The 60,948-nt window shown below is 41.5% G+C and overlaps 4 protein-coding genes across 4 annotated transcripts; 2 read left to right on the top strand and 2 right to left on the bottom strand.

Moving 5' to 3' along the window:
• Positions 1 to 12,193: 12,193 nt before the first annotated feature.
• LOC306818136 (FYVE, RhoGEF and PH domain-containing protein 4-like) lies at positions 12,194 to 22,775 on the top strand (the record flags this gene model as incomplete). The annotated part of the gene is made up of 16 exons (XM_079335511.1): positions 12,194 to 12,320; positions 15,833 to 15,973; positions 16,159 to 16,735; positions 16,857 to 17,304; positions 17,446 to 17,591; positions 18,377 to 18,533; positions 18,642 to 18,780; positions 18,984 to 19,042; positions 19,188 to 19,331; positions 19,930 to 20,102; positions 20,337 to 20,367; positions 20,457 to 20,540; positions 20,628 to 20,753; positions 20,836 to 20,979; positions 21,237 to 21,377; positions 22,273 to 22,775. 16 exons carry the CDS (start codon positions 12,194 to 12,196, stop codon positions 22,522 to 22,524), a joined length of 2,889 nt encoding a protein of 962 aa, XP_079191637.1. The 3' UTR covers positions 22,525 to 22,775.
• Positions 22,776 to 24,393: 1,618 nt separating this feature from the next.
• Positions 24,394 to 34,284, bottom strand: LOC306818233 (DENN domain-containing protein 11-like). Its single transcript, XM_079335681.1, has 9 exons — positions 33,595 to 34,284; positions 31,870 to 31,969; positions 31,450 to 31,608; positions 28,220 to 28,376; positions 27,972 to 28,110; positions 26,079 to 26,214; positions 25,828 to 25,974; positions 25,358 to 25,426; positions 24,394 to 25,058 (listed from the first exon to the last, which is right to left on the bottom strand). Exons 1-9 carry the CDS (start codon positions 33,980 to 33,982, stop codon positions 24,863 to 24,865), a joined length of 1,491 nt encoding a protein of 496 aa, XP_079191807.1. The 5' UTR covers positions 33,983 to 34,284; the 3' UTR covers positions 24,394 to 24,862.
• Positions 34,285 to 34,596: 312 nt separating this feature from the next.
• Positions 34,597 to 38,454, top strand: arl1 (ADP-ribosylation factor-like 1). The gene is made up of 6 exons (XM_079335678.1): positions 34,597 to 34,688; positions 35,285 to 35,419; positions 36,554 to 36,635; positions 36,804 to 36,915; positions 37,111 to 37,289; positions 37,399 to 38,454. Exons 1-6 carry the CDS (start codon positions 34,685 to 34,687, stop codon positions 37,427 to 37,429), a joined length of 543 nt encoding a protein of 180 aa, XP_079191804.1. The 5' UTR covers positions 34,597 to 34,684; the 3' UTR covers positions 37,430 to 38,454.
• On the bottom strand, positions 38,367 to 60,387 carry utp20 (UTP20 small subunit processome component). Its single transcript, XM_079335679.1, has 61 exons — positions 60,128 to 60,387; positions 59,817 to 59,897; positions 59,664 to 59,730; positions 59,406 to 59,538; positions 59,099 to 59,287; positions 58,875 to 58,956; positions 58,587 to 58,724; positions 58,185 to 58,340; positions 57,929 to 58,081; positions 57,699 to 57,833; positions 57,506 to 57,583; positions 57,213 to 57,391; positions 56,951 to 57,106; positions 56,677 to 56,765; positions 56,350 to 56,455; positions 56,099 to 56,249; positions 55,939 to 56,001; positions 55,682 to 55,849; positions 55,445 to 55,521; positions 54,470 to 54,549; positions 54,011 to 54,263; positions 53,688 to 53,882; positions 53,335 to 53,425; positions 53,146 to 53,231; positions 51,857 to 51,982; positions 50,877 to 51,043; positions 50,190 to 50,398; positions 49,665 to 49,808; positions 49,486 to 49,565; positions 49,117 to 49,352; positions 48,860 to 49,004; positions 48,659 to 48,746; positions 48,287 to 48,430; positions 47,430 to 47,483; positions 47,127 to 47,279; positions 46,855 to 47,010; positions 46,591 to 46,731; positions 46,357 to 46,494; positions 46,121 to 46,260; positions 45,884 to 45,966; positions 45,463 to 45,791; positions 45,231 to 45,370; positions 44,842 to 44,998; positions 44,030 to 44,128; positions 43,705 to 43,872; positions 43,422 to 43,588; positions 43,187 to 43,334; positions 42,953 to 43,069; positions 42,637 to 42,807; positions 42,307 to 42,438; positions 42,083 to 42,193; positions 41,839 to 41,988; positions 41,509 to 41,691; positions 41,255 to 41,386; positions 41,037 to 41,169; positions 40,757 to 40,941; positions 40,586 to 40,657; positions 40,178 to 40,483; positions 39,384 to 39,510; positions 39,123 to 39,268; positions 38,367 to 39,039 (listed from the first exon to the last, which is right to left on the bottom strand). Exons 1-61 carry the CDS (start codon positions 60,176 to 60,178, stop codon positions 38,884 to 38,886), a joined length of 8,490 nt encoding a protein of 2,829 aa, XP_079191805.1. The 5' UTR covers positions 60,179 to 60,387; the 3' UTR covers positions 38,367 to 38,883.
• Between the last annotated feature and the right edge of the window lie 561 nt (positions 60,388 to 60,948).

The raw sequence follows: 60,948 nt of genomic DNA on the forward strand, positions 1-60,948 counted from the left end.
GAAGTGTCACTTCGACATTGTTGGCTGGAAATTTATAAAAAATCATGGTTACCAGGTGTCCTGGTCAAGGCCTCCATATGGTTCCAATGAAGCTTGCAATGTCAATCTAACTGTGAGTGCAAGGTTCACCACACCGTTTAGGAGTTATTAATTTCCATATTCAAAAATCACATACTTTCTGACCCATCTTTGAGTGTCACTGATTGTCATAGCAATAGATCGCGTGGAATTGAAAGTTGTGCAAGAAAATGTTTGGATGTGGTCACTGGTCTTCAACATGCTAGCTCTGTAAAAATGGAAATTTCTCAAGTTTTCTACGGAAAGTGGAAATTCGTGGCTCGTTGGTCTAGGAGTATGATTCTCACTTAGGGTGCGAGAGGTCCCGGGTTCAATTCCTGGACGAGCCCTTCTCAATGAAGTGTCACTTCGACATTGTTGGCTGGAAATTTATAAAAAATCATGGTTACCAGGTGTCCTGGTCAGGTCTCCATATGGTTCCAATGAAGCTTGCAATGTCAATCTAACTGTGAGTGCAAGGTTCACCACACCGTATAGGAGTTATGAATTTTCATCTTCAAAAATCACATACTTTCTGACCCATCTTTGAGTGTCACTAATAGTCATAGCAATTGATCACTTGGAATTGAAAGTTGTGCAAGAAAAAGTTTGGATGTGGTCACTGGTCTTCAACATGCTAGCTCTGTGAAAATGGAAATTTCTCAAGTTTTGTAAGGAAAGTGGAAATTTGTGGCTCGTTGGTCTAGGAGTATGATTCTCGCGTAGGGTGCGAGAGGTCCCGGGTTCAATTCCCGGACGAGCCCGTCTAAGTGAAATGTCTCTTTGACTTTGTTAGCTGAAAATTTATAAAAATTCGTTGTTACCAGGTGTCCTGATCAGGTCTCCATATGGTTCCAATGAAGCTCACAATGTTCTGCAATGTCAATCTAACTGTGAGTGCAAGATTCACCACACCGTTTAGGAGTTATGAATTTCCATATTCAAAAATCACTTACTTTCTGACCCATCTTTGAGTGTCACTGATAGTCACAGCAATAGATCACGTGGAATTGAAAGTTGTGTAAGAAATTTTTTTGATGTGGTCACGGGTCTTCAACATGCTAGCTCTGTAAAAATGGAAATTTCTCAAGTTTTCTACGGAAAGTGGAAATTTGTGGCTCGTTGGTCTAGGAGTATGATTCTCACTTCGGGTGCGAGAGGTCCCGGGTTCAATTCCCGGACGAGCGCGTCTAAGTGAAATGTCTCTTTGACGTTGTTAGCTGAAAATTTATAAAAATTCGTTGTTACCAGGTGTCCTGATCAGGTCTCCATATGGTTCCAATGAAGCTCACAATGTTCTGCAATGTCAATCTAACTGTGAGTGCAAGGTTCACCACACCGTATAGGAGTTATGAATTTTCATCTTCAAAAATCACATACTTTCTGACCCATCTTTGAGTGTCACTAATAGTCATAGCAATTGATCACTTGGAATTGAAAGTTGTGCAAGAAAAAGTTTGGATGTGGTCACTGGTCTTCAACATGCTAGCTCTGTAAAAATGGAAATTTCTCAAGTTTTGTAAGGAAAGTGGAAATTTGTGGCTCGTTGGTCTAGGAGTATGATTCTCGCTTAGGGTGCGAGAGGTCCCGGGTTCAATTCCCGGACGAGCCCTTCTCAATGAAGTGTCACTTCGACATTGTTGGCTGGAAATTTATAAAAAATCATGGTTACCAGGTGTCCTGGTCAGGTCTCCATATGGTTCCAATGAAGCTTGCAATGTCAATCTAACTGTGAGTGCAAGGTTCACCACACCGTTTAGGAGTTATTAATTTCCATATTCAAAAATCACATACTTTCTGACCCATCTTTGAGTGTCACTGATTGTCATAGCAATAGATCGCGTGGAATTGAAAGTTGTCCAAGAAAATGTTTGGATGTGGTCACTGGTCTTCAACATGCTAGCTCTGTGAAAATGGAAATTTCTCAAGTTTTCTAAGGAAAGTGGAAATTCTTGGCTCGTTGGTCTAGGAGTATGATTCTCGCTTAGGGTGCGAGAGGTCCCGGGTTCAATTCCGGGACGAGCCCGTTTAAGTGATCTGTCTCTTTGACGTTGTTGGCTGAAAATTTATAAAAGATCATTGTTACCAGGTGTCCTGATCAGGTCTCCATATGGTTCCAATGAAGCTCACAATGTTCTGCAATGTCAATCTAACTGTGAGTGCAAGGTTCACCACACCGTTTAGGAGTTATTAATTTCCATATTCAAAAATCACATACTTTCTGACCCATCTTTGAGTGTCACTGATTGTCATAGCAATAGATAGCGTGGAATTGAAAGTTGTGCAAGAAAATGTTTGGATGTGGTCACTGGTCTTCAACATGCTAGCTCTGTAAAAATGGAAATTTCTCAAGTTTTCTACGGAAAGTGGAAATTTGTGGCTCGTTGGTCTAGGAGTATGATTCTTGCTTCGGGTGCGAGAGGTCCCGGGTTCAATTCCTGGACGAGCCCGTCTAAGTGAAATGTCTCTTTGACGTTGTTAACTGAAAATTTATAAAAATTCGTTGTTACCAGGTGTCCTGATCAGGTCTCCATATGGTTCCAATGAAGCTCACAATGTTCTGCAATGTCAATCTAACTGTGAGTGCAAGGTTCACCACACCGTATAGGAGTTATGAATTTTCATCTTCAAAAATCACATACTTTCTGACCCATCTTTGAGTGTCACTCATAGTCATAGCAATTGATCACTTGGAATTGAAAGTTGTGCAAGAAAAAGTTTGGATGTGGTCACTGGTCTTCAACATGCTAGCTCTGTGAAAATGGAAATTTCTCAAGTTTTCTAAGGAAAGTGGAAATTCGTGGCTCGTTGGTCTAGGAGTATGATTCTCGCTTAGGGTGAGAGAGGTCCTGGGTTCAATTCCGGGACGAGCCCGTTTAAGTGATCTGTCTCTTTGACTTTGTTAGCTGAAAATTTATAAAAATTCGTTGTTACCAGGTGTCCTGATCAGGTCTCCATATGGTTCCAATGAAGCTCACAATGTTCTGCAATGTCGATATAACTGTGAGTGCAAGGTTCACCACACCGTTTAGGAGTTATTAATTTCCATATTCAAAAATCACATACTTTCTGACCCATCTTTGAGTGTCACTGATTGTCATAGCAATAGATCGCGTGGAATTGAAAGTTGTGCAAGAAAATGTTTGGATGTGGTCACTGGTCTTCAACATGCTAGCTCTGTAAAAATGGAAATTTCTCAAGTTTTCTAAGGAAAGTGGAAATTCGTGGCTCGTTGGTCTAGGAGTATGATTCTCGCTTAGGGTGCGAGAGGTCCCGGGTTCAATTCCCGGACGAGCCCGTCGAAATGAAATATCTGTTTGACATTGTTGGCTGAAACTTTGCAAAAATCCATGGTTCACAGGTGTCCTGATCAGGTCTCCATATGGTTCCAATGAAGCTCACAATGTTCTGCAATGTCAATCTAACTGTGAGTGCAAGATTCACCACACCGTTTAGGAGTTATGAATTTCCATATTCAAAAATCACATACTTTCTGACCCATCTTTGAGTGTCACTGATAGTCACAGCAATAGATAGCGTGGAATTGAAAGTTGTGCAAGAAAATGTTTGGATGTGGTCACTGGTCTTCAACATGCTAGCTCTGTAAAAATGGAAATTTCTCAAGTTTTCTACGGAAAGCGGAAATTTGTGGCTCGTTGGTCTAGGAGTATGATTATCGCTTCGGGTGCGAGAGGTCCCGGGTTCAATTCCCGGACGAGCCCGTCTCAATGAAGTGTCACTTCGACATTGTTGGCTGGAAATTTATAAAAAATCATGGTTACCAGGTGTCCTGGTCAAGGCCTCCATATGGTTCCAATGAAGCTTGCAATGTCAATCTAACTGTGAGTGCAAGGTTCACCACACCGTTTAGGAGTTATTAATTTCCATATTCAAAAATCACATACTTTCTGACCCATCTTTGAGTGTCACTGATTGTCATAGCAATAGATCGCGTGGAATTGAAAGTTGTGCAAAAAAATGTTTGGATGTGGTCACTGGTCTTCAACGTGCTAGCTCTGTAAAAATGGAAATTTCTCAAGTTTTCTACGGAAAGTGGAAATTCGTGGCTCGTTGGCCTAGGAGTATGATTCTCGCTTAGGGTGCGAGAGGTCCCGGGTTCAATTCCTGGACGAGCCCTTCTCAATGAAGTGTCACTTCGACATTGTTGGCTGGAAATTTATAAAAAATCATGGTTACCAGGTGTCCTGGTCAGGTCTCCATATGGTTCCAATGAAGCTTGCAATGTCAATCTAACTGTGAGTGCAAGGTTCACCACACCGTATAGGAGTTATGAATTTTCATCTTCAAAAATCACATACTTTCTGACCCATCTTTGAGTGTCACTAATAGTCATAGCAATTGATCACTTGGAATTGAAAGTTGTGCAAGAAAAAGTTTGGATGTGGTCACTGGTCTTCAACATGCTAGCTCTGTGAAAATGGAAATTTCTCAAGTTTTGTAAGGAAAGTGGAAATTTGTGGCTCGTTGGTCTAGGAGTATGATTCTCGCGTAGGGTGCGAGAGGTCCCGGGTTCAATTCCCGGACGAGCCCGTCTAAGTGAAATGTCTCTTTGACTTTGTTAGCTGAAAATCTATAAAAATTCGTTGTTACCAGGTGTCCTGATCAGGTCTCCATATGGTTCCAATGAAGCTCACAATGTTCTGCAATGTCAATATAACTGTGAGTGCAAGGTTCACCACACCGTTTAGGAGTTATTAATTTCCATATTCAAAAATCACATACTTTCTGACCCATCTTTGAGTGTCACTGATTGTCATAGCAATAGATCGCGTGGAAATGAAAGTTGTGCAAGAAAATGTTTGGATGTGGTCACTGGTCTTCAACATGCTAGCTCTGTAAAAATGGAAATTTCTCAAGTTTTCTACGGAAAGTGGAAATTCGTGGCTCGTTGGTCTAGGAGTATGATTCTCGCTTAGGGTGCGAGAGGTCCCGGGTTCAATTCCCGGACGAGCCCGTCGAAATGAAATATCTGTTTGACATTGTTGGCTGAAACTTTGCAAAAATCCATGGTTCACAGGTGTCCTGATCAGGTCTCCATATAGTTCCAATGAAGCTCACAATGTTCTGCAATGTCAATCTAACTGTGAGTGCAAGATTCACCACACCGTTTAGGAGTTATGAATTTCCATATTCAAAAATCACTTACTTTCTGACCCATCTTTGAGTGTCACTGATAGTCACAGCAATAGATCACGTGGAATTGAAAGTTGTGTAAGAAAATTTTTTGATGTGGTCACGGGTCTTCAACATGCTAGCTCTGTAAAAATGGAAATTTCTCAAGTTTTCTACGGAAAGTGGAGATTTGTGGCTCGTTGGTCTAGGAGTATGATTCTCGCTTAGGGTGCGAGAGGTCCCGGGTTCAATTCCCGGACGAGCCCGTCTAAGTGATCTGTCTCTTTGATGTGGTTGGCTGAAAATTTATAAGAGATCATTGTTACCAGGTGTCCTGATCAGGTCTCCATATGGTTCCAATGAAGCTCACAATATTCTGCAATGTCAATCTAACTGTGAGTGCAAGGTTCACCACACCGTTTAGGAGTTATGAATTTCCATATTCAAAAATCCTATACTTTCTGACCCATCTTTGAGTGTCACTGATTGTCATAGCAATAGATCACGTGGAATTGAAAGTTTTGCAAGAAAATGTTTGGATGTGGTCACTGGTCTTCAACATGCTAGCTCTGTAAAAATGGAAATTTCTCAAGTTTTGTAAGGAAAGGGGAAATTTGTGGCTCGTTGGTCTAGGAGTATGATTCTCGCATAGGGTGCGAGAGGCCCCGGGTTCAATTCCCGGACGAGCCCTTCTCAATGAAGTGTCACTTCGACATTGTTGGCTGGAAATTTATAAAAAATCATGGTTACCAGGTGTCCTGGTCAGGTCTCCATATGGTTCCAATGAAGCTTGCAATGTCAATCTAACTGTGAGTGCAAGGTTCACCACACCGTATAGGAGTTATGAATTTTCATCTTCAAAAATCACATACTTTCTGACCCATCTTTGAGTGTCACTAATAGTCATAGCAATTGATCACTTGGAATTGAAAGTTGTGCAAGAAAAAGTTTGGATGTGGTCACTGGTCTTCAACATGCTAGCTCTGTAAAAATGGAAATTTCCCGGACGAGCCCGTCTCAATGAAGTGTCACTTCGACATTGTTGGCTGGAAATTTATAAAAAATCATGGTTACCAGGTGTCCTGGTCAGGTCTCCATATGGTTCCAATGAAGCTTGCAATGTCAATCTAACTGTGAGTGCAAGGTTCACCACACCGTTTAGGAGTTATTAATTTCCATATTCAAAAATCACATACTTTCTGACCCATCTTTGAGTGTCACTGATTGTCATAGCGATAGATCACGTGGAATTGAAAGTTGTGCAAGAAAAAGTTTGGATGTGGTCACTGGTCTTCAACATGCTAGCTCTGTGAAAATGGAAATTTCTCAAGTTTTCTAAGGAAAGTGGAAATTCGTGGCTTGTTGGTCTAGGAGTATGATTCTCGCGTAGGGTGCGAGAGGTCCCGGGTTCAATTCCCGGACGAGCCCGTCGAAATGAAATATCTCTTTGACATTGTTGGCTGAAACTTTGCAAAAATCCATGGTTCACAGGTGTCCTGATCAGGTCTCCATATGGTTCCAATGAAGCTCACAATGTTCTGCAATGTCAATCTAACTGTGAGTGCAAGGTTCACCACACCGTTTAGGAGTTATGAATTTCCATATTCAAAAATCACATACTTTCTGACCCATCTTTGAGTGTCACTGATAGTCATAGCGATAGATCACGTGGAATTGAAAGTTTTGCAAGAAAAAGTTTGGATGTGGTCACTGGTCTTCAACGTGCTAGCTCTGTAAAAATGGAAATTTCTGAAGTTTTCTAAGGAAAGTGGAAATTCGTGGCTCGTTGGTCTAGGAGTATGATTCTCGCTTAGGGTGCGAGAGGTCTAGGGTTCAAGTCTGGGAAGAGCCTCTCTAAGTGAAATGTCTCTTTGACATTGTTTGCTGAAAATTTGCAAAAATCCATGGTTCCCAGGTGTCCTGATCAGGTCTCCATATTGTTCCAATGAAGCTCACAATGTTCTGTAATGTCAATCTAACTGTGAGTGCAAGGTTCACCACACCGTTTAGGAGTTATGAATTTTCATCTTCAAAAATCACATACTTTCTGACCCATCTTTGAGTGTCACTGATAGTCATAGCAATTGATCACTTGGAATTGAAAGTTGTGCAAGAAAAAGTTTGGATGTGGTCACTGGTATTCAACATGCTAGCTCTGTAAAAATGGAAATTTCTCAAGTTTTCTAAGGAAAGTGGAAATTTGTGGCTCGTTGGTCTAGGAGTATGATTCTCGCTTTGGGTGTGAGAGGTCCCGGGTTCAATTCACGGACGAGCCCGTCTAAGTGATCTGTCTCTTTGATGTTGTTGGCTGAAAATTTATAAAAAATCGTTGTTACCAGGTGTCCTGATCAGGTCTCCATATGGTTCCAATGAAGCTCACAATGTTCTGCAATGTCAATCTAACTGTGAGTGCAAGGTTCACCACACCTTTTAGGAGTTATGAATTTCCATATTCAAAAATGACATACTTTCTGACCCATCTTTGAGTGTCACTGATAGTCATAGCAATTGATCACTTGGAATTGAAAGTTGTGCAAGAAAAAGTTTGGATGTGGTCACTGGTCTTCAACATGCTAGCTCTGTAAAAATGGAAATTTCTCAAGTTTTCTAAGGAAAGTGGAAATTTGTGGCTCGTTGGTCTAGGAGTATGATTCTCGCTTAGAGGTCCCGGGTTCAATTGCCGGACGAGCCCGTCTAAATGAAATATCACTTTGACGTTATTGGCTGAAAATTTGTAAAAATCCTTGGTTCCCAGGTGTCCTGATCAGGTCTCCATATGGTTCCAATGAAGCTCACAATGTTCTGCAATGTCAATCTAACTGTGAGTGCAAGGTTCACCACACCGTTTAGGAGTTATGAATTTCCATATTCAAAAATCACATACTTTCTGACCCATCTTTGAGTGTCACTGATAGTCATAGCAATAGATCACGTGGAATTGAAAGTTGTGCAAGAAAAAGTTTGGATGTGGTCACTGGTATTCAACATGCTAGCTCTGTAAAAATGGAAATTTCTCAAGTTTTCTACGGAAAGTGGAGATTTGTGGCTCGTTGGTCTAGGAGTATGATTCTCTCTTAGGGTGCGAGAGGTCCCGGGTTCAATTCCCGGACGAGCCCGTCTAAGTGAAATGTTTCTTTGACGTTGTTGGCTGAAAATTTATAAAAGATCATTGTTACCAGGTGTCCTGATCAGGTCTCCATATGGTTCCAATGAAGCTCACAATGTTCTGCAATGTCAATCTAACTGTGAGTGCAAGGTTCACCACACCGTTTAGGAGTTATGAATTTTCATCTTCAAAAATCACATACTTTCTGACCCATCTTTGAGTGTCACTGATAGTCATAGCAATAGATCACTTGGAATTGAAAGTTGTGCAAGAAAAAGTTTGGATGTGGTCACTGGTCTTCAACATGCTAGCTCTGTGAAAATGGAAATTTCTCAAGTTTTCTAAGGAAAGTGGAAATTCGTGGCTCGTTGGTCTAGGAGTATGATTCTCGCTTAGGGTGTGAGAGGTCCCGGGTTCAATTCCCGGACGAGCCCGTCTAAATGAAGTGTCACTTTGACGTTGTTGGCTGAAAATTTATAAAAAATCATGGTTACCAGGTGTCCTGATCAGGTCTCCATATGGTTCCAATGAAGCTCACAATGTTCTGCAATGTCAATCTAACTGTGAGTGCAAGGTTCACCACACCGTTTAGGAGTTATGAATTTTCATCTTCAAAAATGACATACTTTCTGACCAATCTTTGAGTGTCACTGATAGTCATAGCAATTGATCACTTGGAGTTGAAAGTTGTGCAAGAAAAAGTTTGGATGTGGTCAATGGTCTTCAACATGCTAGCTCTGTTAAAATGGAAATTTCTCATGTTTTCTAAGGAAAGTGGAAATTTGTGGCTCGTTGGTCTAGGAGTATGATTCTCTCTTAGGGTGCGAGAGGTCCCGGGTTCAATTCCCGGACGAGCCCGTCTAAGTGAAATGTTTCTTTGACGTTGTTGGCTGAAAATTTATAAAAGATCATTGTTACCAGGTGTCCTGATCAGGTCTCCATATGGTTCCAATGAAGCTCACAATGTTCTGCAATGTCAATCTAACTGTGAGTGCAAGGTTCACCACACCGTTTAGGAGTTATGAATTTTCATCTTCAAAAATCACATACTTTCTGACCCATCTTTGAGTGTCACTGATAGTCATAGCAATAGATCACTTGGAATTGAAAGTTGTGCAAGAAAAAGTTTGGATGTGGTCACTGGTCTTCAACATGCTAGCTCTGTGAAAATGGAAATTTCTCAAGTTTTCTAAGGAAAGTGGAAATTCGTGGCTCGTTGGTCTAGGAGTATGATTCTCGCTTAGGGTGCGAGAGGTCCCGGGTTCAATTCCCGGACGAGCCCGTCTAAATGAAGTGTCACTTTGACGTTGTTGGCTGAAAATTTATAAAAAATCATGGTTACCAGGTGTCCTGATCAGGTCTCCATATGGTTCCAATGAAGCTCACAATGTTCTGCAATGTCAATCTAACTGTGAGTGCAAGGTTCACCACACCGTTTAGGAGTTATGAATTTTCATCTTCAAAAATGACATACTTTCTGACCAATCTTTGAGTGTCACTGATAGTCATAGCAATTGATCACTTGGAGTTGAAAGTTGTGCAAGAAAAAGTTTGGATGTGGTCAATGGTCTTCAACATGCTAGCTCTGTTAAAATGGAAATTTCTCATGTTTTCTAAGGAAAGTGGAAATTTGTGGCTCGTTGGTCTAGGAGTATGATTCTCGCTTCGGGTGCGAGAGGTCCCGGGTTCAATTCCCGGACGAGCCCGTCTAAGTGATCTGTCTCTTTGACGTTGTTGGCTGAAAATTTATAAAAGATCATTGTTACCAGGTGTCCTGATCAGGTCTCCATATGGTTCCAATGAAGCTCACAATGTTCTGCAATGTCAATATAACTGTGAGTGCAAGGTTCACCACACCGTTTAGGAGTTATGAATTTCCATATTCATAAATCACATACTTTCTGACCCATCTTTGGGTGTCACTGATAGTCATAGCAATTGATCACTTGGAATTGAAAGTTGTGCAAGAAAAAGTTTGGATGTGGTCACTGGTATTCAACATGCTAGCTCTGTAAAAATGGAAATTTCTCAAGTTTTCTAAGGAAAGTGGAAATTCGTGGCTCGTTGGTCTAGGAGTATGATTCTCGCTTCGGGTGCGAGAGGTCCCGGGATAAATTCCCGGACGAGCCAGTCTAAATGAAGTGTCACTTTGATATTGTTGGCTGAAAATTTATAAAGATTCATTGTTACCAGGTGTCCTGGTCAGGTCTCCATATGGTTCCAATGAAGCTTGCAAAGTCAATCTAAATGTGAGTGCAAGGTTCACCACACCGTTTAGGAGTTATTAATTTCCATCTTCAAAAATCACATACTTTCTGACCCATCTTTGAGTGTCACTGATAGTCATAGCAATTGATCACTTGGAATTGAAAGTTGTGCAAGAAAAAGTTTGGATGTGGTCACTGGTCTTCAACATCAAGGAAAGTGGAATTTTGTGGCTCGTTGGTCTAGGAGTATGATTCTCACTTAGTGTGCAAGATGTCCTGGGTTCAATTCCCGGACGAGCTTGTCAAAGTGAAATGTCTCTTTGACGTTGTTGTATGAAAATTGTGACAGTCAGTTTAGAATGATGAATTGAGTGTAAAGCAGGAATTTTGTTTCTAGTTATGGATACAGCATGCCAGGGCCTTTTTCCCCTTTTGCCTGGCCAAGACAAAATGTTGACTGTGATGTGGAGGATGTCCCATGGCCCAACCAAATACAGTGGCTGAGTAATGCACTTCTCATTTGTATATTTTTGTACTTTATTTTTACATAGGCTTACTTTGTACAAGTGCTAAATGCATAGGGTTTTTTTGTTTTGCAACATACATTTATCCTACAGTGAACAATAAACGTGTATTTCTACAACTTCATGTCCTGAGCATTGTGTTTTCTATTTTCCTATGATGTGTTTAGGGACTGGTTGTGTTTATAATTTTGACTGACTCGTGGCACAATTAGACAACATAGTTCAATTTGAGTGCAGATTGAATTGTTTTAAGGTGAACATTTGGTATTGCAAGAGGAGTCTGAGGTCTTCTGAATGTAGCTTGACAATTGGGTTTTGTGTTCACAGTTTAGAGAAAAGGAAAGCAACTTTTGAGAAATGTGTCTTAGCAATGGGGAAAGCTGTGACATTCATATTGTAAACATTTGGCTAATAAATAGATTGTTTTCCATGCTCCTGCATTGAAATGACTTTATCAGAATGTGGTAATGTGGAAATGTTTTTGATAGCAAGTTGCTCTAAAACAGACATGTTTGTACACATAGCATAACATGTAAATTGCATAGTCTTAGACAATTTATTCTTATAAAATTAAAATGCAAAGTGTTTTATATTTTGTACAATCAATAATAATTTCAGATAATTTTTTTTATATTACTATTTTATTGGACTGGTCACTTTACACACTGACACTTAAGCCTACACTGTTTGCAGTATTGTATTCTATTTGTTTTATTATTTTGTAGGCTACATTCAAAACACTCCTTTTTATGTTTTACATTATATTCTATTTTACTGTATTACGTATAGTATAACTAAATTGAGTGTTTATTGTCATAGCATGGCATTGCAAAACATTCCTTACATTTCACTGCGCATCTGTATGAGCATAGCATGTGACAAATAATATCTTGAATCTGCACCCATCCTAAAGATTTTTGTGATGATGCGCAAACGTCTCAAAGTTTCACTGATTGGATCAAAAGCCTTCGAAGTGTGTACGTCACTGTGATTAAGTCTGATTGGTCAATGTCCCACGTGGTGATTTTAATCAGAGGTGGCGCTTGCCTGGTAGGACTCCGTTGCGATTAGTGCGCACGTGAAAGAGCAAGCGTCAGTGTGTTTAGTCATTTACAAATTGGTCTTCTTCTCTGTTTCGTCTACATTTTTCCTCCTCTTTTGTCACAATGTTTGATTTGAAGAAGAGGAACAGTTTGACACTTCACAGCACCCATGACACGGAGGAGTTCAGACGAGTGGCTGTCAGACGCAAAGGCAAAGGAGCTGCTGTGGATTGCAACGCCTCTCATACAGGTCAGGAATATTTCAAAGATTTGTACAACAACACTTGCCAAAATGTGATGTTCATGATACTTGCTGATGAGAAAGTAAGCATTTCTTTATAGGAGTCAACAAATATAGATTATTGGTCCATTACCTTATTAATGACTTTTCTGTAGTAATTTCTAAAATGCCATACCATACCATGTTTCTATTTTTTGATTCCTCTCGCGCTGTAGTCACCGCAACCCATATTCCAAAGTAGGTTTTTTTTTTTTTTTAAAGCATATCCAAGAAATGAAAGGGTGTAATAAATTATTTGAAGTGAAGGTAGGCTATTTTCAGACTATTTTCCAAGATGATAGAAATCTGTGGTCTGATCAAACACATAAAATCCGCTGGTTTTACCCTAATTAATTGTAACACCAGCTTTAAACCCCACTAAGACAAATAGAAATGGAAACTGTAATTAAAAATGGAAAAAGACAGCAATACTGGCTTAAACGGATGTGTAAGAAAATCAAGCAAAAAAATGTACACTCCCTGTTGTATTTAAATTTAGTTTATTTGGCATCCATTCGTAATACTGATTTTGTTTTGTGTGTGTGTTTGTGTGTGTGTGTGTGTTTGCATTGTCTGTATGCATGTGTTTGAATATCGTTGTCACAGTTGCTGCCTGTTAGCCTTTTACTTGCTGAATTAATGCCGTGAAATCTCTTTTCCAGTACTCAGTCTGGACTTTGACTGTGTCTTAAGGCTGCATTTGTCAATCCCTTACAATGCACACAAAGCTGCTCTGTTCCCCTTATTAAGGCCCAGCTATTTATTAAGATGAGCATGTTTGCTCCAATGGTACTGTTTTGTAAGATGTAAGGCAATGGAAGCCAAGGCGAATTTATTTATATGGCGCTGTTCAGACACAAGGCAATTAACAGTGCTTTGCAGACATAAAAACAGAAATATATTCAAACAAGGCTTAAGGAAAGAATGCAATAGAAATGAAGAAAACGGAGCAAAAGAAAGATACCATTTTGTAGCATGCAGCATTTTTTTTATCCTTCTTTCTGTGACATAAAAAACTGAAACTGTTCTTTGATGTTTCTGAAATGTGCACAACTTAAAAGAGCTAGATGAGCTGTTTAGTCATATATTCTTTTACTTGCACAGAGCTATATGAGAGACCAAATACTCTAGTTTCTGTTTTACAAGCATTGCTTTGCAACCAGCATTGATTGGGATAGCCAAGCATAAACCAGTTGAAATAAGTGAATAATGATGCATTCATATGTTGTCGGACACATCGAAAAAACCAGTTTCCGAGTTGTAAAATGCACATGAACACCGGCTTAATTCGGGAAAGAATTACCGTAGGTGCCTGACTTGACAACTTAACGTCAGAATCGTCATCACATGGGGGGCAAAATATGTTTTGTTAAATTTCAGATAATTTACATGAATTCACGTATTGCAGATAAGCTTTTTGCTCAAATATAACTTATGATTTTTGTTACATTCCACAGATCTTCTTTGTAGCATCAATGCTTTTTTTTTCCTGTGAAAACTCTCCGAAATGAAATCACGGAGAATTAAAACACGCAGAAGTCGGAAAAACAACTTCACCAATGTTGAAACTTGGACCACCCCTACATGTAGCAGTAGATGAATGCAGCATAAGCTCTGTCTAGAAAAAAATTGAATTATTCAAAAAATCCAATCCATCAAGCTTTATAGTGTCCAAACTATAGATATGAGATTTAACTTAGTGTTTTACTTAATCCAACAAATTGACATGGTTTTCAATTTCAAGAGTTGTATTCTCCCATTCACATTATGAGTATTTTAAAATCAGAAACCTAATATTATTTTAACAAGGAACTTAAGTAGTGTGATGTAGTGGCTCTTAAACATTAAAGCTGGTAAGATGCAGTAATTTTAACTCAAATGACAACACTCAAGTACACACTTAGGTGAGGGATGAAACTTGGAAAGTACTATTAAGACTGGAATTGTAGTCAGGGCCAAGAATAATTGTTTGTGATGTACCTGAGAAAAGAACTGTTGTAATTTAATTTGGGGGTATCAAGAACAGACAAGGAAAAAGCTGTTGTCTTATTAAAACTATCTTTACATTTTCCTCTGCACTGCAAACACATTAGACTTTTTTGTGTCTAATGATGTCAATCGAAATTAGTTGGCACTTTTAATTTAAATACATGTAAAAACTAAAGTGTGCTTGATGCTTTGGCAGATACTCAGTGCAGTTTTTTACATCTTTGAATAAGATGTTGATGTGGACTGTATAGGTGTATGTTTCTGATAATTCTGATAATAAGTTTTATGATATATATTTGAACAATAGAAACGTTCACTTTCAAAGCTTTGAGTTTTTTGCTTTGTAGGTTGTATTGCTCCTTCTCGAAATGAATGCTCTTTTATTCTCTTTGTACCGTCGCTTAAGTTGCCTCTAAAACGATGACATGACTTGAAAGACTGGCAAAGGTTAGACTAGGGAGACAAAAGGGAAGTGAGAAAGCAGAAGTAGTACATTGTTAAGAAAGTGAGCACTAGCACTTTCCACATGACCAACAAATCCCTTACTCCTCAGCTGAGCCATGCGTGATCAGGAAAGCTGTTTTTTTGCTATACAAGTATTGGATACTGCTGCATAAGTTTGGAAACTGACAGCAGGTAAGAAAATACACATTGCACAATTTAACAGTAAGCAGTTTTTGGTGTCAATTGAAGAGATAATGGCATAGATGTCAAAGTAATGAAACAACACTGAATATTTTGTCTTTAACATATGTACTGTTCAATTTTCTCGCTTGATAGCTACGCAGAGATCGGGTTATCCGTCTTTTAAAGGATTTTTCTTTTAACAATCACGGCGAAATCTAAAAGCTGTCTGTCATTTTGACGGATTAGAATCACTGAGAGTCCACCACTTTTCCATCCTTTTCTTATTCTCACACGGTACTGTCATTAATAACCACATGTAAAGCACCCGCAGTAGACCTGCACGTATTAACAAAACAAATGTGTTTTGTACACCGGGCGACATCAAAAGAGAGTACATCGGTTTGCAGTTTGGACACAAAAAGAAGACAAACTTAAAAACATGGACCAGACATAAGGGGTGCGACAGCAGAGGCCGTATACATGACTTCAGCCTCTCCACAGATAGAGTTGGGTGCTCTTGGAAAAGGATCTGAAACTGCATGTTCCTCTAAGTCAAACTACTGTGTGAGAAACATGCAGTGGGTCTTTGGATTCTGCTTGTGTGAAGGAGTCATTTCAATTAGAACGAGTGTGGACAAAAACTTTATCAATAGCAGAACACAACCTACAGATTGGTGACATTGAATCCCACCAATGAGGTCAGTTTTTCTACGTGTGTAGATGTATACTCTATAGAGGAAAGCTTAGGAGGAACAGGAAGTCATGCCCAAGTTATTGTTTAAAAAAACAGCTGGTCTTTTAGGATAGTTGGAAAGATGGATTGAAGACATGTATTTATTTTATTTAATGGATGTGTTCCTTTTTAGTAGCAGGCAGTGGAGTTTGTGGCTCATACTTCAGTGGCAGTGCGTCTGACAGCTTCTGTGGGTCAGAACCTCACTCCAAAATTGAAGCAGCGGAAGACGGGGAAAGAATCCCAGTCAAAAGATCACCTGTCAAACCACAAGGTAGGCTGAAGACCACCACCATGCTTGCTCTGAAAGTGAAGTGTTTAAGTCAATAACTGTAAATCCAACTCTTGTTTTTCTTTTGAATGGCTGCTTGTCCCAACTCTATGCATTGTGTAGTCTACACTGACAGTGTACTGCAATTACAATTCATGCTGCACTGTATATCATTTATTTATTTGCAGTGCCTCCTAAGCCAGCTCACCTGCAAAGCCCTCTAAGTACAGGACAAGCTCAAGCCCACAGTCCTACTTCAGGAAAATCAGAACCTCATCAGGTTAATGGTTCAGAACAGAGACACAAAAAAGTGTTTGAAGTTTCTGTTGCCTGTGTCAGCCTATCAAGGATTTGCCAAGGCTCCCCTAGTCCGGTCAGAGGAGATGAAGGACACTGTTTTTTTGAAGTATCTGGGGCACAGATCAGCTCTGCCAGACATACACATGGGATTCCTAATATTACAAGCAGTCCAGTTTTAGGATCTCCCAGTCCAGGCAAAAGAGGCATTCAAAGCTGTAGCCAATTGAAGGGAGAAGAACACAGCCCTGCAAAGCCATCCCCAAGGAACCAGAGGCCTCTAATGAGAAAACTGCGGACCCCTAGTCCTATGCAGGACAAGAAGGGGAGCAACAGCCCTGCTAAGTCCTCTAAATCCTGGGGTATTGGACTAAACAGAATAGCAAGCGTAAAGTTGGAGAAAAAACAGAAGAAAGAGGGGAAATCTTTGAGTGTGCCTGACTTGATTTTTCACTTGGATGAAAGCAGGTTTGATTTTAATTTATTTTTCAAAAACTAACTGAATTTAAAGTGCTATAAATGCAAAAATAAATGATTCAATGATTTTTGAAAATGACTTTAATCAATGATGCACTCTTTAACCCTGCAGGATCACCACTGAGAAAGTTAAACGTCCTCCACTGAGACTGCTGCAACCGCCCGACATCAACATGCCAGACATCACCATAGAATCCCCAGAAATCTGTAGACTCAATCATTCAACAAATAAAGTCAATCTATCAAACAATGACAATGAGCTTTTCCCAACACAAATGAATGGCATGGTGCAGGTGAGAGATTGCACTGCAGTGAAGGGAAAGGGGACAAATGGCAAAATGGAAGAAGGCAAGGTATCATATGGCTGCTTGTGGAATGGGGCATCTACCGAACACAGCATGCTTCAGAAGGAGTCTAACGGTGAACAAAAGGAGAAGGCGGAGAGAGAAGGAGCTGAGCCAAGAGATGAAGAGAACACAGAGCAGAAGCTGTACAACATAGCGAAAGAACTCCTGCAGACTGAGAAGGCTTACGTGGCTCGTCTCCACCTGCTGGACCAGGTCAGTTCACGCTAAACAAAAGGCCTCTAATTCAAATGCATTAGATATTGTTGATCTGTCCTAGTACAAGGTTCTTATTGTTCTGTAGAGATGGAAGATTTTTAGTTTGAGTAAGCCGTACCTCTCCAACTTCAACCACAGGTGTTCTGCTCACGTCTAACAGAGGAGGCAGGCCGAGGCTCATTCCCTCCTGAAGTGGTCAGAAATATCTTCTCCAATATTTCATCCATCTACTCCTTTCACAGCCAGTTCCTGCTTCCTGACCTGGAAACCTGCATCAGTCACTGGTGTGTGTGTGTGTGTGTGTGTGTGTGTGTGTGTGTGTGTGTAATACGGGCAACATTCCCCCCCTCCCTTGGCTGATGTACTACCCATTTGGCATCACCACGGTGGACAGCTCAGAATCTCCCATAATTTTGGACATCTTGTGTTCAAGGATACACAGAGAATTAAAAAAAAAAGTTATATGACCAGACATTGCTGTGTTACTGTTTCCAAATTGATCAGCAACATAAGGCATTAACAAGTGAAAAAAGACTGGCTGATGCTTATTATTGTGTAACAGTGGTTTTTTGTGTACATTACCTTGCTTACGGAAATCTTTGCTAGGGTGTTGAATGATTGCGTCAGCTTTTGTCTTAACATATTTAATGGAGATATCAAATCGTAATACTTGAAATATAAGTCCTTTTCTCTTCTAGATGTTTGTGGTCCTTGTGTTTGTTGATCTATCAGGAATTAATGCATTCATTAAATCCTGACTTTAGAGGGTTTCTAATTTAGAAACAATTTAACATCTTGGAAAACGATGATTTAGCCCTCTGAGCCAGAATGCCACATGTTAACTTGCTTAACCAATCCCATATAATTAGGGAAACGTTTATATGAAATAACAAAGTCTCCTACATTCATGTGACTCAATGTTAACATTGAAGTTAAAGGTCAATTGCTTAATTCCAAGGAATGTGGTGGAATGTGCCAACCTTTACTAAAAAATGAGAGATTGCTTGATACCTACAGTGTATTTTAATGACCCTTCATCTCTTAACATTTCCAATTCCACCAAATCTAGGTGTGAGAGCCCAGGCCTGGGTAATGTTCTGCTGCAGAACGCACCCTTCCTCAGGATGTATGCCGACTACGTGAGGAACTTTGACCAGGCCATGGAGCTGGTAAGGACCTGGTCAGATCGCTCGTCTGCCTTTCGAAGTATAATCCAGGACATACAGGTAAGACCAGATAAGAAGGGTATGTGTCAGTGCTAATTCCTGTGCATCTTTGTCTCTTCCTGGGTGTGCAGGTCTGTGCTGTAACCCATGTATTGCGTTGCGTTTCAGAGTCAGGAGGTGTGCGGCAACCTGACCCTGCAGCATCACATGTTGGAACCAGTCCAGAGAGTACCACGTTATGAGATGTTACTCAGGGATTACCTTAAGAAACTGCCCGTGACTAACCCAGATTATGAGCTTGCTTACAGTAAGTATGGTGTACAAGTGTCATAATTGCATTCCATTCGAATCCTTTTTCTTGCCTACAGATTTAGCAAGTAAGCTCATAGGGTTCTTGTTGTAACTCCAATTTTCCTTGTGTTTGTGTCAGAGTTGAATGAAAATGTTTGTGGCTTTTGTCTCTGTTGGTTCATTATGTCCGTAATGAGTGTTCTCTGTCATCTCCTGCAGAATCCTTGCAGATCATTTCCATGGCAGCCACCCACTCAGACAGTGCCATCCACAAAGCTGTATGTTTAGCATGAAACACCAAAACATTTACAGTGGTTTTAAGTAAGATTTCATGAATGACAGAGAAACAGAACAAGCTACATACAACTCTGATTGTGTCCTTATAGATCCGTTTCAGTGTCTTCTCTTTCTTTCTGTCTTTAGGAAAGCTTAAAGAGGCTGCTGGAAATCTATGAGATGGTTGGAGAAGAGGAAGTGGTAAAACCAACCAATGAGTTTCTTAGGGAAGGCCGTCTGCTCAAGCTTGCTGCCAGGAACATGTCTGCCATGGAGAGGCATCTATTCCTGGTAAGTGTGTGTGTGTGTGTGTGTGTGTGTGTGTGTGTGTGTGTGTGTGTGTGTGTGTGTGTGTGTGTGTGTGTGTGTGTGTGTGTGTGTGTGTGTGTGTGTGTGTGTGTGTGTGTGTGTGTGTGTGTGTGTGTGTGTGTGTGTGTGTGTGTGTGTGTGTGTGTGTGTGTGTGTGTGTGTGTGTGTGTGTGTGTGTGTGTGTGTGTGTGTGTGTGTGTGGTGTTTGTTCACCACCTTATTTGCCTCTATGAAGGTTTATTCTCTGATGGGCCCACTGCCCAACAGAAATGTAGTTTTGCTTATGTAAATTATGTAATCTGAATTGTCCATATGTGTGTATATATATATATATATATCTAAATTTAAAAAAAGTTTTTTAGATTTTTTGTTTTTGTTTAGACAAAGAGTGTGTGTTTATGTATATATGCATGTGTGTGTATATTTATATGTATTATTATTTTTATCTCATTTAGTAAGTGCAGAGATATTTGAAACTTGCTCTTGCGAAGACCATGCTTAATGAGGATCTACTTTAGCTTACACTTTAAAGAAAAAAAAAAACACCCTTATGACTATGAAGTACAACTTCACTCCACAGTTCAACAACTTTTTGCTGTGCTGCACTCCAAAGTTTAGCCTGGTTGGGCAGCGCTTTACTGTTCGCTGTAGGATTGGAGTGGATGGCATGCAGGTGCAACAAACCACCAATGAAGATCACCCACACACCTTCCATGTTTCTGGAAAGGAGAGGACCCTGGAACTGCAGGCCAGGTTTGTATGTTTTTTTTGAGCAGCAACATTTGGAAGTGTCAAAGTAGTTCAGCTGCATAGATATTCTTCCTCTTTATATGTTTTTGAAATCTTGTGCTGATTACACATTTCATGACTTAGTAATGTGTAGTCTGAGAATATGATCTTTTCATCAAGCTTTTGTACTTTTACAGCAAATGCATTAAATGTTAAATCCAATATGCCCACTATTTCCTCTTTCTTTGTTCATTCAAGCTCTGAAGAAGAGAGAGATGATTGGATAAAGGTAATGGGGTTTTCAGCTTCAATCCTTGGTACAGCTCATTACATGTAACTGAAAGAGTTGATGAGTTTTTAAGGACCTTTTAATTTCAGGTCATTCAGGGGGCCATTGATGTGTTTCAAATGAAGAATGAAACCTTCAAGGTGGCTTCTAAGGAGCCAAATATAGAAGAATCAGTAAGTCTGAGTACAAGTCTAGATTTAAGAAAATGTTGTAAACCAATTACAAAAATCCAGCTGATGATGAGGCATGTTGTTTCACAGACGGAGGAGCTTGGCCGACGTGCCCCTCGTTGGATCAGAGACAACGAGGTGACCGTGTGTATGAAATGTCAGGAGCCTTTCAACGCAATCACCAGGAGAAGACACCACTGCAGAGCCTGCGGCTGCGTGAGTCATGACGTGATCATCTTTGTACGGAACACACAATACGTTAGGACTTTTATCAGCTTTGTCTTTCTCTGTCCCACAGGTTGTGTGCTGGAAGTGTTCAGACAATAAAGTGGCTTTGGAGTATGATGGGAACAAGCTGAACAAAGTGTGCAAAGCATGCTATTCCATCCTGAGCTGCCAGAGAGGGGAAAGATCAGAGGAAAAGAAAAGGAGAACGCTGGAGGTGAGTCTTGGGATTTGTAAAGTTTTGACTTTAGAGATCTGTTGTTTGTACTCTTATTGGGGCTAAATATAAATGTATATTTTTCAGTTTTTACAAACCAATCTATTCATTATGACAAGCTCTCTCACTTACTTTTACTTTGCATTAAGAATTCTAGTGATCTTTATTTCTCTCTCTCCTTTTTTTTTTTTTTTTAGCATAAATTGCAATTTAACATGGATTAAATGTTTAACAGACCTGTCTGTATGTTCTCCCAGTCTGAGGCCTCTCTCGTATCCACTGACTGTTTCATGAGTGGCTTCCTGCTGTTCGGGGACAATCCAAAGACCTGGCAACATGTTTGGTGTGTCATCACCAGAACAGACTCTCCTGCCCTTTATCTGTACACAGCACCTCAGGTAGGGCTCTAACTCTACTTTATTTTAACAATACAACATAACTTGAATTTCCCTCTGGATCAATAAAGTGTCTGTCTGTCTGTCTGTGATTATTGAAGTTGTTTTCATTTTTACTTTTCATATCTTGTAAAGCCACATAGTATTTTCTGTTTGTACTTCACTGTTATTTGGGGGGACACTGTCACTGGACATGAGACCATGCATGTTTATCTCATTCACACATGTAACCACGTCACTCCTACTAACTGGCAACACAGCACACACTTAAAGCAGTTATGCACGCGTGTGGAGAAAGAAGGAAACGTGCAACCTACTGCACAGACAGTTTCTAAAGTTAGTTTCTCATTCACTTAAAAGGTCATAGAGCATTGCCTTTGCTGCTTTTTTGGTGAATGAAACTCAACCCCAAAAACTAAATTCTTATATTCGGAAAGAAACCTAAATGTTCTGTTGAATCCACATAATTTTGATATTCTCTAGAACATGTGCTGCATTAATCTAGACTAGGCATACATACTTTACACCCTCCGGTTTTGATGTGTGTAAAATTACTTGGACACTATTGTACATGTAGTTGAGTGGTGAAATTGGCTTTCACTTGACACACTACTTTAAACTTCAACATACCACTGAAAGCTTTTTTTCCCACCCCAACCAGGGACGATGGGTTTCTAGTGTTTGGAAAATGTGACTTTTAAAAATGAACAAACGTGTTTTTTGCAACCACACTAAATAATTTTTAAAGACCAAAATGTGTACTTCTGCATAGTCTTCTCATTCACTGATTTAACCTTCTATGTGTTATTAGAGAACTTTTGTTATTACTTGGTGCTACATTAATGAATTGTCAAATTGCTTTATTTAACATCTTCACTGTGTACCTTCATGTCTCTAGGATGAGAAGCCCTTGACCTGTATACCTCTATTGGGCTGCAGTGTGAAGGATCCCCCTCAGGAGCTCCAGGGTCACCCTTGTTTCCATTTGAACCAATCAAAAACCGCCCACACTTTCTCCTGCGAGAGCTTGGAAGTCAAACACAGCTGGTTGAGTGCTCTGAAAGTTTCTGTGGAAGGTTGTCAGCATCTACACTCGGCGTCTATGACATCATCCGTTGTTGCACCAGATGTGGCATTAATGGTTAGGTGAATGATGGAAGTGTCCCAGCTGAAGCTACTGTACATGAACACACAGCAACAAATGAAACGAGTCCATTAATGTTAAAGATATGAACTCTGAACGGCACATTTGGTCATCTGAATAACATCTGCAAATGATATTCAGGAAACTTACTTTGTACATTGTACTCAGACTGAGAACTGTGTTTTCCTTACAAGTGGTGGTGCACTTTATTCTTGAAATGGTTTACAGTAAAATAAATAAAGTGAAAGGTATTTTAATACGAGTCGGACTATCACTTCAACTACAAACATGGTTGCTGAAGGTTGACTTTGGTGCCATGCAATGTGGCAGGAAAAACAAGCTTGAAGTTTTTTCTTACAGCAGAAGGTGGAAACATAAATGCATGAAGGTGTCATGTGATACACAGGCTTAGTGGAATCATGATTGCCTTATAAAACACATTCAACTGATCCCATTTCGTCACGGGTAAAGTAACAGCATTTGTATATTTACATTGAAATGGTTTAACAGATTAATACGTAAAATAAAAAAAATGGATACACTATTTAAAAACACAAAATATACAAAAAAACAAACAAATCAACAACCTTAGTTTTTTTTAGAATTTGAAATTCATGTAGTGTAGCACAAAGGCCTGTAACCACAGTACAAGGTTTGTTATTGTGTGGCACGTAGGAACCGGAAAAATGAAACTAAAACAATACTGCCAACTTTTAAGTTCCATAATATCAGTGCATTTGTCTCTGGTTTTTTTTTCTTTGTAGAAATGATTCATTCATAGACACTCTAAAGTGAATACTTGGAAACACACTTTCTTGTTGCGCAAAAGTTGCTAAAGGATGTTTTATGTGAGGGATTCCAGGATGAAATTACAAAAATAACCATCGAGGTGAAATGAGAAATGATTACAGCTGCATTAAACACCTAAAACAAATCCCCATCTTTAGGTAACTCTTATCAACTTATCAAACACGTTTCGAGCATCAAAATTCAGTAAAGCCCAGTGTATGCTACCTATCCAGTGCTGCAAGCCTTCAAGTCTAGAGCTAGCAAGTGAAGATACGGGAACAGACAGCAACTATTCTTGTAATGTGAGTGGTTGGCGATAAGACTCGTGAATGCCAAGTGTTCACAGGGTGCCAATTAGGACGTTTTGTGAACTTTTCACCAACAAGTAGTTGCTATAATGTCTTTATTTTCAACATATCTGCCCTCTCGTGGCCAAATGTTATTTCTTAAGGCTCCCAATAACAAAGAGCCTGTTGTCAAGTTCCTTTGATATTTATGTATCATTGAATGTATAAACAGCTAAACAAAGCAATAGACGTGCTTTTATTTTGGTAAAAAATGATCTCTTCTTCAGATAATAGTGGTTAAAAATAATTATATGGTGTGAAGTCACCCCTGAATAACTGGACATTTGAATATCTTGATATAAATGACTGGACAGCATAAGTTTGGGACAGTGTTTTCCTATGAACAGCCCTGATGTGAAAAAAAAAAACCCTTTTCAAATAGTCCTTTTTTCATACTGTACACAATAACTTCACTCTAGCCTGTTCGACATCCTTGACAAATCTGATTTGGTCTTAGCTCGTCACCTTCTCATTGGTTACATCAAGAACCACTGCAACACCAGTGCTTACAGACGTGGTTCCTGATGAAAAAAAGAAAGCGTTTTCACCTGCTTGTTGTGTCATAAATCAGCGTTAAAGACAGGAGGCCCTGATTTTGAAACAGAGGCTTAAGAACGACATATTTAAATCCAGCACTTGATACGAGGAAAGCAACACTGGTAGAGAGGTGGACCCAGTATCACACATACACTGACACACTGTGCATATAGACACAAACACAGGATTATTTACAGGAAGATTACCTCTCTTTAACTTTCATTCATTAGTCTTTTGTTAATTATTCTGTACACTGGAAATTTCCAAATGTCTTCTTCCTTCAACTTGATATATCTGAGTTCAGACAAAGTATTTCTTGACAATCATCTTCTTAAGCTCGGACCTGCCATCCCTTGCAACAGTGTCTGACCAGACTGATCACTTTATGTGATTAAGTGAGTAATCCATCCAAAGATTTATCTCCATAAGGCTTAATCATGTAGAATTGATCTTGGTTTAAACACATAACTGTTGACCGTTATAGCTGTTTTTTTTGCCATCAAACTGTGAAGAAGCAGAGCAGAAAAGCGCAGGGAGATTAAACAGTTACACCACAGAATTTACTGGAGGCTGAAATAGTCCTGAAAACTCCAAGAAGCCAGTAGTGCAGCACTTAAAGGTCAACCCCCCTTTTGAAAACCCAGCAGTGAAGGAAGGCAGTCTGTTGTCTCTCAACTGCAGCACAGTTGCTCCGATACCAGCAGGCTGTCGTAGCCATAGATCTCCAGCAGGTGGAGCAAAAAGAGCCTGTCTCCATGGGGATCCAGACCCATAGCCCTCACACTCTCTGGGGTCAGGGTTGGATCAGAACTCCCTGCCACTTCACTGAGAGTCTGGAAAATCCTGTTGTTCTGCTCAAGGAAAAAACTGGACGTTCAAGAAAAAAAGAAGATTGTAGTTTGAGCTTTAGTTACAAGGATCTTCATCGTTTGATTTAATCTTTGACGTGTTCTATAAACTCTCATCTTTTATTTTTGTATAATTTATTTAACATCATTAAAAAAGGCTAAAAATAAGATTCTCTCCTGTTTTTGATTTAATAACTACAGTGCCTGTGGGAGGAGGGGAAGGTCATGAGATTCTGTTAACCTCTTTGATTCAATTTTAAAATGTAAAACAGCTGACTGCTCTGTACTGGCTGATTCATGAATTTGTGTTGTACTTACAGAATAAAGAGATCCTCTTCACTGGACACACAGTCTCCATTTTCCTCCTGAGAGTACAGCAACATCTGCCTACAAACGCAGAGGTACATGGTTCTTTAAACACAATAATCAGCAGGAGGGAGGGAGGTTCATACACAAAGTGGTGCTTGGAGCCCAATGCTTATCAGTATGACAAAATGCTATGACCCCAGAAAGGAGGAAAATATCAGCCTTTCAGCCGAGTGAGCAAGAGTATGTGTGAATGGTGTAAAAAAAAAAAAAAACTAGAGCACTGCAGACCATTGGTGAAAAAAGGAATATTTCAACCAGTGTCAAAGTGTGGCAAACGGGGTGTATTTAACAGATTTTAGTCAACAACAAACGTCAAACGCACAAAGCTATAACATGTCTCAAAGTGTCATCATAGGAAAATAAAGTAAAGTGCATAGCCTCGGGTTGGCATTACCGCTGCTGTTTAAAGCATTACCTACCTCTGCTCAGTGAGCTTTCGATATTTCTCCCTGTCTGCGGTGCTCAGGCGGAGCAGAGGTTTCAACCCATCTCTGTTGGTCTTCACATTCTGATTGTCTACATAAACATCATACAGATCCTTCTTCTCCTCAAAGATCTTCTCAGTAGTACCTACACAAACAAATCCACTTCAGATTTCGGTTGCTAATTGAACATGAAAAAACGTGTATTAAACAACGCTTCTTCAAGTTTACACGTTAAGGGCTTCTACTTGCATGCTACATAGGAAAGCTCTTTCTCCAGGGCGCTGATGTCAGCCACATTAACGTAGAAGAAGGGGCGGAACTCGGGCACAGCCACGCCAATCCCAGGGATGGAGATGTTTGCCAGGCAGCAGCAGCAGTACACTAAGAGGGGAGGGAGATTACAGGCAATGACAATCCACGTAGGACAAGGAAACACACAGGATGTGAATGTGTGCAGGACAAATAGGGCCCAGACTCATACAACAAGACTGAGTGGAAACATACTACAGTATATGCCTGAAATATGGAAATGTCCCGAATGATAATTCTTTTACCTTTAACAGGTTTTTGTTTAACTGTTGGTGCAGCATTATTTGGAGAGTCCAATGGAAAATGGGTGAACTGGACCAAATACATTCACAGGACATTGTGACCTTCTGTGCGATGAACTACCGTTTTCACTACCTAACTATGGCTGCCTTGCCACGGGGTAAATGGCTGATACCATTCTCACATCTGCCCGTTGCACATAAAGAGACGTAAGTTCATCCATCAATAAATTTTCTTCCGCTTATCCGAGGTCAGATCACGGACGGGGACAGCAAGCGAAGTAAGTCAACTCAGATTTTGCTCCCCAACATTTTACAGCTCCTCCGAGCGGATTCCGAGGCGTTCCCAGGCCAGAAGGAATATATAATCCCTTCATGTAACTCTGGGTTGAACCTGGGGTCTCTTCCCAGTTGGACATGCCTGAACTACTTCAACTGGCTTAAGTTCAATTACCGTAAATTCCGTACTATTGAGCGCACCTGGATATAAGCCGCACCGGCTAAAAATAAGTAAATAAATGTATTTGTACATATATAAGCCGCACTTGATTATAAGCCGCAGGTGTCCACGCTATAACAAGAGCTATTTACACAGACGTAGGCTACCGGTAACATCCGCAAATACTGTAGCGTCCGTACGGACGTTAAAGGACGACGAGAGCGTTCAAATAATAACTTTTAATAACCCGATCACTGTCGGCCGTGACCACGCCGTTTACAGCAGAGAGCAAAACCATAACTTGCTGTAACAATCCAACTCTCTCCCCCAGCGTTCTCTCATACAGCCACTCAACACGTTCTCGCTGGTGCATTCACTGACTCTCCACATAATCGGAATTATGAACACATTATCAACTACTGACTTTACAACATGAACCGTTACAATACGAAGCCTAGCCGACGGTGTCTGTAACACGGCTGATGAAAAAGATGACCGTAATATATTTCACAAGACAAAAGTCCATCCATTCACTGCCTCAGAATGACTTCATTACTCACTTCCTCAGTCTCTGTTGTCGCTGTCAGTGTCATCTTAACGTGCAGCAGCTCTGTTAGCTTCTTTGACAGCCAGCTCGATCGCCTTTAACTTGAAAGCTACATCATATGCATTTCTCCGTGTGTTTTCCATCATGAGGGTGCGTGCATGAAGCGCAAAATGACTGATATTAAGATCCGACGTGACGAAGTCAAATGTTTTTGCGGCAGAAGCTCATTGTCCCCCATAAAAAATCCATGCATTAGCCGCACCGGAGTAGAAGCCGCAGTGCTCGAAGTGTGAGAAAAAAGTAGCGGCTTATAGTCCGGAATTTACGGTAGCTTAACAATAAGCTTTTTCCCAGACTGGACACATCAGAGAAAAATGTTTTACATTTTATGCACTAGAGATGCTGAGATTGTTTTTTTTTTTAATTCATACATTTCTGTGCTTGTTTCTCACTGTTTCAGTCTTTGTGATACTCGGCGTACCGGCTGATGGCTTCAGTATCATATGGAATGGGCAGACATGGGAGTGACATCATTAGCGTCATATGACCAAAAGCATTAAAGTTGAACATGTGTGATCATCTGTTGATTTATGATGTTTCTCACCTCTGTAGCAGACCACACCCACAGGTGGCGGGGAGAAGATCAGGATGCGTCTGCGAAGGAGAGCTAGTTTCCAAAGCACCATGATCTGCTCCCCAAAGAAGCGGATAAACTGGGACATACAGCCTGCAGGGTGAGTGATCTGGTCCAAACACAGACATGCATCAGAGGCAATATAGTGTGAAAAATTATTTCGTCCTAACAAAAAGAAACACCAGCTGATGGTCTTAAGAGTTGTATGTTTCTCCTACCTTCATCTCAGGGTGCATACTGTGGTTGATTGAAGCTCCCCAGGCGTTAACCGAACATGTAGTTACAACACCATCACCACTAGGGGGAAGAAGTGCCCTCTTGTCCTCATAGAAGGCCTCGAGTGGGGAGTAGTGACCTGGGGACTGAAGCTGGAGCCTGCAGGTAACACAAACATTATAATATCATCATAATACATAAAGACTTTAAAAACCCTGAGATTACGATATTTATAAAAAAATATGTTTCTTAATTCTGTTAACTTTTTGCTTTAAGAGAAAAATGTGCAAAAATAAACATTACAGATTTGGTTTAGACAAATCAAGTATTTCCCAAGACTATATGGTCAAATTAACAACATGGGCAACAAGGGTATGGTTCTCATTACATACAAAATACACATGATGGTTGAGGTTGGAATTAATATTACTGTTATGAGCACTTTCTTCCAGCAGCATGTCACACAGGACACATTTAATACTAAAGACATCTTCTACAAAGCATTAATGCAAAAATCAAATACAAGAAAGCCATTTGTTGCAAATGGTTCCACTGACATGTGTCCCTGCTCCTGAACTTCACATGAGTACTGCTACATACAGTATTATGTGACCAATTCTTTTTGGGTAAATAAACAAAACTTGATTAGTCTCCCAAATTATTTATTTTGAAAATTTACTTGTAACCTTACTCAGCACAGAAAGCCATTTGGGCGGTAAAGAAAAAAGGACGCTAAAATGGGGATGCATGAGCTTATAAGTCCTTATAACAAACTGTTCTGCATCTGTTTGTAATACTGTATGTGATATTCTGTTTGTCAACCATTGTGTTTTCTTGTGTTTTATGATCACTTCCTGTTTTATTTTTTCTTAGCTGCTACTTGGGGATGATTTCTAGTCTGACTTCCTGCCATTGTTCCGTTTCCCGCCTTTCGTCCCAACACACCTGTGTCCCATCTGCAATTAGTCTGACCTGTATATATTCCCCTGTGTATCCAGCAGCCCACTGACAGATTGTCACTGTCTTCTTTGTGCTTCATGCTTTCCAGCCTTCTTTTCCTCATGTTTGCTTGCCTAGTTTTGAACTTTCATTGAATTTTGTAGATTTGCCTTTGTTGGATTTATCTCCTTTTCTTCTTATAACCACTTTTTTCGCCTAGACTTTCCTCTGCATCTGAGTGTGGTTTTAAACTGTTACAGTAATACATTAATGTTATTTCCCCGGTCCAGGGGAATCCAGACACAATGTAATAGCGGCCCCCACTCTTCCCACTCCCAACAAGAACCAGCAGTCCAGGCCACTTTAGTTAACCAACAGCTTTTTTTTTATTTATGAAGGAGAGAAAAATGTTACCCTTAAAACAACAAACAAAAGTATAAGGTACCCTCAACCTTACCTACCAAAAATAATTGGAAAATCAAAAACAATACTTCACCCTAACTCCTACTAAAACAAAACAGGAGAAAATCTTTTCATAAAATTAGGGCTTCTCTTGGGCTGTGGTTAAGAGAAAAAAAGAACTGAAACCCCTCTTTGAGTAACACAGGCTGGACTAAACTGAACTTCTACCAGGGCACTGAGCTGATTGTCAGTCTGGGGGGGGGGATATAACGCCAAAGTACAGAGAACGAGGAGTAGCCCGACTAATAAGTGAATAAGTGTAGCTGTATAATGTTACTTTTTTATATTAAACCTCTGACTGTTACTATCCTCTCTATAAGGAAAAGAGAACAAGATGGAAAGTATCCATACATTCTTTAATATCTTAAACATCTCATGACCAACAGTGTGTCCTTTATATAACTGCAATAGAATTGAGCAGATGGGGAATTTGGAGCCAGCTACATGGGGAATGGTGAGTAAGGAGCATGACCACTGCATGACTGGACGCCAGGAGAGGACAGAGTGTGGGAACTGTGGGAGGGTAGAAAGGGCAATCGGGGAAAGCAGAGAGAAAGGGGGAGTGGAAAAAAGGGAGAGCTAAAACATATCTTAGGATGTAACACAAAAGGAAACGTGCCTGTCGATGCAAGCAATGTTGTAAACTGGGTTCTAAATAGAGGGATATAACAATCAAAAGGTTGTTTGAATGTAAGTTTAGAGAAGGAGGAAAGTCTTCTGTTTATTACTTTTTCTCTTCTTTATGTAATTAATGTAAACTTGCTCATAGCTGGGTTTCTTTTTTGCTTTTTTGCTATTGATGCTGTTTATATTCCCTGTTTTTTTGGAGCTGCTGTAACAACCACATTTCCCCCATTGGGGGATCAATAAAGTTTATTCTTATCTTTAGTATGAGGGGAGGGAAAAGAAAGAAGAGGAGTCAGAAAACCCAAGTAGCAGCACATAGAGCTGATAACTGATCTCACATCTAAAACCTCAGACTAATAGGACTATACAAACATGCAGTCTGATTCACCGGACTGTTGTAAATCAGCTTTCACGTTTAAGCAACATAACAGAGCTTGTTTTTTATGTTGATCCAAATTGAAATCCTCTCAACTTTGCTCTTTACTAAGATAAAAAAAAATGTCTGATGTGACCTTCGGCAAGACATTTAACCCCAAGTGGTTCCCGCTGCTGTGTGATGGGATTACTTAACACTGATGGATACTTGACATAGCAACCTCAGCCAACAAGTGTGTGTGAATGGGTAGGTGTGACCTGGAGTGTAAAAGTGCTTTGGGTAGTCAGAAGACCAGAAAAAGAGCTATACAAGCTCAGGACCATTTATTTAGAGATGCTAAAAGTATACTTGGATATGTTTGTGTGTATCTAGATCAGAAGTCTTTTACCACATCAATTGCAATTAACTAAAGCAGTGCTGAAAAAATGAGTCTTTAAACCCCACCAAAAATTGGATGAGTATGTTTTTAGTATTAGAAAATTATTCTCCTCAAGTCATTTATCAAGTAAATAATGAGGTTTTGCTTTTTTCCTTTACACTGAATTTCTTTGATTTTCAATCTTAAGTAAACATGGGAAGTCCTTAAAACAAACTGAATCTCTTGTGGTGTGATGTGATCAAAAACTCCAGGATGGCTTCAACACGATCACTGTGAAGAGGAACAGTTGACCTTAAGTCTTTGTGTTTGGAATTTCCATTGGACAAAACCCTTTGCGAAAGAGTGATGAACCTTGGTTGCAGCCCACATTCTCAGTCCTGTGTGCAGTGAAAGTAACAGCTCTTGCCATGTGTACAAGCAGAAGAGCAGTACCAACCAGCTCCTCTTACCTGACCTGGTGCTCCAGAAAGCTCATGTAGCGGTAGAGCAGGGTGTAGGAGAGAGACAGGATCCCTACCGACTTCATCCTCGCCCCCCTCTCCACGGTGCTCTCCACCGGCATGTTGGCAAAGCAAGCGAGGCCAAAGAAACTGCCTTTGCGGAAGTATCTGTGGACGGAGAGGAGAGGAGAGGAAAGTAGAGAGGGAGGGAGACAAACGACGCCATGAGTCACAAAAAGAAAAGACACTGCCAGATGGCTGGTCTTTTTTTTTTTTGCCAGGCAACGCTTTCTGTCTCTCTGTCCTGCCAGGAGGAAGACATGGGGCTGCATCATAATACTCTGAATTAACTCCCTACACTTACATCCTTCAGGTTTGGGACCACTTCCTGTTTGTGCATCTATTCCTATTAATCACGCACATACTTACATGAAGTCTGTGGTGACTCTGTGGGAGCCGCTGGCGATGGCTTTGAACTCTACTCCGTCCAGGTCCATGTCATTGGGCAGACACCATTCCAGCATGTTTCCTACCACACCCACACAACAAGGGAAACAATATTTAAAAAAACCTGAGGCAAGCAGAAAATAGGCTTATAGAGGAGCAGACAGTGACTTTATAACCACAATTTCATTTTATGCTAATGAAACAACAGTGACACAACCAGTCTGGATTCTTTGAATTCATTAAGTTGGACTCAGTTGCTGGAGCAGCAGCTGAGCAAATATGGCTCAATAGGAACAGCGAGACCGAGAAGATGACTCAGCCAAGCCAGTGCAGACTTCATTATGATTACTAGCTAATAAATGAGTTTATCTCAGACTGAGCTCACGGGTCTGCATCGTTTACTGAGACTAACAACCACCTGTGGCTAAACATCTTATACAATGCCATTTTGCCACTTTGACAGCCTGAGTTGGCTTTTGACCTTACAGTTTTGAAACAAAGGAGACATTCATTAATTAATATTTAACAAGTCATTTATGAACAAAGATGCCATTGTCTTCCCCTGCCTCTCTTTTATGTCAAATGAAAAATAAGACAAAAGAAAAACTTGAAGGTTAAAGAGAACATTAATTGCTGGAATAATACGATTTAACCCACAGAGAGAGAGAGAGAGCATTCTTGAAAATATAAATGTTTGTGTGTGATTTCAACAGTGTGGAGGAGTTTTTCTTGCAATTTTTGGTAATTAAATAAGGAATTACCCAACATTGGGTGCTTATTAGGTCTTCTGTTTTGTGGCAATGGTATCGAAACAGGTATTAATAAGCGTGTGATTTTTGCAAAGTTTCACATTCTGGCATTGTGAGTATCATACATTGTACACATCTAATAATGTATATTACACAACTGTATAATATAATTTCATATCATAGTTTTATCTGATGTATCATTTTTAGTGTATCGCAAACAATTAATTATTGCATTTTCTCTTATCATTTCTCTTATCCTATCCTTTACCTGCTGTTAAAGCAACACTGGCTTATTAGTGGTTGACTATCAATTGGGGCCTTTTAATACAAAGACCATTTTAGGCCGTGTGACAGATTTGCAGCAGTGAAATACAGATACCAGAACAACTTCATCAGATATTCATTGCCCAGAAGTGTTTTTTAAAGACCTTTTCCCTCTCCATACTCCAGGTCCCCTTTAAAAAAAGGTATGTTTTAATATGCCAAGCTCCACCCTATATTGACTACAGTCAGGTTTTAGATGACTTAATTGATTGGTCCTCTTGGTAAGTAACCACACAGGGGGGTTTCACAGGACCTTATTGTGTCTTTAAAATGCATACCCCTCATTAAAAATAAATAGGCCTTTCTAGCAGTATCCACCAACTGATTGATTTCCATCACAGAACCTGTCCAAACTGATGTCTCTTCTGTATCAAGGCCTCAGAAGGTGTCATGCATTTGAATCGTGTCTCTCAACATGGCCAGGTCAGAAAATGCCACACCTGTAGAAGGTTCTGCAGACTTTTCTTTATGGGCGTCAGACACGATACATGGATGAAATTATCTAGCGTTTTGCCCCCTCCTGCAAATAAGCACGACTTTTTTTCTGTCTTTCTTTCTTTCTGTTCGGTCAGAAATCTGGCCTTTACTTGCTAAAGCGATGCAATAACGCCCTGTTTCATATATAATGTCCCACCTGATCTGGTATTGAATGTAACCACGAAAACAGACACAATCTGGTCCCTTTCCTCCCATTTCACCATCCTGTCCTCCAGCGGCACCATCATTGATTCTGAATCGGAGAGATGCTCCTCGGTGTCGGGATGCAGCGCTGGGTCGCTGGAGGTCGCGGGTGGGGCGCTGCAGCCGTCTGCGTGTGATCCAGACTTGCAGGGAGTGGGACCCCCTGGACCGCTGTTCCACCCAAACGCCGGCGAAGAGCATCCTGATGGGGCACGACTGTCGGAGGGGCTCGACAGTCGTTCCTTGGCGTTTGCTGTCGCCGGTGCCTCTCCCTCTGGCTTCTCCGCCGACGGAACCTCCTCCCAGTCCAGCAGAGGGGCACGGTCCGACCGCTCCACCATCCTGTCGGCGGTCCCGCCTCGTCAGTCTCACCGCGGATTGTATCTGATGTTTCAGCCGACGGGCATCAGGTCCATCCGTAATTACAGCTACTGGCAATTATCACATTAAAAAGTGCAATTTAAAGAAACTGCTCAGAATTGATACATTTTGAATAAATTGACGTTTCATGCACAAGATATCGCATCTATCCCCTTTTATCTCTCTTGTCTGAGGTGATCATAAATTTGATGCTGTTCAGGGAGAGAGAGGGCAACTCCTTCGTCTGATCAGAGCTGCGTTCAAAACCATCCAGCAGTACTGACAAAGAGCCCTCGCTGAGAATATCTACTGAACAATTAGAAACGCGGAGCTGTGCTTTTGTTTCTTGAACGCAGCCTGTATCCAAGCGACGGAGTGAACTTCGCTTTTAGAAGCAGCACTTTCGTCAACATGTTTGTTTATTACAATAACAAAGTCCTTATACTATATGTACAGATAAAATATAAAATACAACGAATGGGTTCAAGGCATTGTTACTTTTTTTTAACGTGTACTGTTGGTCCATTTTAAAGTTTAACTCGCGTGTGAATGTGTCGAAAGTTGCTCGATCAAACCTGAGTGAGAGTTGGTGACACATCTCAGAGACACGTCAACCACACGGAAGAAGCTTCCTCTCCGACCTGCACCAGTGTTGCTCATATACGGACTGAAGTCTGACTAAAATGGGTATGTGATTAAAAAAAATAGGTGTCGATAATATATATAATATAAGTACATATAACGTACGTCCTATTAAGTAATTAGTGACTGCTATATCGCTGTTGTTGATCTGTCTGCTCAGTGCGTCGGAGTCAAGCTAGCTGAGGTAGCTAATGTTTGCTATTCATAGTGAACGCCGTGTTTTACATAAAGGTGTGAACGGCTCCCAAATGCTTCCTTTTCGAGCATTTTCCAATGCCTGTTTTTAATAATAAGTCCCTCCGTGCTTAAAGGAAACAAGATAAGTTTATTCAACCCTGCTGCAGCATCAGTCATCATAACTAAGCTAACCTCCGCTAACTCGGTTCAACCACAAGAACGACACTGCGATACTGCTGTGCAAAAAAGGAATAGGGAATAATCCAGAAGAGCTAACAAGAGCTTCTTCTCTTTTTGTTTTACTAACCCTCGGAGTGTTCATTGTTAGAATATGGGAAGCTCATGTTTCAGGTTTTAGTTAAAATGGTGTTGAGACCATTTTCTCTCGTGTCCACCCAGCGATCACAACCTTGGTGGGTTTTATTCAGCTCTGATTTGTTCCTTTGTGGGGGTTTTTTCTCCAGGTGGGTTCTTCAGTCTCTTCTCTGGCTTTTTTGGCTCCCGGGAGATGAGGATCTTGATCCTGGGTTTGGACGGCGCAGGAAAAACGACTATCCTCTACCGACTGCAGGTTGGAGAGGTGGTCACGACTATCCCGAGTATGTGCTGGTTTGATGCCTTTTCAAAATGATATTTTAACTCCTCTTTATTTGTCAAATTTAAACAAAGCTCTGTGGTAACTAGATCAGGCAGCTGTAACTCTGCACAGGGCACAAACACAGGCAGCCAGTCTGGTTAGACAGGCTTTTAGTCTATTCTTTACAATCTTTCAGAAACTTGTAAATGTCAACAAGGACAGCAGAGAGAGATTTTTCGCTCGGGTTTTTCTCAACAGTTTATGAACACATTGAGCAGTGTTTTCTTCTATATTCAACCATGTTAGTATACAGATACGTTTGATGTTAAAGGTTCAGACACGTGCATTAGAAATACTCCCAGGTAATGTAGGATAGAAGGAATGTAATCACACTTTTTTTTCTTCTTACTAAACCCTGAATTCAAAATGCATTGTTGCACACTTTCATCAGGCAGATGTGTGCCTCATCTTTATGTTCCATGTTTCAACTCTTGAAGGAATTATTTTGGATTGGATATTATAAAATGCATTGGATATGCAGTGCAGTGATGTAATTTTCATCCATTAAAGATTTTGTAATGTTAGTTTATGATGTTGGTTGTGCCTTTCATTGGTTCGATCAATATTGACTTTTTGCTTGACGGCATATGTTCCATGATTCGCTGAATCAGAAAAGCTGTGGGCTAGAAACTGTGAATGTTTTTCAGCGTTACCTGATTTTTTTCTATTTTTTTTGCAAGAGACAATAGACTGTGTGCAGGAGTGCTGTTGTCTCCTGCCTTTGTACACATGCTGAATATTTGACGGATTACCACTCGGGGGTTAGTGACTCGACAGGATCTTCTGCCTGGACAGCTCAGACTCCCCTACATGCCATGACCCTGTAGTTTCCTTCTTTAAGGATTTATAGAGAGCACCATTTATTCAGAATATAAGCCTAAATAATTTAAAGTTTTGGAATTAAGTAATAATTTAATTAAATATACCATTGTCTCTTTCTTACACATTTTCTTCATCCTAAAATTAGAACCTGAACTAGTAATCATCAGAAATCCCTTAATGCACATGAAGATAAGACGGTAGTAATGATCAGGTATTATGTTCTGTGCCCTCACTGTGTGTTTTTAAAAAAAAAAAAAAATCTCTCCTTTTAAAGCAATCGGCTTCAACGTCGAGACAGTCACATTCAAGAATCTGAAGTTCCAGGTGTGGGATCTGGGAGGACAGACGAGTATCAGGTATGTGGAGGTGCAAACAGTAGCTGTGCTGAGGAGTGCCCAGGAATGTGTCTTAGTTGGTATAGACTCTAATTTAAAACGAAGTGAAAAACTTCTTGTGCAACACAGAGTGCAAGGTAAAAATAATATATTTTTTAAAGTGATTGTTTTGGCTCTTAAACCCAACAGGCCCTACTGGCGGTGCTATTACTCCAACACAGACGCTATCATCTACGTTGTTGACAGCTGTGACCGCGACAGGATGGGCATCTCAAAGTCGGAGCTGGTGGCCATGTTGGAGGTAAAGAAGGCCTATTTTCCACCGTGACCTACAAAAAAAACCTACAAGTAAAACAAAAGGATATGTTGCAAGCTTTTAGAAAATCCCCTCACTTTCAAGGGCACACAGAGCAGTAAATAGCTATATATAGTGCAGCTATAATAAAAAGTTTGAGTTTACATCTCTTGATGTGGTTTTTACGACCTTTCTATCCAGGAGGAGGAGCTGAAGAAAGCTATTCTGGTGGTTTTCGCCAACAAACAGGATATGGACCAGGCAATGACGCCGACCGAGGTGGCCAACGCACTCGGCCTTCCCGCTCTCAAAGACAGAAAATGGCAAATTTTCAAGATCTCGGCCATAAAAGGCACAGGCCTGAATGAGGCAATGGAATGGTAGGTTCACACATCCTGTTCAGTATTAGTTTGTTTTTTGAAGACAAATAAACAGTTTCATCTGTTCCTCGCTTAGCAAGATTTGATTGTATTTGCTTTGTCGTCGTAGGCTGGTGGATTCCTTGAAGAGTCGGCAGTAAAGGCTCCCCACCCATTTTGTACATACTCCTGACCTTTGACCCTTCTGTATGACGCCTTGTAACTGACCCCCTGCCCCCACTGGACCAGTGATTGCACTCCTCCCACCCCCAACCCACCTGAAGCCTTCGCCAAGCCCTCCCAATGCCTAACGCCTTTAAGCCTGGGACTTAGAACTGAAGGCTGCAGTAACGTCTGGACTGAAAACACACACAGCCCCTTCTCCTCCAACGCTGGTTGCACAAGGGAAGGTTTTTAAAGGAGCTCTCTGACCTCAGTGTTGGATGGGTGACATCAGTATTTCCGTTTAAAGTGTTTCAGAAACAGCTAGTAACAGGCCTTTTACATGTTTCTAGTTATTTATAACACTTTCAACACCCCCATTAAAAGTCATCATGAGTTAGGTTCTGTGAAGCCATCCACTGACGCTCAAGTGTTTCTGAATCCAGATGTCCTGGCTTGACAATGCAGCACCTCGCTTGTTTTTCTACCAGAGGGGGTTAAGGTGTTCGTATGCAGTGAGTAGTTGATGGACTCTACTGTTTAAAGAGATGTACTGAAAATCCACCAGGAGGCAGCGTTTCCAAATAAAGAGGAACATCAGCCCTAGTTTGATAATACCTCATACCATACCTTTTTTTTTTTTTAAATCGCTCAGTTGGTGCATATGAAATGTTCTGATTGACTTTGAGAAATCGCACATTTGGCCTCAAGCTATCTGTCCTCGGGCCAGGTGTTACTGCAGCCTGGGCTGATTTTGTATGATATCTTTAGGCAAATGTCATTTATCTTGTTTTTCCTCTGTTCATTTGTGTGCTCCCCCTTCTTTTCTTTTTTTTTTATTATAAGTTTGTTGGTTTAAAGCCTTTTTTCCCCCCCGATTGAAATCTTCAAGTACAACTTTGGCAAATTAGTCATTTAGTTACTGAACACTAACTGTTTGTTCAAAGTTTTATGGTTTCATATTTATATCTGCTTGTACAGTGAAAATGATTCTCAGTAAAGATTGCTACCAGTGATTGTATCAGTTCCTGTGTCGTGTCAAATTATAACAAAACAAACATTAGTAGAAATCTCTATTAAAAAAAAAAGATGTACATTCAACTGCACAGAATATAGGACAGCGGAGGACAATAAACTTGTCATTAACAACTCAGACATCCCGTTGTGTAACAGCTGTTACATGATATCTTATGTCCAAGTCATTTTACACACTAGAATGTTTGATACCAAACGGTATACATGGGTTAGATCATTGTTTAAAAAGGAGGAGACTATCAATGATTTACAAACCACGAGGAGGAATACCTTTCAGCTCCCCTGACCCAATATGCCTTTGCCTTAAATATGACAAAAGAGTGAAGCATTCAGCCTCGTCAAGTCAGATTTCTGGATTCTGCTGCCGAATGTGAAGAGGCTGAGACTCTTTCATATCTGCTGGTGCCCTTGATAAGATTCACTTCACCATGGCCAGGTCTTTGAGGGCGTGGCTCCGATGCTTTTTAGCTTTATATCCAGGCCGGAGGAACTCGATCTTTCTCTTCTTGGCTTCAATTTTGTTCTTGTGCTTCTTGAGTTTCTTCTTGGCTGCAATGTCTGGGTTAGCCACAGCCTGGGAAGACAACGTATGTCAATATGTATCCAGGAGGATTGTACTTGTGTTTGAGTGTGTATGCACTCCGGTGTTCATCATACCTGCATGGCTCTGTGACGTTTGCGTGCCACCCTCCTCTGTGAAAACTCCTTCTGGACAGCAGAAAAGGCCAGAGAGAATCTCTCCAAGCCCACTTGCTTCTTCATTAGTTCGATCAGCTCCTGTGCCAGGTTCTTCAGTGTGGGATCTGGAAATGGACAGAGGGCAGGGATTAGTGTCATCTCCATTTTAGTCTTACGGAAAGTCTAAAGGTTTATTTCTGCAACATGACATCACATTTGTAGGCTTTCTAAGACGGGTACCTTGGTCAGCATAGGTGCTGTCCAGCTCCCTGTACAGAGGAGTAATGATAGTGGTCAGATAAGGGCCGAGTCTTTCCTTCCCCAGGTCCATGGCCATCGCTCCGAGGAACTTAAATACACATGTTCTCTGTGGGCAAGTGTGGACAGGTAGAACTTAATATCTTCAATGTTAGAATCTAAAACATGGCTGAATCAATCCATTTAGTTTTTAATACATGGGCAGTGAAAATGCACTCGGGGGCAACAGAAGAAAGAAACATTAACGTGATTAATGAAAGATTTGCTGAAGTCAAAATGAAGCAGATATTTTCAACATTTTAAAATCAGGTTCCTTATAATTAAAATCAAATAAAAACAGCTCTATTTTTTGCTTTGTTTGGTAGTCACCAACCTTTGAGGCAAACATCTGGCATTTTAGCTGCTTCATTATCCACTGGGTTTATTGGCTAGTCTTTCTGAATCTGTTAACTACTTGGTGCTCAACATGCAGTTAATGGTGGATTGAGAGGAGATTCACTTTCCTTCGGTGATTTCTTGTGGGTCATAACTTTATGGCTCTCTCGTCTCACAAAATAAAATGCCCTCCAGAGTGCCAAGTGGTGATACACATACAGAGCATGCTCTGCTACTTTCCAGTTGAGCGACCATCATGTCTTCCTTATATTCTACATTTTTCCACAAATGATCTTTAGTGGTAAATAAATGTTGATGTCAAACAAGAATATACGGCATGTTTTGTATTTAAAATGGCATTGTTGGAAGAGATCATTCAGTTCTTATAGCCTCTTGTTTACCTTCAGTGGGATTTTGGGAGTGTACGCTGCCTCTCTCTTGGCCATCAGCGACAGCTTCTTCATCAACCACAGCAGTGAGGGTGGTTTGTCCTTGTCGTCCTCCTCATCCTCCTCTTTCTTTTCATTCTCCTCCTCATCACCGTCCTTCTCCTCCTCATCACCGTCCTCCTCAATGCCGTTCTCCTTCTGTTCCCCCTCCCCTCCTTCCTCCTCCTCCTCTTTCATTTCTTCCTGAGAGGAAATGTCCTCCGACTCCGGGGACACGAGATAGATCACTTTGCCGACAAACAGCAAGTTCTTGACGACCTGTTGGGGAGAGGAAGATGTCGGTCAGTCGAATCTCATGCGTGAATTAGCTATGACTCTGGATTTTTTTTTTTTTTAATGGTTTGGTCCAAGTTTGAGCACCTGCTCTCCTGATGCTGTGTCGAGGAACTTGGACTGAAGCTGGTGGCAGAAAGACAACGCCAACTCTCTCATCTGAATGCCGTGAAGGAGGAGGAAATAGAAATCGTATTAAAGTGGTTGAAGTGCGACGCGAGAATTCGCAGAAAGAAAAGACGTGGTCCTCGGCCTGACCTTCTTATCCAGGCCGCCGGTGATGAAGGCTGTGACTGGAAGCTGAGGTGAAGCATCTCCACTCTCCCCTCTCCAAACAGCGACCAGCTGCTCTGCCTGATGGGCTGCGAACAGCTGACCAAAGAGCTGCGAGGCGGTAAGCCACACCCAGCAGTGAGGGTACCGCAGATGGGCTTCAATGTGACCTGTAGGAGAAAAGAAATTAGCAAGTGTGAGGAAACACGCGTGTGTGTGTGTGTGTGTGTGTTTGATAGGGAGATGGGTTGTGTAGGTCTTTTACCCCAGGTGCGATGTAATGTATCAAAAGGCTTGTTGAGTTCCAACAGGCCGCAGTGTTTGTTAAGTTTGCTGAGGAGGGTCAGAAAACTGAACAACAGTCGGTCTGCTCCTTTCTCATCATGCTCCTCCTCGATCTGAAACAGAATTAGGAGTCGAGATGCTGTTTTTGTTTTTTCCTCACTTGCTCACAAAAAGACAGGCAAGAATGTGCAGCCTCACATCTTCAAAGTTGTCAGGGTTTATCTCCCTCTCCAGCAGAGGCAGCAGGTCGTCAAGGCGACCGACAAACTTCTCCTCTTCAACCTCCACAAACAGGCCACAGACCTGCGCTCCGAGACGCCTCAGGCTGGCCTGGGAGGGCAAGGATGGACGGGTAAAGGAATTCATGATATGATTACAAACGTCACTGCTTTAGAGACATCAATCACTTTCAGATAACGTAGTTCCACTAGAAGGATGATAGCATGCACTACCTTTTCTGCATGAAGCCAGGTGTTGACAAGGGAGTACAGGCTGTTCTGGTGGTTCAAGTCAAGCTGGGTAAGCAGGGCCTTGATGGCCATGGCAGCCATTTTTTTACAGCGTGCAGAATCGTCATTGACCACGACGAGAGCCAGTGGTGCGAAGAATAAACCGCTGTGCTGCAACAGCAGTTTCTAAGAAATAAAAAACACACAACCAGGTGTGACTACCTTTGCTGTTACATTTTTTTGAGCTTTAAGTAAAACTGTATGATGTTATATAAAAGGAAGCACAAAGTTCTTAGTTTTTTTGCACTCATACTCCAGAGAAAATTCCCGAACCTGAGGGAAAGTCTGGAAGATGTAGGCCAGCATCTCCAGCACAGACTCCCTGCCCGTGTCGTGCTCGTAGTTCAGCTGGACCACCACAAAGTCCAGGTGCCCCCTTAACCTTCTTCCCAGTGGATAGTCCAAGAGGTATTTCAGATAGATCTGCGAAACACAAACCATTATAAACGCTCCCCGGGCTCGAAATATTTCAAACATTTTGTACCACATTTTGTTTCGTCTCTGACGTGCGGTTTACCTGTCGACAGTGGATTCGGATCATGGCGTTGCTACCTGTGACAGACAGCTTGGCAACTTTCTTCAACACCTCCTCCATCTCTGGAACGACAAGTTTCCTTGACAGAATCGCCTAGGACACAGAAGGGGCAGACATAACTATTTGACGTTTTTTGTTTCATATCCGGTTTCTTTAATTCTCCCATTGAGCATCACAAACACAGGACTACACATTTGACTGGTTACCTTCAGCAGGCCGAAGGCTGTGGCCTGACGGGACTGGTCATAGATGTCCTCCTCAGCATATCCCAGCAGCACCTGCAGTTGTGTCTCCGAAATTTTGTTGCTTTTGACATTCTTCACCATTATGGTGATCGCCTAAGAGAAAAACAAAGTCTTGAGTCACGTAAATCAACGCAGCACCTCTAACTTCACTTCCTTTATTTTGATAATTTTCAAATCTTAAAAAAAAAAATACATAGAAATAAAATAAACCAGTTTTGTTAGAGCTGAAAAAAAAACCCCACCCCACCTTTAATCCATAAACTGAGATTTATGATCGTTACTTTTAAGTACCTTGAAGCAGTTCTGCACCAGTTGGTAGTTCTCCCCGCGGGCAGCTCCAGCCTTAGAGTAATCCTTCAGCAGGACAAAGAGCTGCTTGGTGAGCTGCTCAGCATTCTGCTCCACTGCTGGCAGAGGGAACTTCAACAACCAAGTGAATGCCACGAGAGCCTCTGTGATGACCTGGGAGAAACAAAACGAGAGGCATGGATGTCGGGAGGGGGTACAGGTGACAGTCTCCTTTTGTTTTTTTAGGATATTAAGAATGTTTTTTTGTTGTTTTTTTTAACCCATGCCTTGAAGTTTGGGAGATTAGAAGGAAACCAACCTTGACATGCATGGAGTTGAGACAGTCGAGTAGCAGCGTTACAAACGGATCCAGCATCTCCAAAGCTGAGGCCTCGGAGGATGTCACTTTGGATTTTTTCATACTTAGGTGGAGAAGCTGAGAAATAGATGAACACACATGGGGACCAATATGTAAGGAAATTTGTTTTCATTTTTACATCCTCATGCTAATATATTATTGATGTCTGGTGTGAGGGGTTGTTTCAATATGCACCTTGAGGCCGGCATCAACAAGGATGTGCATGTTGGTTCGGCTGCTGACAGGGGCTTTCTGACCCCCTCTCTTCGGAGTGGGAGGCAGGAGCAGGCAGCTCGGAGGGGGCAGTCGGGGGTCCAGGGGAGGCTTCACTGAGGCTTTCTCTCTACAATTCACAAACACTTGGTCACTAAAAATAATCATTAACTTTGATTTAGGGCATTTTTTTACATGTTATCTTCAGTGTGTATACCGGTCTCTCTTGGTGAGCAGCGGCAGGCTCTCGCTGACCAGGCCGTGACACAGCAGTAAAATATCCTTTGAAGTCATGCCTTCATTGACAAGCAGACCCAGGACCAGGCGTCTTAGCACAGCACCTACTCGGTTGCACACCTTCAGACTGGATGTAGTCTCCAAAATCTTCCAGAGAAGAACAGTAAAAAGGTCAAAGGGAGGTGATTTAGAGAAATGACAAAAAATCATTTTATCCTTGTTTTATAACCGCGTGCAAATTAATCCATCCAATCCCTGCTCACCTCTTTTAGAGGCAGTATGAACTTGGTGATGCTCTCCTTGCTGCAAAACTGAGCCAGCAGCTCATACGAGTCCATGCTCTTGCTGTGTCGAGCCTCCATCAGCTTAGAGACGATCCCCTTCACTTCCTTCTCCTCAGCCACAGGCCCGAACAGCTCGTTGTTGAAGATCTGACCAAAAGAGAGGAAGGGAGAATGAAGAATAAAAAATACACCACGCCACAATCTGAATCCATTTTTTTTTTAACAGAAACATGAAACAGCTCGCCCATATCTATGGTTTGAAAATGTCCATTTAGGTATTTTTTGGGGTGTGAAATGTTCTTACATCAATGAGCATGTTCATGCATGTGTCCAGGTCACCACTCTTCAGGGTTGGTCTGAGGACCGACAGCAACTGGTACACTGTGAATGTAAGCACATGGACCTGGATGGAAGAGTACGCAGCGAGAAAGAGAGACCGAAGAATTAGTATTTCAAGAATTACAGGGACTCAACCATAAGCTAAATTACAAGTGTAAGCCATAGCACACAAGCAATTATAAGTGAGTTCTTCAATGTGTTTTGAATGGAAGCCCGTTTTTCCACCAGTTGGAAAAAAAAAATGTACAAACTTTTTTACTTTTTTTTAGTATTGCTTTCTCATATGAGATATCTCATAATAATGAGATGCTAAGTCAACATTAAGAGATAATATAGATAATTACAAGTCTCATAATTATGAGATAGTAAGTTTATTAAATAGTAAGTCATATCTCATAACTATGACTTAGGATCTTGTAATTCTGAGATATTATGTCAGAATTATGACAGAGCATCTCATTATTATGATTTAGCGTCTAATTATTATGAGATATCTCATAATTATGAGATGGTAAGTCACAATTATGAGATATTATCTCGTAATAATGAGATGCTAAGTCAACATTATGAGATATCTCATAATTATGAGATAGTAAGTCTATTAAATAGTAAATCACTTGAATCATAATAATTAGATGCTAAATCATAACCAATACTTACAAATGGAGAAAAAAAAGTTTGTAAATTATTATTATTACTTTTTGTTTTTGTCAGAAACGGGCTTCCATAGTTTTGGAAGTATTTGAAGCTAAAAAAAAAAAAAGGATGTGTTCCTACCTGGTAACCCTTTTGCAGGACCCCCTGCATTTCTTTGAGCAGGTACTGCAGGTACCTCTGGCCTAAAGTCTCCAGGATTTTCACCAGAGTTCCTCTGGCCACATCACGGACCTCCTGGAAGCGGTTCCTCAGCACCACACACACCTTGATAAGGATCCTAGGAAACAGGAATATCGCTCAAATCTTTTCCATCTCAAGACATCCCATGAATACAAAACTGTGTTGTTCTTTCATCTAACTTCATTTTATGCATAAATAGTCTGCAAGCATTTCTCTCGTGGTCTTTGGGTTCCACTGTGTGTAGGTTAAAAGAGATGCACATTTTTGAAACCAATGCCACACCCGAAGTGCACGACCATAGACACTCTTAAGTACACACAGCTTAATACCCTGGCAGGTTGGTCTCCATGATGTTTGGAGGCAGAGTTTGCATCAGTTTGACCATGGCGAAGGCGATTGGTATCCTCGCCACTTCTTCCTCCTTCACATCTTTTGACTTCACTGCCTTGTGTTCATCGTCACGCTTTATCTAGAAAAAAAAAATGGACAAACACATTTTCATAAAGCTGTTTGGAGCTGAAGGAACATATCAAGACTGCATGCATTGTGTGAATGTTGTACCTTTGCATTTAGACATTTGTGCAGACGAGGCAGCACGCTGTTATTAACAGTCTGGTGGATGGCAGTGATCAGAGACTCCAGCTGCTCTTTGCTCTGTGGCAGCCCACTGGGCACGATGAATTGAGGGACAGCAGGTGCTGTCGTCTTAGTGGTGACCGCATCCTTAGAGGTCAGATCCTTTTTTCCACTCTTGGCGTCTGTTTCCATGGGGATGTCAGACGGAGCTGCCTTACTGTCCACCTCCATGTCCTCCGCTTCATCTTCACTCTCATCTGATTCCCCTGCTGCAGCTTGGTTCTCATCGTCCGCATCATCCGCAACACCTACAGCTAAAAAAAGAAAAAAAAACATTTAGATTGAATGTCTCACTAGGTTAAAAAAAAAATGAAAGTGCAGATTTTTCATGTGCATTGTCACTCACCCTCTCTGGCCTTGGCAGCCTCCACTTCTCTGCTGAGGGTTTGATGGTCAAAGTGGAAAGCTTCAAGAACTGTCACCAGTAAACTGGAGAGAGAAAGATGTGTGGTGTAGAAAAGAGAAGACATGCGAAAATGAATCTCACAGAAACCTTCAATAATATAAAGTACAAGCGTGAACAAAAAAAGAAAGCCAACGGTCAAAAACAGGAAAGGAGCTGATTATTTGAAGACTACCCCACCTGACAGCCAGTTTCTGCTCAGTCTGAGATGTCTGCAGAATGTGGATGAAGTGTTTCAGGTAGTAGAGGTACTTAGACCAGGTCAGCCTGCGGCACACTGCGCCCACCACCTCCACCGACGCCGATATCATGTTCTCATGCTGCAAACGAAAAATAGAAAACGAGGGGTCAGACACAAATAATATAAACAAGACGTGAACGGTTCAAAGCTGTGAAATAAATTGTCCATGAACCACCTTCAGCATCTTTTCATCCAGCAAGGCGGTCATGGCGTACGGCATGATGTAATTCTGGAGGGAACGAGGGGTCATCATCACTTGGCCTTCAGTCAGCTGCTTGGCCAACTTTCTCAGGGCACGACCCCGACGGTGAATCTAAACAAAGGGAAAAACAAAACAGGCAGATATTAGTTTGTGGGGTTCGGGTGCTGCAGTGCATAGAGGAGATACAGGGACGAGTTTCGGTCTTACCTGGATGTGCTTCATGTGTTCAAAGAAGTCGGACTCGAGGTCATTGTAGTTGGTGAGCTGAACCAGGTCTCTGAACTCTTTCTTGGTGGGGAAGGTCTTAACCAGGCAGGCGACCACTGTGGTGTATTCATGCTGCACATTCTGGTAGAGTGAGAAGGAAGATAGCAAAGGGATTCAATTTTTAAACCATGAGAGGGTTTTTTTTTTACTTTAACACTGAGAGCAGTCAGTCCATGTTTGAAGGAGTTATGCGTGTGTTCCTACATCTGTTTTGCTGCGGAGCCCCTTGTGTACAGCGTCCAGGATGGTGTGTTGAACGACGTCCTTGTAGATCTGTTCTCCGGGCCCGACCACTGCCAGCTGGGTGATCACGGCAGACAGACACACGGTGGCGTTGTCTGCCAATGACACATCACCAATCTGCACCACAGAAAAAAGGAGGGAAGAAATTAGAATAGCAAAAAAAAAAAAAAAAAAGATCTTCTTGGATGCAAGGCCAGTGAATCTCTGTGTGATATCTTTTTTTCTGTTTTTACCTCGTAGGTGTGGAAGCAGTTGTGTAAGATGGTGCTGATGTAGTCCAGGTCCAGAGTGGTCATCTCTTTAACTCTCCTGGTTGCGTCTTGGAAAGCCGTCAGACGCACGTCAAAGTAGATCTCATCCAAGTGTCGACTGTCGAATGCGTTGAGCTAAGGAGGGCGAGCAGAAAACCAGGAGAGTTAGCTAACTGGTAATAATAGGTGAGTGATTCCCGTGGCTACCTTAAATACATGAAAACAAGTTTGATGGTAAAAAACCTAAAAATAAAAAGTTTACTTTCATTGAAGAAACGATCATACCTTGGTTGCTAATTCTGTGATGTACGCCAGGGAGGGCTCCAGATCTGACAGAGTCTAGAAGAAGCACAGACAGAATGAATAATAATAATAATAATAATAATAATAATAAAAATAACATCAACAATATGGGTTCGGTTTCTGCAACCATTAAAAGAGACATATAATGAAAATCCACTTCTACATTGTTTCCGAACATATATTTGGGTAACTTGAGTTTCTATGAACCTACAACATGTACGATAAATCCATCCAGTCTTTTGTTTGTGGTCTGAATAAATCTTACAACACAGAGAAAAATGCTCCGATTTCAAATTTGCCCCTCCTTGTGACATCACCCCCCTCTCCCCTGTTAATCTCCACCCCCAGACAAGAGCAAACATTTTGCGCAGGTCTGCGACTTATATTCTCGTTACCAAAGGAGTGATGTCTACTGGGAAAACTCAGGAGGGCCCATTGCATTTAAAGAGACTCCCCAAAATGGAGCCATCAGAGAGAACTGGTTTCTACAGGGTCACAAACCTCCTCTGGGGCTTGATTCAGGTTCTATTTGATTAAATCACAGTTTCATTTAGACCACAGACTGTTTGGAAAGGTAAAAAAAGGGGGAATATATGTCCTCTTTAAGCCACCTCCTATCGGAGTAATTAAGAAATTTTACATGTGCTACAGCGAGTGTGACTGGAAAAACAATAAACACACTGTGGGGCTACTTTTCTCCTTCTGTTTGCATGTATATTGAATATTGATTCATGGAGTCTTGTCATGGAACCGTCTGCTGCTCTGTTTGTGAATTCATTCATTCAGACATATATATCTTAAATATTAAGTAAAGAATAGGATTCGGTTGCCTGCTGTACCTGGAAGACGTTAGTGAGGGCCTGCCTGGGCAGCTTGTTGTGGATGACGGAGAAGAGTTTGCTGAGCGGCCGCAGGAAAGCCGAGGGCTGCACACACTGTCGCAGCAGGTTCTGCACTGTGGCCAGGATGTCAATTTCTGTCTCCTGAAATAAACAAGCCATAAGGTCACCGGGTCAGCAGCATGAATAATGTCCCTGCTGTAACAAACACCTCCAACATCAGCTTTTTATTTCCCCTGAGTTGAACCTCTCTTGATGCCTAAGGTGAAGTGATTTAAAAAGGTGTTGGACTCTGACTACAGTTCTGGACCTAAACTTTGATGCATGCATGGCTGAAAACATTTATTCAGTAACGATAGTAAGAAGTCTTACTTGAAGATTTTTGCCTTTCTGTAGGTAGGGAAGCAGCAGACTGATGAGCACCGAGCTCTGCTCCTTGTCGCTCACAAATCGACTGACCCTGAAAGAGGAAGAGAACACATTTAAAACACCATAAATAATGTGTTGCTGTTTTTAAAAGATAAAAATCCTTGGACGCACAGTAAAACAGGGAGTTAAAAAAAAAAAACTAACTTGGAGAGGATGTTGAGCTCTTTGGCCACCTGTGCCCTGAACTTCTTCTTTTTGAGTCTATCGGTGTTGCGTACAACCCCGCTGAGGTAGCGCAGCAGGGTGGTGATGTGAGGCAGCAGCAGTCTGGAGCCCTGGGTTAAAGAGTCTGGAGGACGAATGATGACATTGTTTATCTCGTTTGTTTAGTCTAGCAGCAACAATTAGCCTGATAATAAAATAATGCGCGTTTAATGCCATAAAAGGCCAATTCTGCTTGCCTGCAGTGACAACAGCGCCCTCTCCTGGCTGCGGGAACACATAACTGTTGACAGTCAGCGCTGTCTCGGCGTCTGAGGCAACAAAGTCTTCAGCGGTTGCTAGTGACTCAGCTATGTCCATCACCATGGCGATGGTGACTGTGGAAGCATTCTTGGCTGTGAGGAGTGAAAAGACGTTCAGGAGAATATCGCACTCTGGCTGGTTCGGCTTCTGCTTGGCCAAGAGAGGGAAGCACCTAAGAGAGAGAGAGCGAGAGAGCGAGAGAGAGAGGTAGGGGAAACAAGTGTTTACTTTTTTTTACTGGCGCTCACTGTTACAGATGTTTACTATGACTATACTAGGAGATGAAATGGGTAAGTAACTCCAACCTGGCATTTTTGCACCAGCCATGGATGAGTTTCAGCAGAGGAGTGGGAGAGTAAGGACTCTCGGTGGGAAGTCGACGCACCTGCATGGGAGGGAAAAAAAAGTTGACTTTAAGGTGGAACCAGAAAAGCTTGAACGAAGACATACGATATGCAAAAAAAAAGGTGTTTGCAACAAGTACCTGAGGCCAGACTACAGCCTCGAAGACGGCGTCCAGCTCGTCTGGACTGAAGCTGTAGGAGTCGAAGCCGTCGAAAAAGTCCTGGATCCTCAGAATGCCGAGGCGCCGCAAGTTCTTCAGAGGACTGATGCAACCTGCGCGTAACTGCAGACAACAGCAAACAAATCAACACTGAGGCACAAAGACACAGAGCTGTTGATCGATTTATTGTGTTGTAAAAAGACTTCAATACTAACACTTAAAAAGGGTTACTTACATACTATCTGTTAAAGAAATCAGGATATCTTTTATTGAAAATATTTTCCAGATACACACAATGAAATATTCAAATAAGATAAGATAAGATAATCCTTTATTCATCTCGCAAGGGGAGAAATTTAGTGTTACAGCAGCAAAGCAGGATAGCAAAATAAAATCACACAGTGCAAAAAATTAAAATACATAAAAATGTAAGAGTAGAAAAAGTATGCATCAAAACAATAATTAAAGAGTCTGTGTGAACAGTATGAACACTATTGATGTTACCTTTTCCCGCTGGTCCAGGATGGTGGAGACGGAGGCGGTGACACACAGCAGGATCTGCAGCACCTTGGGTAGGTAGATGTGGATGAGGTGGCCCAGTTTCTGGATGACCACATTGATGATGTTCAGCAGGCTGTGCTGTCGTCCCAGCGGCAGAACAGCTGCCGCATCCGTCTCCGCTATCGCGTTCTGCACCGCTGCCAGGCAGGAACCTGAGAGAGGGATCAGGACAGATCTTGTACTATTTAAACTCTGCTTTGATGTGTGTGTGTGTAGCGGCTTATTTCCTAGTTTAATTTAATTGCTGTGAACTGTGCTTCATTTCTTATTAAGATCTTTGTCGCCTCGTGAACCTTCAGGAGTGTAGACTACAAAGAGGATTTGCATAGATTTTTTCTATATATTTTATGTTTTCTTTTTAAAAAGATGATCTTATATATAAGTTTAAAGGTCATGCAAAATATGTAGATCTCATGGGGCTCTACCAGATAGAGAACTTGGGGGAAAAAAACAAACATCTGGGACATCATTTCAGTAGTCTAAGAAGTATTCAGTCCGCGTGGGGTTCAAGCTCAAATGGAGAACGTGCAAAAAAAAAAAGAAAAGAAAAAGAGTGCAGTGCAGACTTCTGTCATGTGGCTCTACTCGAGCTTTGTGGTAGACAATGGAACACTCTCAGAGGTATTCTACCTTGGCTGTGATGGCAGACGGGCTCCAGCAGCAGGTCGATGAATATACCCAGCTCCTCCGCCTGGCAACCTGCCAGGAAACGCAGGATAATGGAGGACCGAGAGGTGGCGAATGCCTTCCCCTGAAACTTGCTGCCCGCTTTGCTGCGCAGACGGCCAAACAAGATCCTGTGAAAGAAATGGTAAACACAAGCTGGTGACTAAGACATCATTAAAAAAAAATACAAAAAATACAAAATTCAATAATTCCTGCAAAGCATAACTCGTGAATTCAATCAGTTAAGAAGCCATCGTTCAGAAATCAACGATGACTGAATGAATGACGTGAATGATGTTACATCTGAAAAGTGGTCATTGGTATGTGCTTCTTTCTTTACATGTGGACTTTTGTTTGCCGTTAGTGGTGTTTCCATTTATTAATACGCCTGAGGTGGCAGCTGAATGTGTACAGCATTTGAAGTCGGAAAAAATTTCCCAAAGAATCAGGTCGAACAGACCAGCTACTAACAGACTTATCCCCAGCTGTGTAATCCATTGGCTGGAAACAAGGAAACAGCTCGCTTTGCTGTCTGGAGGAAATGTGTTGTGCTTACTCTCTGATGTGCATCGCTTTGGATAAAAACGTCTGATAAATGAATTGTAGAATTAAATTGTCAACTGTTGAGGTAACAGCAGCGTTCACAAGATCTGCTTCAGAGTGCCTCTCTTGTTGCTGTAATGATATACAGTACAACAGCATGACCTTGAGTGTGATATTGCTTTATACCAACGTGTCTGTGAGCAGCATATACTCAAAACATGAAACATGAAAGTGGTAAAAATCTTTGCGTGACACCCGGGGACGAAAAATCTTAATAAACATGAATCCTTTGATGAAACATCCTTAAAGGCAGCTAAGAAAAGAAAAATAAACTCCCAACACACACACACACACACACACACACAGTCAAACCCACACCAACACACACAAACACACTGTACCTCATTAGCAGCGGGATAAGTCTGGCTCTGTGTGAAGCATCAACCACCTCTGTCTCATCAGATATGTTGAAATGGACAATCTCCTCTTTGAAGTGTTTGTCATCCAGAAGCTTCTCAAGATTCTCCCTGGAGAAAAAAAAAATCCTTATAGCCAATCATGTTGCCTCCTTTAAAAGGCACAAGCAGTTTCAAGTCAATGTAAAAGCACATTTGAAAAATCACAAGATATGAATTAATTACCACTTTAGAAATAACAATTGCAGGGCCTAACAAAAAAGTTCTTTCACTGTGACCGTCTCATCTTGAACCAAGAGCAGGGCCGTGTCCAAAAAGAAGCCTGTTTAAGTTCAAATCAACAATTCTGGATTATCCATCTGCTTTTTTTGTTTTTTTAAACACGTAAATAAAAACAGTCGTTAGAAAAAAACGTCTAATGGCAACCTACTAGCCAATTTATGGATTTTTACAAGTAAGAAAGGGTTTGAATACATTTTTCTCGCTATAAATTTTGCCTTTGCTCATCTATTTCATCGTTTTTGACTCCTTAAAGCTGAGAGGATTTATACTTTGCCAAAACATTGTTACTTACAAGTAAATTCTATTTTGTATATTGGTAATTTCTTCTTATATCTTATTTAAGTACTTATTGTTACATATCTTATTTTAGCCTTGTCTTTTTTCTTTCATATCAATACACAGACAAATTCCTTGTATATATAAATGTACTAGGCAATAAAAACTGATTCTGATTCCGTACATATTTGCACATACACTATGTTGTTGCATGTTTGATTTGTTCTTTGTAAACCTGTGTTTTTAAATGTGCTATATAAATAGTTATTATGATTATTATTATTGTTATTATAACTATTATTATTATTATTATATCATCAGTGGGGATAAAAGTTGTAAAAAATGAAATTAATTTTTCATGTGTGCACAAAATCTTCCTGTCTCGCCTCTCAAAGTCAGCATGGGACACCCGAACACACCCCTGACAAAGAGTCCCACTCAAGAATCCGTAATCCAAAACGTTCTTTAAAAAACACTCATCTGTCTGCAATAAGACCGAAGGTAGAGTAAACTGATAGCAAACAATAGAGGTGATACCAGGAAGAGGTGGAAGTCAACATTCCTCCCCGTGTAACTGTAGCGGGTTGAGGATTCAGAACCCTGATTCCTATCATACATGCTCACAAAGATCCCATTGAGGAAAAAGGATGAACAGGATTTTGTTGCTCGAAAAAGAACGAGTACTGTATATGTGTGTTCCTGTGCAGTCGTCTTACTTGTACGGCACTATGTTTGGGTCTTTGTATGTCAGGACACACTCCAGCGCCACTCGCTGAATCTGCTGGTCCTGATGGCACAGCAACTGAAAGGAGAGGAATAAGTTGAGAAAAGAGTGCCACTACATGTTCCGCCATCTTTATAATCACAGAAAATGTTTTCTCAAATGTCGATGTGTAGTCCCTTACCTGGTTATAAAGCTCGCTGAGGCTGCTCTCCAGGTACAGAGAGCGAGGGTTGGTGAATTTGGCGAATACCTTCAGATGGGTAATCAGCTGTCTGTAAGTGAAAAGAGAATTTAAAAAATACTCTTAAGCCCCTTTTCAGACTGCCACTTCAAGCCGCCATATTTAGGCCACTGTGACGATATGCCTTCAATTATTGTGGTAGAGTTGTAATGTAATATTAAGCCTGTTTTTTTTCTTCATGGAATATAGGATCAAGTGTTTCGTTCCAGGCTGAAAAAAAAATCCACAACTCTTTAAAATGATTAAATTAGATATTAGAAAACCAGATTCAGTGGGATTCTGCTTCGTCTTACTTGGCAGCAGCTCTCCTTGGAAGTGCCTTCCTCTGCTGTTTGCCTCCCCGTTCCTCCTCCTCTTCCTCCTGCTCCTCTTCCCCTCTCTCCTCCTCTTCCTCCAAAGCCATCCCAGACTCTTCCAGGGCAGCATCATTCCTCTTCCTCAAGTCCTGAGTAGGGGCCACCAGCGGGTCGGCAGTGAAAAACTCATTGCTGAAATCGACAGAATAATCAGGAGCCGAAGTTTGCACTCAGATGGCGGATGAATCTACTGGTCACACTTGATTTAAAATAATCAATGTGATAAAGAATGAAAAAAAACAAACGCTGTAGTTACTAACCTGATGAACCTGAGCAGCAGAGGGCTCAGTTCTCGGCTGCGCGGTTCCACCCTGTCAGGAAACAGGGCCATGGAACGCCACAGCAGGCTGCGGAAGTTGGGGAAGTCGGTCCTCTCGTTGGGGTTTAACGTCAACTTCACCTGCTCAAGGAACTGCACCCCCAAGTCCCCACTTTCTATCACCTCACAGCCCGGCTCTCCTTGAAGACCAGACTCTTCCTCGTCACCATCCTCCTCACTCTCCAATTCTTTCTCTACGGCAGGCAGAAACCGGGGTAAAGGGTTTTGTCCCATTTCCTCTACATGTTTGCACATGCGGTTTAAATGCTTAGTAAATATTCGCTCGCGACAATGCGTTAATGTGGAAGGAGACGCAACATGTGTGGATCTCGTCGAGAAACAACCTGACATTGAACAAAAACGTTGATATCACTTATGGTACAGTAGATGGCAGTCTTACCAGCAATCCCCGCCACCATCTCCAGGTGTTCATAGTAGACCCTCCAGAACTCTTTGTTGTCCATCCCTCTAGCATGACTCCTGTGAGAGGAAAACACAGTTTTAATTCATCAGGTTGGCTAAGAATTGTTAGCATTCTCCATTAAAAAAGGAAATACCCGATTTCTAATTATTTTACTTATTTTGATTTTTTTACATTATATTCTATACACATATTACTAATTTGATAGTTTATTGTTATTGCATGGCCTTACGGGACAGTCTTTATATTTCACTGCACATCTATACGAGTATGTGACAAATCAAATCTTAAACTGAATTGAATATTAATACTAAATCTATTACCTGCAATAGGATGCAGGATTTGTATCTTTTACATTTTGTAAGCCTTTTTTAAAATGCATCTTAAAAAAGGTGGTTAGACTGTAAAGATGTTAAAAAAAACATTTACAAAGAAATGTCTGTCTGACATTTAATCATTGAAAACGCTAAGAAACTGCACTTTTAACTTTGATACATTTTCAGGTTGGAATTTTTTCTAAGATATGTTTTGAAGCAAGTCCAGATCAGTGCATGCTGTATGCTTAGCTTCTGTTTCAGCACACTGACTTCTCCAAACGTAGGCGATGCTGCCCACCGTCTACAGTAAAAATACATCATGTAAATGGACTGGGATAGCACTATCCAAGCCTTTTGACAACTCCTAAGGTTTTTACACTGCAGGTCAGACCTACACATAAACTCAATGATGGTAGAGGCTAGTATGTAAAGCAGGGGTCTCCAACAAGGGGCTCGGAATCGAACCCCCGACCGTCCGCTTGAGAGACTAATGACACCACCACTGTATGGATGCGTACTCGTTACGCTGGAAATCTCAAAGTTTCCTTTTTAAATAGAAGTAAGCTTACAAGAAAAGGAATAGTAAACAATAAAGTTGAATTCAGCTAAAATGAAGTTTTTCAGGGTTCGTACTCACACAAGAAGTTCAATAACTGGGTCCCAAAGTGGCTTGAAGTTGACAAACAGCATTGCAATAAGGTAACGCAGAGGTACCTGCAGGAACACAGAATATAGAACACTCAAACACCTTTCCTTTGTAATCTGTGCTTAGACTCAACGAAGGCGTTCAACTACGTCAAAGATGATGTCACAAGGGGGGGGGGGGGGGGACTGGGATGTTTAAAACAACAGCGAGACGTTGCTTTTTCTGTACCTGCTGGAAGGCGTCAGCTGGGCCCCGGGGCAGACTGCGCTGCACCAGGTCCCGTCTCAGCTTCCGCAGATGGAGGAGCTTTTCTCGGTAGTCCTGAACTGACGCTGGCACCAGCTCGGCCTGCAGGCACACCGCGAACACCGGCTGCACTTCCACATTCTCCTCACCCTGCACAAGAGGCGTTGATAAGACCGTGACTTCAAGGGTTTTCCTCTTTCATCAGGTTTTAATTAACATTTTGGACTGACTGTTCTTACCTCTGCGAGAGGAGGGAGCTCCGCCTCAAAGTGGGAGAGAATCCTCAGAGTCAGCAGGCGGATCTGATAGAACAGAGAGGGAAAACTTAATGTAAATAGGTTACGAAAAGGGGTGTTCGACATGTTCACACATCTTAACACTTAAAGCTGCGTGTCCTACCTTGGAGATGTTGGAGGAGAGGTTAGGGTGCAGGATCTGGTAGAGTCCCAGCAGTGCACTGTGGGAGAGGTGCTCTGAAACGCCGCACAGTGACAGGCAGGTGTAGTACATGTCACCCAGCAGCAGGGCGGACAGGTCGGTGGGAAACATCCTGGAATCGTAGATTACAAAACGATGCTGGAAAACGTTTCATGGGATACAGATGACGCACTCACTGAAGACATCCTTCAGCAGAAACTGCTGCAACATACCGCAGGATGGAGTTGATCTTGTCGACGCCGAGCAGTGAGAGAAGCTGGGCAGAGCCGTCCAGAGTGAGGAGGCAGCTCAGAGCCTGTCTGGCTACGAACAGACCAGCTGGAGGGTGACAGCACAGAGTGACATCAGTCAAGTCTTAAGAAGAACAAAACTTAATGTCCTTTAATTAAAATGTTGCCTCTAACTGATGCGACGGTTCGTCCATCGGTGAAAGTCAAATAAATCACATCCACGCCTTTGAAGCTTCTCAGCAGCTTGTGTATATAGAAGATGAACATTTACATTTTCATCAGAAGAACAAAAAAAAAACGCATCAAAACCTTTAGTCAGTTTCTCCGTCTCGATCTCGAACAGCACATGGTTTAAAAAGGCGGTCACAGCAGGCACAACGCTCGCTGCAGCGAGAGGCCTGAAAATGAAAAACATTCAGTCACTCTAGTAGATCAAGGGGGGGAAATGTAATTCATCATCAGCTGGACTTTTAAGCAATCCATGCATGCAAGAAGGAGAAAGCAAGTGTCTACTAAATCACAGTGAGAGTGCTGTATCACGTGTTCTGTCCTTTTCGTGACAGTATGAAACTTGTGCCGTTACCTGAGGTGTGGAAGGAGCACCAGGGCCGCCCACGGCAGAGACAGGTCAGCGATGGACTCCTTCTTCTCCTCCGGTAATTGGATCAGCGACAGCACCAGCTCTGGCACTGCAGCTTGCTCTGATGTTGTACTGTTGGTCTGATTTCTGCTGAACACTCTGTCCCAAGGAGAAACAAATCTGATCAGCGTTCGGCCTGTCGTTAATGTTTAAGACCCAGGTCATTAAGCAGCCCAGCGGTTTGATTGACACTGTCGCGTCTCACCCCGTCGTCTGTCCGGTGAAGAGCAGCGGGTAGGTTTCAAAGGCCATGGAGCCGTCTGTCGGGGGCGGGGCTTTGGTCAGGATCAGGCTGACCAGCACGTCCAGCCCACAGTGGTGAGAGAGGGGATCGCCGCAGCCGAACAAGCCGGCGGTAAAGCGCAACAAGCTGGGAAGGAAGAGCTGGAGGGGAGAGAGAGCGAGGGAGAGGTAAGCGAGTGTCAGATTGTCGTAGAGGGGGAAAAAAAACAAACGGAGACAGAGTTTACAAGATGGATAAGTGTGATGACGACTCACCTGCTCAAACTGTTTCATGGTGAACATCTCCTTGGTGAATTCCAGAATCAGATCGTGTCCAATAGTGCTGCCAAACACCTGATGAAGAAGACATTCAGTTATTTGGTCAAACAAATTAAGATCAATTTCAAGGTCCACTTTCTTTTCCCTCGACATAAATATTGACATCGAACGTAGGCACAGAAACACACACCTTTTGGACCGTCTCTTGGATGAGTGCCTTAGGCAGGAGAACATTCTCCCCGAGGAGAAGAGAGGAGGTGATCTGGAGCAGCAGGCGGGAACAAGACGCTGACAGAGACGAGCTCTGAATCAGACGCAGAGCCGTCTGAAGACACAGAACAAGGGGATGAAAACTGTAGAAAGATAGAGTTTGGGATTGGAGGGTGATGATCAGGTCACAAATTCGCGGTCTCCTTGTACCTGACAGACGGCTTCTGGTTTGGTGATCTTGGCTCCGTCTTTATGGGACACCAAGGTGTGGAGAATGAACAGCAGCCTCTCCAGCTGCTCTGCTGCCTCATCTGCTCCCTTCCCTTGCGTCTCAATGACACCCAAGACCTCGACCGCACTGACCTGGACACGAAGACAACACCACCATCATACAAAAGGACAAAGGACGGATGTTCAACTCCTTTTTTATTCTGATGAAATGAAAAGAATCAGACGTCTTGCCTACCTGCAAGGACTCCCACAAAACCAGGAAGTGTTCTTTGTCAACGTGATTGGCTGCAGCCTGGGCCAATTGATCCAGAGCGTCCCGGACAGTGTCCCATGGCAGAGTGATCCCTGGGCTGGTTGAGGGTCCGAGTTTACGAAGCGCTACAGGGAAGGCCTGTAGGAAAACAGAAATCTCAGTATATGTTGTCTCTAAAAAAAAAACAACAGCTTTCTTCGGGCCTCATTTAATTCACAGTATGATGGTATCAGATTTCCTTTTGTTTGCATTACAGGCCAATGAATCACAACTGGTCCGTTTCATTTATTTCAATTCTATTTAATCTTCCAACTTTTTTCTGCTCATTTACTTCAATCAAAAGTATCACATAGTCAGGAATCAATTGTTGGACAGGAAACCCACGTTTGCAGCGCAGGAGTGAAACATGTTTCGAACTCCTTTGCACATTTCGAAGAGAAGTTGGCCCGCTCCCTCTGCCTTGTCTGGGTGCTGCTGCAGATCTAAGAACATAAGACTCAGGAGACCATCGAGATCTGGAACCTGTGTGACACAATGAGACGACGTATCATTAGCAGAAGCAGCTAAGCACACTGACGATCGCTCAAAAGTCCTAAAATCCTTTTTATTTCAAGACACACAAACAGAGTGGGCGAGTTTACGATTGGGATCTGTGCAGATGCACTTGCTCACCTTTCTCATCAAAAAAGAGAAACTCTCTGCTGCAAACTTCCGGATGTGCTCTTTCTTGTGCGCCAAGAGTGTGCTGTACAAACTGCGTGGAGAAAAACAGGCCTTAAATTTCATCCATCAAAAAAAAAAAAAAAAAAAAAGGTCTGTACTTCAACAAGGAATCAAACCACCATGCTAGAAAACCCACGCAAAGCATCCACGCAGCCTCACTACGCATTTCTCACCTGTAAATGTTGGTCATGTCCTTCACCATGAGCCTCCACAGGTACTTGTAGAGGTAAGAGAGACAGGTGAACGCCCACTCCAGGATCTCTGTGTCTTTGGTGTCGAGCAGTGAGGTGATCAGAATGAAGAAGTCGGGGAAGTGTGGGTAGAAGTCAGTCTGCAGGTCTCTGGCCAACTGCACGACCAGGCTTGAGGGAGAAAGAAGAGAGACACAACTGGAGTTAACAATATAAGTCACCACAGCTCGTACATCAACCTGTAAGTCAACAAAAAAGATTTTTTTAGGAAACAACAAATACAACTTACTCGAGTAGAGGCTGGTAAGCAAGACTGTTCTTTACACTGAGGTGCATTTTTAGACTTTCCACTATGGCTGCCTGATGGAAAACCAGCATGTTGAAAGACTGGCTCTTGTTGGAAACATCTTTTAGAAATGTGGCTGTGGAGTAAAAGGTGTTGATTTTACATTGTTAAACACACTTCAGGTTTACATGATGTGCTCACGTGGGCATTTACGACAAGATGATAACAAAGCCACTTGTGTGATAGTTTATGTATACATACTGAAATGCTCTGTCAAGTTGAGGTCTTTCCATTTTGTCAGTCCTTCAGAGAAGTAGGTTTCTACTTCCTTTAAGGGGAGAAACACAGTTGTCAACAACTAGATGTTTAGCACAATATTCGTAAAGACAAACTTGTGTTGGTTTGCAGGTTTACCTCTGCATACGATCCTGTCCTGTCAATGCGATGGATAACATTGATGTTAACATTGGCGAGTCTTTCTGCAAACGTGAGAAACTGACGAGAGATGATAGTTTTTAGATCATAGCGAAGAGACATCGACAGTGGTAATAATACTTTACTTGGAGTTCAGATTTAATGGTTTACTGATCACATATTAGACATCAAAATGATCACTAAATTCCCCTACTATAACTTTCATTTAAAACATCTGTTTCACTGACTTATTCCCCGTAAATGCATGTGTGTTTTTAGCTTCACCGTGCAGTAAGTTTCTCGACTCTCACCCTGTAAGTGTTCTCAGATTTATGATACGAAGACTTAGATTTGATCTTCATCTTTGCCGTCTTTCTTGTTCGGGTCTTAATTGTTTTCCAAGGATCGTGTCGCGCTAAAATGTTTCATTAAAACTGCGATTTCTCAATTCTATCAGCTACGACTGTTTACACACACGCCGACACCAGGGCGCAGCCATGCTGATCAAAGCATTGTGGGTAATTTTCGCTCCACATGGTGGACGGACGGAGAGCCGAAGAGGACTGAAGAGGCCTGAAATACAACCCTGAATTTCCTTTCCGCCTTCGTTCGAGTATCACGCCTCGTGCTTCCGGCTTTGTTTAAAGTTGGAAACGGTAATAATAATAAATGTTGAACCTTTTAAGGAACTACATACGATAAATAAATAAACAAACGAACACAGGGGTATGGTCGATATTTTTTTATAAAGACTGTGTAATATACAAAAAGGATTGTTTTTAATTAGCGCAATCCCAATATATCTTGATTAAGAGGTTTATTACAAACTATTTAAAAAAATCTCTGGTTTTAAAATGATGCCTTCAAATAAGTTGAGCCTATTTTATACTTATACTGAGACTTTAAAAACAAATAATGGGTCGAAAGCCTGGTTGTTCTACCTTTAGGCCTGGTAATTGTTTAACCCAACAATTTATTGGTACTTTGCTGGCATGTTTACGTCACTGCCTGACTTAGGTGGGGCAAGAGGGGTCATGTCTGTCACCTATTTAAGAGACATTTTAAACAATTTCAACACCAGACAGAACCCCATTCTATATCCTCTACTAGTCTGTTTCCACACTAGAAGGAA

Source organism: Symphodus melops, assembly GCF_947650265.1.
Source record: "Symphodus melops genome assembly, chromosome: 22".
In the NCBI taxonomy this organism is placed as follows: Eukaryota; Metazoa; Chordata; class Actinopteri; order Labriformes; family Labridae; genus Symphodus; species Symphodus melops.

What these genes read in the sequence shown, in the direction of transcription:
- LOC306818233 (XM_079335681.1), bottom strand. Translation starts at nt 33,982, where the DNA reads ATGGTGGAGCGGTCGGACCGTGCCCCTCTGCTGGACTGGGAGGAGGTT. An exon ending in AGAGTCACCACAGACTTCAT is followed by an intron (nt 31,609 to 31,869) that starts GTAAGTATGTGC and finishes CTCCGTCCACAG; the next exon opens with ATACTTCCGCAAAGGCAGTT. An exon ending in CGAAAGCTCACTGAGCAGAG is followed by an intron (nt 25,427 to 25,827) that starts GTAGGTAATGCT and finishes CTGCGTTTGTAG; the next exon opens with GCAGATGTTGCTGTACTCTC.
- arl1 (XM_079335678.1), top strand. An exon ending in GGTGGTCACGACTATCCCGA is followed by an intron (nt 35,420 to 36,553) that starts GTATGTGCTGGT and finishes CTCCTTTTAAAG; the next exon opens with CAATCGGCTTCAACGTCGAG. An exon ending in GGAGGACAGACGAGTATCAG is followed by an intron (nt 36,636 to 36,803) that starts GTATGTGGAGGT and finishes TAAACCCAACAG; the next exon opens with GCCCTACTGGCGGTGCTATT.
- utp20 (XM_079335679.1), bottom strand. Translation starts at nt 60,178, where the DNA reads ATGAAGATCAAATCTAAGTCTTCGTATCATAAATCTGAGAACACTTAC. An exon ending in ATGGAGACCAACCTGCCAGG is followed by an intron (nt 44,999 to 45,230) that starts GTATTAAGCTGT and finishes CCTGTTTCCTAG; the next exon opens with GATCCTTATCAAGGTGTGTG. An exon ending in CTCCCAAAATCCCACTGAAG is followed by an intron (nt 39,511 to 40,177) that starts GTAAACAAGAGG and finishes ACTTGCCCACAG; the next exon opens with AGAACATGTGTATTTAAGTT.